Source organism: Oncorhynchus mykiss, chromosome 22 (assembly GCF_057628025.1).
Source record: "Oncorhynchus mykiss isolate SJ-2025 chromosome 22, ASM5762802v1, whole genome shotgun sequence".
Lineage (NCBI taxonomy): Eukaryota > Metazoa > Chordata > Actinopteri > Salmoniformes > Salmonidae > Oncorhynchus > Oncorhynchus mykiss.
Genome location: NC_143043.1, coordinates 30,815,605 through 30,868,653, shown reverse-complemented (window position 1 = coordinate 30,868,653; position 53,049 = coordinate 30,815,605). Strand labels below are relative to the sequence as shown.

The 53,049-nt window shown below is 42.1% G+C and overlaps 1 protein-coding gene across 1 annotated transcript; it reads right to left on the bottom strand.

Annotated features, from left to right (window-relative positions):
• Window positions 1-29,513: 29,513 nt before the first annotated feature.
• Window positions 29,514-52,843, bottom strand: LOC110502118 (uncharacterized). Its single transcript, XM_021579989.3, has 5 exons — window positions 52,613-52,843; window positions 48,476-48,796; window positions 46,763-46,868; window positions 46,500-46,545; window positions 29,514-30,905 (listed from the first exon to the last, which is right to left on the bottom strand). The coding sequence occupies exons 1-5, from the start codon at window positions 52,674-52,676 to the stop codon at window positions 30,807-30,809; spliced, it is 636 nt and encodes a 211-aa protein (XP_021435664.1). The 5' UTR covers window positions 52,677-52,843; the 3' UTR covers window positions 29,514-30,806.
• Window positions 52,844-53,049: the final 206 nt, after the last annotated feature.

Genomic DNA, 53,049 nt, shown 5'->3' with positions numbered 1-53,049 from the left:
AACTAGGATCTGTTTAGCATTTGTGAGTAGAATGAATAACATTACTTTGAAGCATGAGACATTTATAAATGCGTACAGAGGAGCACTTTTCTACGATCAGCTTTGCCTAGATCATACTGAATCAGTTGTCTCTGGAATAAGATTATATGGACAGGGGTGGGTTTGTTCGTAGATCAGCACTCCTTCTCAACACCAGTACCCTAACATTTTATAATCCAATTTCCCTTGCTGTCTAATGTCCTTCTAATGTCCTTCCGGAACCCCACCTCAACATTGTTCTGTCAAGGCAACAAAAGCAAGTTGGCATGCTCTTGAAAGGAATTTAACTCACAACCTCTCCTTTGGGAATTCACCACCATAACTACTACTACAACTATTTTTTAAACTATCTTAACATGTGGCTTTCTTCAGGGGGACCAAGACTAGGAACACCTTTGAATGGTCTACAAAGAATGGCCCCAGGTAAAAATTGTTTTTTGCAGAGTATGGTTGTATTGTTACTCCACAGCAGAGTATGCTATCACAACTCTATTGAAATGACATTTGAAACAAGGTGTCACTTCATTCTTGCTATTTGATGGGAACTAGCCCCTTTTCCCCTACATACCTCTTGTTTGCTCTTTCAGGCCCACAAAGGCAACAAGAAAGAAGTTGCTACATTAACTGTTTCTCTGGGATTTGAACTAGGGGGGTACATACCTCAAGTTAGCTCTTTCATGCCAACAAAAGGCAACATCAAAAATGTCTCTCTAAAAATTGCTCTCCTCAGATTTGAACTCTCAAACTCTGGTTTGGGGAGCAGTCACCATAACCACTACTCTACCAGACAGACAGAGACAAAAAACTAAAGGGTACTTGAAAATTTACACATCAAATACAACACTTCAGAGGTTGGAGAATGGTGTGGGGGCTTGTACTTCTTGGATCCACCAACCGTTTCTCAATCTTCTTTTGATGACATCAAACATAGATTATGAATCTTCAAAACCTACACTATAGGATGGAGAGACTCGACATAAAAAAAACAAAAGAACAGATAGACTTCACTTTTTCACCACACAATTAATCCGACGTGCATCAATCACTGCAGGAATATTTTTCAATTCTTCAAAATAGACTTTCCACGAGACGCCAGATATAACCCACTTGAGTGGTACCCTGTTCCGAAGAGACACACACGACACTTCACATTTATCACATTGGGTAAGAGGCAACGCACGCTCCTTCTGATCGGCGGAAGCACAACAAAATCTAAACAAGCCCGCCACTCATGATCCTCACAGCCTTTACTTTTCCCAGCACTCTCTCCACCAGTTTGGATATTTCAAAATGTTTCTTAAAGATTGGTAATCTGCTCAGCTGCTCCTTATTAACAAACCATACTCCTACTAGATACGAAGGGACATTCTCATCACTGTACACTACTTTTCTCAGTTTTCCATTCTTTTGGACAATACTCCAATTCTCCTTGATTCTATCAACATTAGATTCAGAATCCACTTCATTGTCCGCTTCTGCCATCTTTACAGCCATAGGCCTGTGTTTTCCGAGATTACACTTTTTCAATGAGTTAATGAATTGCCTGGCTGCGGGATAATTTCAATGGAACTCACAACAGGCATTATGTGTGAATTATTATGAATAACAATAATAAAACTATCAACCAGTATCCAAACAACCCTTTTTTATGCAGTGTAATTATGTTCGAAGAACACTGGTGGAAAAAGTACCCAATTGTCATACTTGAGTAAAAGTAAAGATACTGTACCGTCATAGGAAATGACTAAAGTAAAAGTGAAAGTCACCCAGTAAAATTCTACTTGAGTAAAAGTCCAAAAGTATTGTTTAAAATATGATTAAGTATCAAAAGTAAACATGTAAATCGTTTCTATTTCCTTATATTAGGCACACCAGACATCACCATTTCTTATTTTTTTTTATTTATTTAGGGATAGCCAGGGGCACACCAACATTTACAAACGAAGCATGTGTGTTTAGTAAGTCCGCCAGATCAAAGGCAGTAGGGATGACCAGGGATGTTCTGTTGATAAGTGCGTGAATTGGACCCTTTTCCTGTCCTGCTAACCATTCAAAACGTAACAAGTAATGTTGGGTGTCAAGGAAAATGTATGAAGTAAAAAGTACTACATTTTCTTAATGAATGAAGTGAAGTAAATGTACATACCTTACCTTAGGCCTACGTTAGGGATTGTGAAATGGCATATGCTTGTGTGTTAGCTTTCTATATCAGGTTAAAATTATTATTTAGAGCATCAAACTCATGTGTCAGAGTGGATTTTTGGGAAGTAGCCTATGGTTTAAGTTAACTAAAGAATGTCCCCTTCCACACACTTTTTTTCAGGTGCCCTATGATGCCAGATCATCACTGCACTCAGCTGCTATAGAACCGTCATCTTTGCATGTACATTATTGTATAGCCTAGGCCTAATCCACCTAGAAATGAATGGGTCAGACATTTTAGGCATATCTGTAAAATGGGAAAGGAATTGCCTATGTCTTCAGACTATGTTTTCATTATGTTAGTAGCGGTGCTGGTGCTGTTTTTTTGTCCACTGGGTGTTATCAGTGTTAATACTGTATTTTTGTTGGAAACAGTGTGTTTGTTAAGCCAAGTATATGCCTGATATTTCTACTTTATTTGAAAAAATATATTGAAAAATAAACATTGTTGAATATATTGAAAAATAAACATTGTTGATTATAGCCTACTGTTTACAGATGACCACCTCATCTAAATCACTTTTCAATTCCATAATTACAGTGCTTTCGAAAAGTATTCAGCCTTATTCTAAAATGGATTATATTAGCTGTTTTTCTCATCAATAATATGATTTTGGTGATCTGAATATTTTAATCTGGATATTTTTATAAATGAGCAAAAATGTCTGAAAACCTGTTTGTACATTGTCATTATGGGGTATTGTGTGTAGATTGCTGAGGATTTTCTTTTTGTTCATCCATTTTAAAATAAGGCTGTAACGTAACAAATGTGAAAAAAGACAAAGGGTCTGAGTACTTTCCGAATGCTCTGTATTTACATAAGTATTCAGACCATTTGCTATGAGAGTAGAAATTCAGCTCAGGTGCATCCTGTTTCCATTGATCATCCTTGAGATGTTTCTACAACTTGGAGTCCACCTGTGGTAAATTCAATTGATTGGACATGATTTGGAAAGGCACACACCTGTCTATATACGGTCCCACAGTTGACAGTGCATGTCGGAGTGTTGACCTTCCAAATCATGTGTTCTTGGGCACCTTCAATGCTGCTGACATTTTTTTGTTACCCTTCCCCAGATCTGTGCCTCGACACAATCCTGTCTCGGAACTCTACAGACAGTTCCCTCGACGTCATGGCTTGGTTTTTGCTCTGACATGCACTGTCAACTGTTGTAGAAACATGTCAAGGATGATCAATGGAAACACGATGCACCTGTGCTCAATTTCGGGTCTGAATAGTTATATAAATAAGGTATCTGTTTTTTATATTTAATACATTTGCAAAAATGTCTAAACCTGTTTTCGCTTTGTCACTGTGGGGTATTGTGTATATATGGATGAGTTAAATAAATTATTTAATCCATTTTAGAATAAGGCTGTAACATAACAAAATGTGGAAGAAGTCAAGAGGCCTGAATACTTACCGAATGCACTGTATATCTTGAATAGCAACTCTGTAGTCTATTACACGTCTTAACAACCTCTTAAGGATCTTACCTTTTTTTAAAAATGTTTTGCCTAAAATGACATACCCAAATCTAACTGCCTGTAGCTCAGGACCTGAAGTAAGGATATGCTTATTCTTGATAGCATTTTAAAATAAACACTTTGAAGTTTGTGGAAATGTGAAATTAATGCAGGAGAATAACACATATCTGGTAAAAGATAATACAAAGAAAAAACATGAGTTTTCTATTTTTTTTTTGTTACATCTTTGAAATGCAAGAGAAAGCCATTTTATGACTTAGGAGTCTAGGCGCAATTCAGACTATGGTCACTAGATGGCAGCAGTGTATGTGCAAAGTTTTATACTAACCCAATGAACCATTGCATTACTGTACAAAATGTTGTATCAAGTCTGCCCAAATGTGCCTAATTTGTTTATTTATACATTTCCAAGTACATAACTGTGCACTCTCCCCAAACAATAGCATGGCATTATTTCACTGTAATAGCTACTGTCAATTGGACAGTGCAGTTAGATTAACACAAATGTATGCTTTCTGCCAATATAAGACATGTCTATGTCCTGGAAAGTCTGCTGTTATTTACAACTGTCATGTAAATCACATTAGCGCATGTTAGCTCAACCGTTCCGGTATAGGGACACCCATCCTGTAGATTATTAAACCTACTTAGGTTGAGTGTAGCATAGGCATGATAGTCAGAGGTGGACTGGGACAAAAATTCCGCCCTGGAATTTTGGCCACACCAGACCTTATCTTGTAATTTTTGTGTGTATTTATTTTTATATACACAAATATTTATGTTATTTGTTGTCGGAAAGTCAATTTCGACCAACCAACCACAATAAAAGATGGTCCTTCTGCCAGAATTGCCAGAATTGCCAGAATTGCCAGACGGCCAATCTGCCCACAATGATCGTCACAGCAATTAAATTCTCAGAAGTAATGCAAGTAGCCTAAGTGATGTTTTCTTTATTTTTTTAAATGTTACCCCGTTTTCTCCCCAATTTTGTGGTATCCAATAGGTTTTTTTAGTAGCTACTATCGTGTCTCCCGTACGGGCTCGGGAGAGACGAAGGTTGAAAGTCATGCGTCCTCCGATACACAACCCAACCAAGCCGCACTGCTTCTTAACACAGCGCGCAACCAACCTGGAAGCCAGCCGCACCAATGTGTTAGAGGAAACACCGTGCACCTGGCAACCTTGATTAGCGCGCACTGCGCCCGGCCCGCCACAGGAGTCGCTGGTGTGCGATGAGACAAGGATATCTCTTCCGGCCAACACCTCCATAACCCGGACGATGCTAGGCCAATTGTGCGTCGCCCCACAGACCACCCGGCCGCGGCCGGTTACGACAGAGCCTGGGCGCAAACCCAGAGTTTCTGGTGGCACAGCTGGCGCTGCAGTACAGCGTCCTTAACCACTGCGCCACCCGGGAGGCCTTAAGTGATGTTTTCTATTGGGAACGTTATGTTAAGTAGCCTAAATGTGGTAGATAAGCCTACAGGCTGCTAACGTGACTGACTGGTCTAATGTATGAATGAAGCCAAAGAGTTGATATGTCCGTTTCATTCAGCTATTTTCAGGTCTCTTCAGAGATGTTTGATCGGGTTCAATTCCGGGCTCTGGCTGGGCCATTCAAGGGCATTCAGAGATTGATCCCAAAACCACTCCTGCATTGTCTTGGCTGTGTGCTTAGAGTCGATGTCCTGTTGGAAGGTGAACCTTCGCCCCAGTCTGAGGTCCTGAGTGCTATGGATCAGGTTTTCATCACGGATCTCTCTACTTTGCTCCGTTCATCTTTCCCTCGATCCTGACTAGTCTCCTAGTCCCTGCCGTTGAAAAACATCCCCACAGCATGATGCTGCCCGTAGGGATGGTTCCAGGTTTCCTCCAGATGCTTGGCATTCAGGCCAAAGAGTACAATCTTGGTTTCATCAGACCAGAGAATCTTGTATCTCATTGTCTGAGAGTCCTTTAGGGGCCTTTTGGTAAACTCCAAGCGGGCTGTCACATGCCTTTTACTGAGGAGTGGCTTCCGTCTGGCCAGTCTACCTTAAAGGCCTGATTTGTGATGTGCTGCAGAGATGGTTGTCCTTCTGGAAGGTTCTCCCATTTCCACAGAGAACCATCAGGTTCTTGGTCACCTCCCCGACCAAGGCTCTTTTCCCCAGATTGCTCAGTTTGGCCGGACGGCCATCTCTAAGAAGAGTCTTGGCGCTTCCAAACTTCTTCCATTTAAGAATGATGTCACTGTGTTGTTGGGGACCTTCAATGCTGCAGAAATGTTTTGGTACCCTTCCCCAGATATGTTCCTCGACAAAATCATGTCTCGGAGCTATACAGACAATTCCTTCGACCTCATGGTTTGGTTTTTGCTCTGACATGCACTGTCAGCTGTGGGACCTAGCTAACGTTAATGTTATGAGTAAAATATCCATGATAATGAACTCATCCATGCTTCAAAAGCAATTGAAGCATGTTTGAAGCATGGCAAAAGTGTATATGCCATATATTTATAATCCTTTTGTAATACGTAAACATTTTAAAAAGGAGCTGGTGGCCTGCGTCTTCATCTGAAGATACTAATTCTTGAAGAGCCAAAGAAACATTCGTATTTGGTGGATTTTAAGCAGCTCGGACCATTCTCTCTTAGCTGGGCACAAATGTAATATGTAAACCCAGGGCTCCAGACAAACATTTTCCTCTGGTGTCACTGATGCCACTAACTTTTCCAGACCATAATTTGGTCTCACCCACCAAAAGTTGCATCACGCAATAGAACACATTTGTAATACTTGTATAACGTCAGCCTTAGTGCTTTATTACGGTAGATACATTTCCATCTCACATTAACTCTCCAAACTACAGTAGCTGTACAGCATTGGCAGAAGCTCAAAATGTTTGTTAACAAAACAGCTGATACACTGGGTCCAAAATAGACATTTGCAACATTGCCCCATGATGCTACACTACAAATACCTCAGTGGCCTGGTCTGACGTGCACTTCTCTGGCGCCGTTAGGGGATGGGTGAAGTGAGCTGCATGAAGTGACAAGGACAGTAACTACCATGGGCAGTGGACATTCTCAAATGTCATTTAAAACCTCCCCTTCTGCTATAGAAGTATGACTAGGCCTAGTTAAACATAGCCTATAATAGTTTCCTTACATCCCTATATTTAATTACAAGTTTCGCACTTTATTCAATACTAAAAAACAAGTTTAAGCACATGGACTTTGTGTCAATGAGGCATTCACCATAGGCTTTAAAAAGTAAACATGGTTGAACTAAACAGAAAATATATTTACTATGTCATTTGAGTTACAGAAGCCAACAACAATTAGCCTAGGTGCAGTTTGACATACTGAATGCTTAAACCATATGGTTGAGATGGTAAGAGGACTAATACAGTCAGGATAGTATAACTTATCATAATCATACCCAAGACATTTAGCACTGTCTTCCAATACGTTAGATTCATCAAGAGTCAATTACTTCATATCATTATGGTGGGCTTGACAGGCAAATGGGAATTTGACCTGGTGTCACGTCTGCTCCCGCTGCCCTCCGGTGCTTGAGGGCGCCAGAATGCCCTGTATCACGCACTCCTGCTATCCATTAAGCACACCCATGCCTTCCCTCGTCACGCGCATCAGCGATATTGGACTCACTCATCACCTGTTTATTTCCTTCCCTATATTTGTCAGTTCCCCAGCTCTGTTCCCCGCTTCTGCATTGATTTGTCTTTTGTCTTTGTTTCCCGTATTTTTGACGCTGTTCCTGTCTCGTTCCATGTCCGTTATTTATTAAATGTTTTACTCCCCGTACCTGCTTCAAATCTCCAGTGTCATTCCATGTGACAGAATGCAGAAGCCATTATACGAAGCATCGGGGAGTACTGGCATTCCGTTTGGATTGGTGACATCGGCTCTGGGTCACCACCGATGGAACCGGGGGTGCCTAGCCAGCTCGTCAGGCTTCCACTACCTGGCTGGCTCGAGAGGTTTCCTTGCCACGGTTGGCTTGGATGGTGTCCAGCCCAAGTCGGGCCTCAGCCTGATCGTCAGTTCTTGTTCGCCGAGCTGGTCCAGGAGTGGTTTTGTTGGTGACGTCGGGGTGGATTCTGCCGCCGATGGAACCGGGGATGCCTAAGCCAGCCCGTCGGGCTTCCACGCCCTGGCTGGCTCGAGAGGTTTCCTTGCCTCGGTTGGCTCGGCGGCTTCCCATCCCACGTCACACTACACCGGATCATCGGGCTCCCTCTCTGCAGCGGGATCGACAGGCGTCTTGCCTCAGCCGGATCGTCAGGCTCCCATGCCTCAGCCGGCTCGCCAGGCTCTCATGCTCCTGCCAGTTCGTTGTGCTTCCACGCCCCAACCGGCTTGCCCAGAGCCCATGTCTCGGCCGGTTCACCCAGGTGGGATGCAGGGTGGTGCCCCAAGAGGGGGGGTACTGTAGCATCTGCTCCCACTCTTCCCCCCCTGGCGCTCGAGGGCGTCAGGTTGTCCTGAATCACGCCTCCCTCGCTGCAGCGAGATTGACAAGCGTCTTGCCCCAGCCGGATTGTCTGGCTTCCATGCCTCAGCCGGCTCACCAGGCTCTCACGCTCCTGCCGATTTGTTGGGCTCCCAAGTCCCAACCAGCTTGCCCAGCACCCATGTCTCGGACGGTTCACCCAGGTGGGACGTCGAGTGGCGCCCCAAGAGGAGCAGGCTACTGTCACTTTGTCTCTCCAGCGTCATTCCATGTGACACCTGGACTTCAATTTCAACAGTCAGACAACCTACAACAACAGAAACCCCCAACAAAACGTAAGTCTACTGAAATCCACTGTCCTTCACTTATGCCTGCTCCTACAGCTCTTCAACCACAGTAACTGTCTATACAGTCGAGTATTACAATATTATTTGATATTATCAGGGTGCAAAGCGTACTGAAATATCCTAAGGTAAAAGTACAGTTATTGTAATGACATTTTACTTAAGTGGTAAAATGACTGGTGTAAAAAATAAAGTACAAGTAAAAAGTAGCCATTTTAAAGTACTAGGAGTAAAAGTAATGAAGTTATTTAAACAATCTAACATTGACCTTGACTATAAACACATTTTTCTATGGTTACCTGAAATGTCACACATGATCTTTTCCATACATAAAATGTAAGGGAGATGTAACAAATGTACTGTAGGAACTACAGTGCCTTGCGAAAGTATTCGGCCCCCTTGAACTTTGCGACCTTTTGCCACATTTCAGGCTTCAAACATAAAGATATAAAACTGTATTTTTTTGTGAAGAATCAACAACAAGTGGGACACAATCATGAAGTGGAACGACATTTATTGGATATTTCAAACTTTTTTAACAAATCAAAAACTGAAAAATTGGGCGGGCAAAATTATTCAGCCCCCTTAAGTTAATACTTTGTAGCGCCACCTTTTGCTGCCATTACAGCTGTAAGTCGCTTGGGGTATGTCTCTATCAGTTTTGCACATCGAGAGACTGACATTTTTTCCCATTCCTCCTTGCAAAACAGCTCGAGCTCAGTGAGGTTGGATGGAGAGCATTTGTGAACAGCAGTTTTCAGTTCTTTCCACAGATTCTCGATTGGATTCAGGTCTGGACTTTGACTTGGCCATTCTAACACCTGGATATGTTTATTTTTTAACCATTCCATTGTAGATTTTGCTTTATGTTTTGGATCATTGTCTTGTTGGAAGACAAATCTCCGTTCCAGTCTCAGGTCTTTTGCAGACTCCATCAGGTTTTCTTCCAGAATGGTCCTGTATTTGGCTCCATCCATCTTCCCATCAATTTTAACCATCTTCCCTGTCCCCGCTGAAGAAAAGCAGGCCCAAACCATGATGCTGCCACCACCATGTTTGACAGTGGGGATGGTGTGTTGCTTTTACGCCAAACATAACGTTTTGCATTGTTGCCAAAAAGTTCAATTTTGGTTTCATCTGACCAGAGCACCTTCTTCCACATGTTTGGTGTGTCTCCCAGGTGGCTTGTGGCAAACTTTAAACAACACTTTTTATGGATATCTTTAAGAAATGGCTTTCTTCTTGCCACTCTTCCATAAAGGCCAGATTTGTGCAATATACAACTGATTGTTGTCCTATGGACAGAGTCTCCCACCTCAGCTGTAGATCTCTGCAGTTCATCCAGAGTGATCATGGGCCTCTTGGCTGCATCTCTGATCAGTCTTCTCCTTGTATGAGCTGAAAGTTTAGAGGGACGGCCAGGTCTTGGTAGATTTGCAGTGGTCTGATACTCCTTCCATTTCAATATTATCGCTTGCACAGTGCTCCTTGGGATGTTTAAAGCTTGGGAAATCTTTTTGTATCCAAATCCGGCTTTAAACTTCTTCACAACAGTATCTCGGACCTGCCTGGTGTGTTCCTTGTTCTTCATGATGCTCTCTGCGCTTTTAACGGACCTCTGAGACTATCACAGTGCAGGTGCATTTATACGGAGACTTGATTACACACAGGTGGATTGTATTTATCATCATTAGTCATTTAGGTCAACATTGGATCATTCAGAGATCCTCACTGAACTTCTGGAGAGAGTTTGCTGCACTGAAAGTAAAGGGGCTGAATAATTTTGCACGCCCAATTTTTCAGTTTTTGATTTGTTAAAAAAGTTTGAAATATCCAATAAATGTCGTTCCACTTCATGATTGTGTCCCACTTGTTGATTCTTCACAAAAAAATACAGTTTTATATCTTCATGTTTGAAGCCTGAAATATGGCAAAAGGTCGCAAAGTTCAAGGGGGCCGAATACTTTCGCAAAGCACTGTAAGTTAATTTTACTTTCTGTGTGTCCAAAAAACCCTCAGGATTTGTCCAATAAACTACTAACATTTGAAAAGAAATTAAACATACAAAGCAATTGATAAAAGCTATACAAATTAAATTGCATTATCAAAGTTTCCAGACTATAAATAAATATTTATAATTGGTAAAAGCTACTTAATAACAGTACCGAGAGTAGTTGGTGGGACTTGCCACAGCAAAAGTTCCATTCTAAATCTTTGTCATACTTCAGCGTGCAATTTTTAGTACACAGTTTAAGCGGGAAATGTCATTCAAACTTTAAATTGTACAGACCAGTCTGGAATATGTTGCTTGTATACAACTTTTTGATATCTTTTATACTTTTTAAACTATTGTGCTTGCCCTTTTTGTTCCTCTTCATCTAATAATGGGATTTCTTCAACATTCTAAAGTTCTCATGACTTCCAACACTCTATGCACTGTAAAATCTGCTACTTTTCACCACTTTCCCAAAAACATAGACAATAACTGAGATTGCATGAAAACTTAGTCGACATCTCTGCTATTCATATCTGAAACCAGAACAGAAATAACTTCTACCAATCAAATGATACAGCCATTTTAGTAACTGCAGCAACTACATTTTCATTTTTTACAAATAACTGATATTGACTACTTTCCAAAAAAGTTTGACAAACTTAGAGCGTAAAAAATCTGTATCTACTTCTCTGCTATTTAAATCCGAACACTTCCTCCACTACCTCAAACATACTTTAAGAGCTAAAACAAGTCCCACAGTTTAACTTAATGTAAAATTACCATCTAGTTGTAATTAGTTACTTTAGAACTCTGGACATTATATCGATTCCACACAATAGTCAAATCCACGATTGCTAATTGTTTTGTTTAACTAGCCACTGCCTTTAAATTCCAGGTGAAATCGTTCACTGACAATTTATGCAAGAGATGATTTGGACATGAATGTGACAAAGACAGTTTGTTCAAGAAAATGATAATAAGCATTTGTTGGTCGTTGGACAGTTAAAAAAAAAATCTGAAAATTGAAAAACCTGAAGGTTGAAGTCACTACCTGCTTTAAAGCTAGACTCAGTTAGTACAATATAAAATATAGCATTTTAAATTTTGGTTTATATCCCAAAAATAAGAGATTTGAAGTCTTCATTTTACTTGTTCAGTGCCACAGCACTGGAAATACCAGAGTTTTTTTCTCCATTTCCCCCTTCAGGTTTGTTTACATTTTGCAGCTGATTTCTCAGCCAGGTGACATGATGATGTAGGGCTCGTGTAGCCAAAACGTCATCTTGCTCATGTGCTGAGTGACGTTTACTACTCAACTGTCGCTGCCATAGTGCTAGTTAGTCTTGCAGTCAATCCAGCCGAATTATAACCAAAGATACTGGTAAGAGTACTTTTTGGAATAAAACATTCAATTATTTTATGTAATTAGCATTCACCCGGTTATATTGTACAATTTTTTATTAGCCATCATCCATTATATTGTACTTTTTTGTGTTTTGGAAAATAGCTTGTTTCTGCCAACCTGTTCTCCATGTTCTGTAGTGTTTAGCTGTGTTCTGCCTGTTGTTGGCTACACTAGGCAGCTACTAGTAGCTAGCTAGCAAAATAACTGTTATTTAACCTTAAGCTTGTCGAAATCAAAAATCCTTGTTTTCATTTAATGTATTAGCAAAACATGTTTGTCTTCCACAACATAAAAATCCAAAGAGCTAACGTTATCAGAAATGTCAGATCACGTCGAGGTAATATAGATAATATCTAATGACCATATGAATGTATCAATAGTTGTAGCTAAGTTAGCTATCAGTCTATGAAATATTTACAGCGAATAATATTACCATCTAATTGCTATTCTTACATAGAGTATATTTTCTGTCAATTGTTGCAGCATCATTTCACCAGGTCAAATTTCTGACACAGGTCAAATGTACTTGGCAGTTAAAGGTGATCCTTATTCTTGAAATGAGTGCTTTTAGGAGAGTCAGCTGCCTGAACATGGCACACATAGAGCCAGGGGCAGAGGTGCAAGGGTCCGCGGAGGACTGCTGAGGCCCAGTGTAAAGACGGGCCCATGTAGAGGGCAGGGCAAGAGGATCAAACAGGGCCAAGAGAGGGAACAGCGGGAGAGGCAGAATCTGGGAAATATCCATGGCTGACAGGGAGAGAGTTGATCATCATCCTCAAGATAGACTTGCACAGGTGAAGGTTTGTACGCCACATTACACCATGTCTGAGTAGTCTAAACAAAATCTAGACCAGATTGTCAACTCTGGTTCTCATGTCAACCAGGAAATATATATATATTTTTTAAATTCACTTTAGGTGTATCTTGAACAGCTGTTCGAGAGAAAGAGGCGTGGTGTCTTGATGATGCTGGAGAGGACACCAGAAGCAGTTTGATGTGGTTCATCTCATCCTGGGAGGTGGTGGAGGTGCAGAAGGAGGCCCTTTTTGGTGCATCTGTGGCAGGTGTTGAGAAAAGCCAACTGACATGGAAAAGTGCTGTGGTGGGGTGCCAAATACCTGCATCAGCACAACGCTGCACATACACTTACTGCCTGGAGGCTGGAAACATCAGGGTTGATAGTAATGATCTGTTAGCCCTGGATGAGAGCACAAAACAGGGAGAAGACCATGCAGTGTACAGGCATACTGCCTACCAGCAGTTAATCTGTTGGCAGCATGGCACACTTTCGGCAGGGCCACAGAATTGTTATTCCAAGCTGCTGCGCATCAGAAGCACTTTCCCTGACCCTAATGGCCAGTATAAAGGATTCACTCCTTGCAGACTGACCTAAAGAATTGTCCATGTATTTTGAACGGTTTTGTTTGGTTATTTTTGTATATGTGTTAGCTAAAGCACTGTTTAATAAAAACAACTTATGTTAGACAAAGGTTGAATATAGTGTAAGTGCACTTTGAAACAATCATAGAACAAATAAGACTAACTACATTTATTTCGACATAAGACAACATTAATGAGTGACAAAGTATTCATAAGGTATATTTATAGGTGGATTGAGTAGAGGGGACTGCATAAAATATGATCAATAACATGAGGAAAATTTGGTATATTTACTTGAGTAGATGAGACTGTACAATAACATAATGGTTATTTGTAATTGTTATTTACAAGAAACTATAGGAACTAATAGTTAGCTATTGGTATTCAGTGTGTATGGACATGGGGTTTCCTGTCATTGTAGCTGTTCAGATCCTTGGGAGAGGGAGGAAAAGATACATCTAGAAACACTCCGTTTGACCGTACTTTTTAAAAACACTATCGTATCACTCATACGTAGCCCTCAGCTGACATGTGCCTGAACCAGCTCCTGGATGGGTGGTGGTGTAATGTCAGGGAGAAGGCCGAGATTACTTGGGTCACTGGCTACACGAGGGATGATCCTTGGCATTCCTACGCTGGATGCTAACCTCAGGGATGTAACTGTTGAGTTTTACTGGCCTGCAAAAGAAAAATCTGTAGTAGCTGAGGGTATAGAACACAGAACGGCAAAGAAAGAGTAATTACTATTACAATATCAAGATATAACCAATAGGCAGTAAAATGTGCTGCTGCACTGAACAAGTTTGGGCAGGTTTTGGTTCTGACCGGAGATGTACATAATATACAATTATTTTTATTTTTCCAGAACATTAACCATGTGTGTTCTCTTGTTTTGACTGTTCTGTAGTTTCGACCCAATGATTCGTCTGACAAAAATAACTTTGCGTACCCCAGGCCCAGGCATGGATCAAAGCTGGCGAGACATTCGATGACATCATCAAGAGATATGCTGGACCCTATGTCAGAGAGGTGTTTTTGGGACCACATCGTGTCTATTGTTCTGCTAATAGCCCTTGTGAAAACAAGTGTTTGCGTCTTGGTAGGCCGTAATTGTAAACAAGAATTTGTTCTTAATTGACTTGCCTAGTTAAAATGCAATAAAAAAAATATTATATAATATCTCAGGAATTTACCTGGAGTAGGAGTGATGCAGTTGTCGCTGACGTGGATGAGGCAGAGGCTCAAGTGTTTCCACTGTACAATATATCTGTGGAATGGTTACAGACAGTATACAGGTCAGAGGTCAAAAGTCTTATATGCAAATAACAGGATTGGGTTGTGCAACTGAAAGTGGCTCGCACAATCTTTACATACGTCCCTCCTTTCTCCCTCCCTAGAAGTAATCACTTATTAGAAATGACTAGACAGGTAAAAGCCATGTAATGGAGCCCTTGGCTTCACCTGCCCAATCCTGTCTAAGCAGCGATTACTTTAAGGAGGGAGGAAGGAGATGCTCAGTAATTCATACCAAACATCTCAGTTCTTCCAAAGTGCATCTGTTCTCTGCATGAACATGTAATATGGTGGAAACTCCTTTTAGGCCATGCATACCCCAATCTAATGCTTTTACATTTGTGGGGAATAGTGCATGTGTGTCCTTCAGGAGAAATTAGAGTTTGATGGAATCACATGTTATAACACATCCTACCAAATGATCTTAAAATAATATGTAGTCATGATACCGTCCTCTATACTCATGTATAGTCATGTTACCATAAGAATGACTTAAAATGAAATAATTCACTCACATATTATACTTATCCAAATTATGTCTACATGAACATGTATAGTGAATGATATGTAGAATATATGAGACATTTAAATTGTCATTGATTGACATTTCCCTTCATCCCAATTCACATTTCATGCCTACATCACGTAGAACCTTTCCATTTAACTGCATAGTAGGCCAGCCAACATGGGTGACACGAGCCTACCAGACGAGCTAAATCACTTCTATGCTCGCTTCGAGGCAAGCAACACTGAGGCATGCATGAGAGCATCAGCTGTCCCGGACGACTGTGTGATCACGCTCTCCATAGCCCACGTGAGTAAGACCTTTAAACAGATCAACATATACAAGGCTGCAGGGCCTGACGGATTACCAGGACTTGTGCTCTGGGCATGTGCTGACCAACTAGCAGGTGTCTTCACTGACATTTTCAACATGTCCCTGATTGAGTCTGTAATACCAACATGTTTAAAGCAGACCACCATAGTCCCTGTGCCCAAGAACACAAAGGAAACCTGCCTAAATGACTATAGACACGTCCGTAGCCATGAAGTGCTTTGAAACTTTGGTAAAGGCTCACATCAACACCATTATCCCAGAAACCCTAGACCCACTCCAAATTGCATACCGCCTAAACAATCTCTATTGCACTCCACACTGCCCTTTCCCACCTGAACACTGCCTGGTACGGCAATTGCTCAACCTCTGACCGCAAGGCACTACAGATGGTAGTGCGTACGGCCCAGTACATCATTGGGGCTAAGCTGCCTGCCATCCAGGACCTCTACACCAGGCGGTGTCAGAGGAAGGCCCTAAAAATTGTCAAAGACCCCAGCCAGCCCCAGTCATAGAGTGTTCTCTCTACTACCGCATGGCAAGCGGTACCAGAGTGCCAAGTCTAGGACAAAAAGGCTTCTCAACAGTTTTTACCCCCAAGCCATAAGACTCCTGAACAGGTAAATAAATGGCTTCCCGGTATATAAATGGCTACCCGGACTATTTGCATTGTGTGCCCCCCCAACCCCACCCCCTCTTTTTACACTGCTGCTACTCTGTTTATCATATATGCATAGTCACTTTAAATATACATTCATGTACATACTTCCTCATTTGGACCGACCAACCAGTGCTCCCGCACATTGGCTAACCGGGCTATCTGCATTGTGTCCCGCCACCCACCAACTCCTCTTTTACGCTACTGCTACTCTCTGTTCATCATATATGCATGGTCACTTTAACCATATGTACATACTCCCTCAATCAGCCTGACTAACCGGTGTCTGTATGTAGCCTCGCTACTTTTATAGCCTCGCTACTGTATATAGCATGTATTTTTACTGTTGTTTTATTTCTTTACTTACCTATTGTTCACCTAATACCTTTTTTTGCACTATCAGTTAGAGCCTGTAAATAAGCATTTCACTGTAAGGTCTACCTGTTGAATTCGGCGCATGTGACAAATAAACTTTGATTGATTGATTGAATGTAAATTGCTGGCCGATGGGTTTTAAGTCTGCAGAAGGGACAATGATACTTGATGTGAATGGCATGTGTATGTTAAATCTTTGTATACAATATATATTTTTTTGTATATACTGTGGAAAATGTGAGGCTATAACAAATAAAGCTTACCAGTCACAACTGTGTCCATAAAGGGTTGGGCACAGTTCTTCTATGGTATATTGGCGATCACACAATTTAATGTGCATTCTGCCGCCTACTGTGCGGGATTGTTACGGTTTTCTTCCGTTGAAAGAGAGGAGGACCAAAATGCAGCGTGGTTATCTTTATATATCTTTAATGAAGATGATAAATGAACAATATACAAAAAAACAAGAACTGTGAAAAGCCGAACCAGCCCTATCTGGTGCAACAAACACAGAGACAGGAACAATCACCCACGAAACACTCAAAGAATATGGCTGCCTAAATATGGTTCCCAATCAGAGACAACGAAAAACACATGCCTCTGATTGAGAACCACTCTAGGCAACCATAGACTTACCTAGACAACTATACTACACCACAATCCCATAACCTACAAAAACTCCAAGACAAAACACACCACAATAAATAACCCATGTCACACCCTGGCCTAACCAAAATAATAAAGAAAACACAAAATACTTAGACCAGGGCGTGACAGAACCTCCCCCCAAGGTGCGGACTCCCGGCCGCACACCTAAACCCATAGGGGAGGGTCCGGGTGGGAGTCTGTCCACGGTGGCGGCTCCGGCGCGGGACGTGGACCCCACTCCAACAAAGTCTTAGTCCACTTAATACGCGTCCTAGATATGCGACCCTCGCCGCCAACCTTGGCCTAGTAACCCTAACCAAGGGCCCCACTGGACTGAGGGGCAGCTCGGGACTGAGGGGCAGCACGGGACTGAGGGGCAACTCAGGCAGGTAGATGGCTCTGGCAGATCCTGGCTGGCTGGTGGTTACGGCAGATCCTGGCTGACTGGCGGTTCCGGCAGATCCTGGCTGACTGGCATCTCTGGCAGATCCTGGCTGACTGGCTGACTGGCGGATCTGGAAGATCCTGGCTGACTGGCGGCTCTGGCTGCTCCATGCTGACTGGCGGCTCTGGCTGCTCCATGCTGACTGGCGGCTCTGGCTGCTCCATGCTGACTGGCGGCTCTGGCTGCTCCATGCTGACTGGCGGCTCTGGCTGCTCCATGCTGACTGGCGGCTCTGGCTGCTCCATGCTGACTGGCGGCTCTGGCTGCTCCATGCTGACTGGCGGCTCTGGCTGCTCCATGCTGACTGGCTGCTCTGGCTGCTCCATGCTGACTGGCGGCTCTGGCGACTCCTTGCAGACTGGCGGCTCTGGCGGCTCTTTGCAGACTGGCGGCTCTGGCGGCTCCTTGCAGACTGGCAGCTCTAGCGGCTCCTTGCAGACTGGCAGCTCTGGCGGCTCCTTGCAGACTGGCATCTCTGACAGCTCCTTGCAGACTGACAGCTCCTTGCAGACTGACAGCTCCTTGCAGACTGACAGCTCCTTGTAGACTGACAGCTCTGGCGGCTCCTTGCAGACTGACAGCTCTGGCGGCTCCTTGCAGACTGACAGCTCTGGCAGCGCTGAACTGGCGGGAGACTCCGGCCAGCGCTGGAGAGGAGGAAGGCTCTGGCAGCGCTGGACAGGCGAGGCGCACTGTAGGCCTGATGCGTGGTGCTGGCACTGGTGGTACTGGGCCGAGGACACGCACAGGAAGCCTGGTGCGGGGAGCTGCCACCGGAGGGCTGGTGCGTGGAGGTGGTACTGGATAGACCGGACCGTGCAGGCGCACTGGAGCTCTTGAGCACCGAGCCTGCCCAACCTTACCCGTTGAATGCTCGGGTCGCCCTGCCAGTGCGGCGAGGTGGAATAGCCCGCACTGGGCTATGCAGGCGAACCGGGGACACCGTGCGCAAGGCTGGTGCCATGTAAGCCGGCCCAAGGAGATGCACTGGATACCAGATGCGTAGAGCCGGCTTCATGACACTTGGCTCGATGCTTACTCTAGCCCAGCCGATACGAGGAGCTGGTATGTACCGCACCGGGCTATGCACCCGCACTGGAGACACCGTGCGCTCCACAGCATAACACGGTGCCTGCCCGGTCTCTCTAGCCCCCCGGTAAGCACAGGAAGTTGGCGCAGGTCTCCTACCTGGCGTCGACATACTCCCTGTGTGCCCCCCAATACATTTTTGGGGCTGACTCTCGGGCTTCCTTGCCAACCGTGTTCCCTCGTATCGCCGACTCCTCTCTCCGGGTGCCTCTGCTCTCCTAAGTGCCTCCACCTGTTCCCATGGGAGGCGATCTCTTCCAGCCAGGATCTCCCCCCAAGTGTAACAACCCTTGCTGTCCAAAACGTCCTCCCATGTCTATTTCTCCTTGCGCTGCTCCTGCTGCCTGTCACCACGCCGCTTGGTCCTTTTGTGGTGGGTGATTCTGTTACGGTTTTCTTCCGTCGAAAGAGAGGAGGACCAAAATGCAGCGTGGTTATCTTTATACATCTTTAATGAAGATGATAAATGAACAATATACAGAAAAAAAAACAAGAACCGTGAAAAACCGAACCAATGTAGAAAATAGTAAAGATAAAGAAAAACCCTTGAATGAGTAGGTGTGTCCAAACCTTTGATTGGTACTGAATATTAAATTGACCTGCTATATTTGGTCAACAGGATTAAAAGAGAGAACTTTTATATGCAATGTATGTTTCTGTAGTACGAGTAGGCTGGTAACATCGATAACAATTGTGTACAAGTCACCTAGCTAGCTAATAAAATATTGGATCTAGCATTAATTAGTACTGACATTACCTCATTTTTAAGCATAGCGATAGCCTAATTGAGGCACAATAGAGTTCACTGGCGAGTGGCAACAAGCCGGAAATAATAACTACTTTTTGGAACAGATTCCTGTTGGAAGGTTCCACAAATTATACCCTACGGTCATAGCAAAATGATTACACCCTAGATCATACAGCATTTACCTTGCCAGCTACATCAGTCAAATAAAGAGTAGCCAGTTTCTGCTCTGCTTTCTTTTACAACTTGGGGATAAGCACAGCACACACAGTTTGCACGCTCTGTGGTGTCCGGGCAGTCCTAAATCCAGCTGGCTGACACTGCCAAACAGCAATACCCGACCGCTCTGAGGTGTCTGAATGGTCTGCATGATCCTAATGTCAACAAAATTACATGATGTCTACACTTTTATTCCAATAGTGTATGTATGTCCTTCCATATAAAACAGCATACCAGTATCATGTATCATGACAGGTAATAGGTAAATTACCTAATAGTAAATGCTAACTCTAAAATATTGTCATGTCTAGCATGGCATGCATACAAATGTACAGTTATTACAGTTATTATATTAATGCCACTTTGACATTTATGTTCCCATCATTCCAAGATATGTCTTTGTCACGCTCGTTATAATGAGTGGGCCAAGATGCAGCGTGGTATGGTTCCATCCTTTTTATTAGGTAGTGAAACTCAAAGAAAACAATAAATGCAAAACTAAACGTGAAGCTGCTATAGTGCTCACAGACAACTATACATAGTCAAGATCCCACAAAGCACAATGGGGAAACGGCTGCCTAAATATGATCCCCAATCAGAGACAACGATAAACAGCTGCCTCTGGTTGGGAACCATACCAGGCCAACATAGATATATATATATATATTCACCTAGATAACCCTTAGTCACACCCCAACCTAACCAACATAGAAAATAAAAAGCTCTCTATGGTCAGGGTGTGACCGTCTTAAATGGCAATCAGCAGTAGAAACAATAACAAAGCGGTCTCCACACCCCTGGTATGGTGAACGCTGTGGGATGGGCCTGGAGAAATGTAACCACTCTCAAATTCATATGACAGAGCTATGGATGCAAGGACTGACCATCCATGATATCAACATCATAGTTTTAACCATGTTTTGAGGCTATAGTGCCTTCGGAATGTATTCAGACCCAGTGACTTTATCCACATTTTGTTAGGTTACAGTCTTATTCTACAATTGAATAAATAGTTTTTTCCCCCTCATCAATCACACACAATACCCTATAATGACAAATCAAAAACAGGTTTTTAGAAATGTCATATTTACATAAGTATTCAGACCTTTTACTCTGTACTTTGTTGAAGCACCTTTGTCAGCGATTACAGCCATGAGTCTTCTTGGGTATGACGCTACAAGCTTTGCACACCTGTATTTGGGGAGTTTCTCCCATTCTCCTCTGCAGATCCTCTCAGGCTCTCTCAGCTATTTTCAGGTCTCTCCAGAGATGTTTGATCGGGTTCAAGTCCAGGCTCTGGCTGGGCCACTCAAGGACATTCAGAGACTTGTCCCGAAGCCACTCCCGCGTTGTCTTGGCTGTGTGTTTTGGGTAGTTGTCCTGTTGGAAGGTGAACCTTTGCCCCAGTCTGAGGTCCTGAGCTCTCTGGATCAGGTTTTTATCAAGGATCTCTCTGTAATTTGCTCTGTTCATCTTTCCCTCGATCCTGACTAGTCGCCTAGTCCCTGCCACTGAAAAACATCCCCACAGCACGCTGCTGCAACCACCATGCTTCATCGTAGGGATGGTGCCAGGTTTTCTCCAGACGTGACGCTTGGCATTGAGGCCAAAGAGTTCAATCTTGGTTTCATCAGACCAGAGAATCTTTTTTCTCATATTCTGAGAGTCTTTAGGTGCCTTTTGGCAAACTCCAAGCCGGCTGTCATGTACCTTTTACTGAGGAGTGGCTTCCGTCTGGCTACTCTACCATACAGGCCTGATTGGTGGAGTGCTGCAGAGATGGTTGTCCTTCTGGAAGGTTCTCCCATCTCCACAGAGGAACTGGAGCTCTGTCAAAGTGACCATCGGGTTCCCCCGATTACTCAGTTTGGCTGGGTGGCTAGCTCTAGGAAGAGTCTTGGTGGTTCCAAACTTCTTCCATTTAAGAATGATGGAGGCCACTGTGTTCTTGGGGACCTTCATTGCTGCAAAATGTTTTTGGTACCCTTCCCCAGATCTGTGCCTCGACACAATCTTGTCTCGGAGCTCTACTGACAATTCCTTCGACCTCATGGCTTGGTTTTTGCTCTGACATGCCCTGTCAACTGTGGGACCTTATATAGACAGGTGTGCATTTCCAAATCATGTCAAATCAATTTAATTTACCACACTCCAATCAAGTTGTAGAAACATCTCAAGGATGATAAATGGAAACAGGAGGCACCTGAGCTCAATTTCGAGTCTCGTAGCAAAGGTTCTGAATACTTATGTAAATAAGGTATTCCTGATTTTTTTAATATTTAATATATTTGCAAAAATGTATAAAAACCTGTTTTCACTTTGTCATGATGGGGTATTGTGTGTAGATTGCTGAGGTTTATAAATATATATATCTTAGAGTAACAAAATGTGGAAAAAGTCAAGGGTTCTGAATACTTTCCGAAGGCACTGTATATAGTGTTTGTTGAGATGTTCTTTGTTTACAAACGTTGGAGTAAAACAAGCTTATATTTTGGGTTCTATTGAGGTACAACAGTGAACTAAGGCCATGAGGCATTTATAACTTATATTCTTCAAAAATGGATATAACAACTGCTGATTGCCCCTTTAAAGTCTGCATATTGGACAAACTATCTATTAATGCCACTGGAAGAAGAGGTCAACCACCTCAGGTGTCAACTGCCTGTCTCTGTCTCCTCAGAAAAAGAAGTGCCTTGCCCACACTAAGGTAGTGACAAGGGAAAGGGAGGCAAAAGCAACAGTCAAGATCTTGGTGGAAAACTGCTGGAAGACCACAACAGAGAACTTAGAAACATAGGCCTATCTTAAAATACTTACGCAATAAAAATGTAGCTTAAGCTATGATATTGGATAGCCTATTCTTATCAAGTATCTATTTATATAGTGTGAATAAGTTACAATTGTTATCAAATTATTAATAGGCCTCTGGAAGGTACCTGTAATGACTGTATTTATGCTCTGCAACTACATTCTCTGTGTCCACATTCATAGGTCATGGTTAGGGCACACCAGACAGGGCCCACCGGACCTAGAGCCATCTTGGGTGGTGTACACCCCAGACTGGCAAACCTGGATAAGGTGTTGTTTGTCCTTAATGTGATGTTCCCCAAGGTGACATTCTGGGGAAATCCACCCTACTACCTGGTAATTTATTATGTTAGCATATCTACCAGTCTACCATAATTATATCTACAGTATAACTGCATAATTTCCTACTAAAGCAAATTTGATGGGTAGCCAGGCTGGGACTCCCTGTGACAATCAGCCAAACAGCTTTGTCCAGGGGTGCAAACTAAATTTCTGGAGAGCCCCGTGTCTATTGGGTTATTTCCTTTGAATTTGTGTTAAATTAAGACCCAGAAAACCAGGTGAGAGGAGTTCCAAACTAATAAACCAACAGACACTCACCCCTCCAGGAACTGAGTTGACACCCCAGTCCTTAAACCAAAAGGTCTGAGCTTTACAATACATTTTAAATGTCCGAATTCAGAATCAATTGGGCTTCAGAAAATAATATGGTGGCTGGGATAGGTTTATTTTGATTGCAGATTTTCAGAAAAAAACAAGTTATACATCTGAACAGCAGCTGTGCACCGATTTTAAGTCCCAATGAGGGGATTCAATTAAGCTGGCCCAGGTGCCCAGGTGCCCAGGTGCCCAGGTTTTGAAACCAGGCTGCCTCCTGGGTAGAACAAAAAAACAAAGTGACATATGTCAAGCCCTTGGAGTAATGACTACAACATATGCAAAGTGTTTGCTCTGGATAAAAATGCATATGTACTTTATCTGCCTTAAACTAGTCTGAAAATGTTAACATTTATTTATGGAAAATACATGTTGTATGCTCCTGAACTATGCATCATGCTGCCTTGTTGACGTAGATTAAAGTTCTATTTGAGCAGGGCGCTCCTCCCTTTCGCCCATTCACGTTATGAGCCATAGCACGATGCACACCGATTCAGCTTAATCAAACTCCCTCATTCAAATCAAGTCAAACTTTATTCCCCACATGCGCCGAATACAACAAGTGTAGACTTTACCGTGAAATGCTAACTGACAAGCCCTTAACCAACAGTGCAGTTCAAGAAGAAGAAAATATTTACCAAGTAGGCTAAAATAAAAAGTCACGATAAAAAGTAACACAATAAGAATAACATCAACGAGGCTATATACAGGCACTGGTACAGAGTCAGTGTGCAGGTACAGGCTAGGTGAGTTGAGGTAATCTGTACATGTAGGTGTAGGAGAAGTGCCTAACAAACAAACAGCGAGTAGCAGCAGTGTACAGGGGAGGGGAGGGGAGGGGAGGGGAGGGGGGGGGGTCAATGTCCGGTGGAGATGTTTAGGAATTGTTCAGCAGTCTTACCGGAGCGCCAGGTCTAGGACCAAAAGGCTCCTCAACAGCTTCGACCCCTTTTGGTCCTAGACCTGGCGCTCCGGTACCACTTGCTGTGCGGTAGCAAAGAAAACAGTCTATAACTTGGGTGACTGGAGTCTCTGACAATTTCATGGGCCTTCCTCTGACACCGCCTATTATATAGGTCCTGAATGGGAGAAAGCTTGGCCCCAGTGATGTACTGGGCCGTTCGCACTACCATCTGTAGTTCCATACGGTCAGATGCAGAGCAGTTGCCATACCAGGCGGTAAATCATCCGGTCAGGATGCTCTCGATGGTGTAGCTGTAGATCTTTTGAGGATCTGGGGACCCATGCCAAATCTTTTCAGTCTCCTGAGGGGGAAAAGGTTTTGTCGTGCTCTCTTTACTCCTGTCTCGGTATGTTAGGACCATGATAGTTCATTAGTGATGTGGACACCAAGGAACTTGAAACTCTCGACCCGCTCCACTACAGCCCCGTTGATGTTAATGGGGGCCTGTTCGGCACGCCTTTTCCTGTAGTCCACGATCAGCACCTTTGTCTTGCTCACATTGAGGGAGAAGTTGTTGTAATGGCATCACACTGCCAGTTCTCTGACCTCCTCTGACCTCCTCCTCCAATCACTTTCCCCCTGTCTTCAATGTTATCCTATCCTGTTATTCCTAAATCCTTGGTGGTAATCCAATGCAAAATATATGTCCTCTGAAGAAATGTCTTATTTATTACCCTAAACTTCATAATTGTCTTACACATTTATTAGGTCAAACACATCAATTTAATCATAATCTTATTTTACCTGCAGGACGTGGAACCAGCACAGAAGAACATGAGCATTTGGAAATACTCCCTTTATGACCCCCACCTCCTTCGTATCCTTCGTATCAGCTGCCCCGTGTGTCTACCCCTCAGAAGTGCACTTGTTGTGAGGCTTGTTTGAGAAATAACTGACCCGTCATTACAATGGACTTTTGGTTGATAGACAAGTCTGAGAGCACCTGATTTGAGGTACTTAACTTCAGCAGTCTGAAGTAATTCACCTCAGAGAGAGCGCTCTCAATAGCCCTACCTGCAAGGGACATAGTGATTTGGGGCCCCATTTTAAAAAATGCAGTTGAGGGGCCCGACAAACCCCAAATTGGACAAGAGCTCAGTGACTTTCAACGTGGCACTGTCATAGGGTGCCACCTTTCCAACAAGTCAGTTCGTCAAATTTCTGCCCTGCTAGAGCTGCCCCGGTCAACTGTAAGTGCTGTTATTGTGAAGTGGAAATGTCTATGAGCAACAACGGCTTAGCTTCAAAGTGGTAGACCGCACAAGCGCACAGATCAGGACCACTGAGTGCTGAAGCGTGTTCAAATAGCCTGTCCTCGGTTGCAACACTCACTCGTGATGTATACTCTGTCTGTCACCAGGCCTCGACGAGTCTCCCCCTGGTGGCTGACCTGCTGTACGCCACAGTAAGACGCAAACCTGGATGGTATTCTAAAGCCAACGACTTACTGCTGCGCCACAGAGTTTTGCTGAAAACAGTGGAGAGAGAAAAAAAGTAACATGATGCTATTTACTGCTGACCAGCAGATGTCATGTGCATTGTGAACAGATAATGAAGCTTTGAGTAAATAATCGTTTGTCAGCACAATTTGGTGAAAGCGCTGAAGCCTTCAGAAAGCCTCGTTGTCCCATCACTACTTATTAGATTTCATCAGGGGTGCGGAAATTTACCCCAGAGTTATAATGGAGCTAGAGAGGAGGCCTGCCATTTTATGGGCTCTTAACCAACTGTGCTATTTTGTTCGTTTTTTTTGCATTGTTTGTAACTTATTTTGAACATAATGTTGCTGCTACCATCTCTTATGACCGAAAATAGCTTCTGGACATCAGAAAGCGATTACTCACCGTGAACTGGATGAATAATTTTTCTTTAATGAGTCGGACGAGAGGGATTTACTCCAGACACCCAACGAGGCCCTCATCCCTGTCAATCGCCGGAGAAAAAGACGGAGATATCGCGGAAGGTGATCAGGGTGCCTTGTAAGGATCTGGCGACAAGTGGCTAACCTGCCTTTGCCATCAGTACTATCGGCCAACTTACAATCGCTGGATAATAAAGTGCACGAACTACAAGCACGTATATCCTACCAACGGGACATTAAAAACTGTAATATCTTATGTTACACCGAGTCGAGGCTGAACGACGACATGAATAACATACTGCTGGTGGGTTACACACTATATCGGCAGGATAGAACAGCAGCCTCTGGTAAGACAAGGGGTGAGGGTCTACGTGTATTTGTAAACAACAGCTGGTGCACGATATCCAAGGAAGTCTCAAGGTTTTGCACGCCTGAGGTAGAGTATCTCATGATAAGCTGTAGACCACACTATCTACCAAAAGAGTTTTCATCTATATTTGTCAAGGCTCAGGAGAAGACCCAGATGCAGACAGTTTCGAAGTAACAAAAGTTTATTACTCAAACGGGGGCAGGCAAACGGCAGGTCAAGGGCAGGCAGAGGTCCGTAGTCCAGAACAGAGTCCAAAAGGTACAGAACAGCAGGCAGGCTCCGGGTCAGGGCAGGCAGAGGTCAGGAATCCAGGGTGGTATGGCAAGGTACAGAACGACAGGCAGGCTCAGGGTCAGGGCATGCAGAATGGTAAAAACCGGGAAAGCTAGAAAACAGGAACTAGAGACAGAAAGACAAAAAAAACGATCTGACCATAATTCTATACTCCTGATTCCTGCGTACAAGCAAAAACTAAAGCAGGAAGCCCCAGTGACTCGGTCAATAAAAAAGTGGTCAGATGAAGCAGATGCTAAGCTGCAGGACTGTTTTGCTAGCACAGACTGGAATGTGTTCCAGGATTCTTCCGATGGCATTGAGGAGTACACCACATCAGTCACTTGCTTCATCAATAAGTGCATCGATGACATCATCCACACAGTGTCTGTACGGACATACCACAACCAGAAGCCATGGATAACAGACAACATCTGCACTGAGCTAAAGGGTAGAGCTGCCGCTTTCAAGGAGCGGGACTCTAACCCGGAAGCTTATAAGAAATCACACTATGCCCTCCGACGAACCATCAAACAGGCAAAGCGTCAAAACAGGACTAAGATTGAAAAGTAAAACACCAGCTCCGAAGCTTGTCGGATGTGGCAGGGCTTGCAAACTATTCTAGACTACAATGGGAAGCACAGCCGCGAAATGCCCAGTGATACAAGCCTACCAGACGAGCTAAATTATTTCTACGCTTGCTTTGAGGCAAGTAACACTGAAACATGCATGAGAACATAAGCTGTTCTTGACGACTGTGTGATAACGCTCTCTGTAGCCGATGTGAGTAAGACCTTTAAAAAGGTCAACATTCACAAGGCAGCAGGATCACCAGGACGTGTACTCAGAGCATGCACTGACCAACTGGCAAGTGTCTTCACTGACATTTTCAACCTCTCCCTGTCCAGGTCTGTAATACCAACATGTTTTAAGCAGACCACCATAGTACCTGTGCTCAAGAACAATAATGTTACCTGCCTAAATGACTACCGACCCATAGCACTCACGTCTGTAGCCCTTGAAGTGCTTTGAAAGGCTGGTTATAGCTCACCTCAACACCATTATCCCAGAAACCCTAGACCCACTCAATTTGCATACCGCCCCAACTGATCCACATATGATGCAATCTCTATTGCACTCCACGCCCTTTCATCACGAAGCTCATCACTAAGCTAAGGACCCTGGGACTAAACACCTCCCTCTGCAACTGTATCCTGGACTTCCTGATGGGCCGCCCCCAAGTGGTAAGGGTAGGTAACAACACATCCGCCAAGCTGATCCTCAACACATGGGCCCCTCAGGGGTATGTACTCAGTCCCCTCCTGTACTCCCTGTTCTCCCATGACTGCATGGCCAGTCACGACTCCAACACAATCATTAAGTTTGCCGATGACACAACAGTGGTAGGCCTGATCACCGACAACGACGAGACAGACTATAGGGAGGAGATCAGAGACCTGGCTGTGTGGTGCCAGGGCAACAACCTCTCCCTCAACATGATCAAGACAAAGGAGATGATTGTGGACTACAGGAAAAGGAAGACTGAGCATGCCCCCATTCTCATTGATGGGTTATAGTGGAGCAGGTTGAGAGTTTCAAGTTCCATGGTGTCCACATCACCAACAAACTAACATTGTCCAAGCACACCAAGACAGTAGGGAAGAGGGCACGACAAAACCTATTCACCCTCAAGAGACTGAAAATATCCTCAAGAGTCCTCAGATCCTCAAAAGATTCTACAGCTGCACCATCGACAGCATCACTGCCTGGTTGCATCACTGCCTGGTATGGCAACTGCTCCGCCTCCGACTGCAAGGGTAGTGCGTATGGCCCAGTACATCACTGGGGCCATGCTTTCTGCCCTCCAGGACCTCTATACCAGGCGGTGTCAGAGGACGGCCCTAAAGATGGTCAAAGACTTCAGCCACCCTAGTCATATACTATACTCTCTGCTATCGCATGGCAAGCGATACCGGCACACCAAGTCTAGGTCCAAGAGGCTTGTAAACAGCTTCTACACTCAAGACATAAGACTCCTGAACATCTAATCAAATGGCTACCCAGACTATTTGCATTGACCACCTCCTTCCCCCCTATTTTACGCTGCTGCTACTCTCTGTTTATTATCTATGCATAGTCACTTTAATAACTCTACCTACTCTATGTACATATTACCTCAATTACCTCGGCTAACATGTGCCCCAGCACATTGACTCTGTACCCCCTGTATATAGCCTCTGTGTTGTTATTTTACTGCTGCTCTTTATTTATTTGCTACTTTTCTTTCTTTTTTTTCTTTTTTCTTTTGGGCTATTTTTCATAAAAACTGCATTGTTAGTTAAAGAATTGTAAGTAATCATTTCACTGTAAGGTCTACACCTTTTCTATTCGGCGTATGTGACAAATAAAATTTGATGTGATTTGATTTGAGAGAGTTTTAAACCAATGCATTAACCATACCCATTGTTGACAAGGGTAGAATACATCTTGTGGTGAGAGATGAATGACTGTTTGCATTTCATCATTAACCCTACAACACAATATAACACAGGGTGGCACTGTCTGCAACACTTTCTTGCCATGCACATCTAAAAATAAGTGTGACAATGTTTTAAAGCTGCAATATGTAACTTTTGGGCAACCTGACCAAGTTCACATAAAAATGTGAGGTGTATACTGAACAAAAATATAAACGCAACATGTAAAGTGTTGGCACAAATTTGTTTACATCCCAATTAGTGGGCATTTCTCCTTTACCAAGATAATCCATCCACCTGACAGGTGTGGCATTTAAAGAAGCTGATTAAATAGCATGATCATTACACAGGTGTACCTTGTGCTGGGGACAATAAAAGGCCTCTCTAAAATGTGCAGTTTTGTCCCATAACACAATGCTACAAATGTCTCAAGTTTTGAGGGAGTGTGCAATTGGAATGCTAACTGCAGGAACATACACCAAAGCTGTTGCCAGATAATTTAATGCTAATTGTTCTACCTATGTCATTTTAGAGAATTTTGCAGTATTGGTATGTCCAACTGGACTCACAACCGCAGACCACGTGTAACCATGACAGCCCAGAACCTCAACATCCGGCACCTTCACCTGCTGGAACATCTGAGGGCAGCCAACTGGACAGCTGATGAAACTGGGTTTGCACAATCGAAGAATTTCTGCACAAACTGTCAGAAACCGTCTCAAGGAAGCTCATCTGCATGTTCGTTGTCCTCAACGGGGTCTTAACCTGACTGCAGTTCAGTGTCATTACCAATTTCATTGCAATGATTCTCTACACAATTACTGCTTGTTTTGTCACATAAACTGAAATTAGGCAAACTATTAGAATTTTAGAAACCAGGAAATGGCAGTGATTTCTGCATATTGCTCCTTTAATGTATGAAAGTATATTGCCTAATAAGAAAGACAATGTTTTTAGTTTAATTGTTTTACTCTTATTGTTACTGTCACTCCCTGACCTTAGAGAGCCGTTTTATTTTTCTATTTGGTTAGGTCAGGGTGTGATATGGGGTGGGCATTCTGTTTTGTTTTCTATGTTTTGGCTGGGTATGGTTCTCAATCAGGGACAGCTGTCTATCGTTGTCTGTGATTGGGAATCATACTTAGGTAGCCCTTTTTCCCTCCTTCAGTGTGGGTAGTTAACTTTGTTTGTGGCACTAAAGCCCTGTAAGCGGCATGGTTGTGGCTTTCGTTTGTTGTTTTGTTGGCAACATTTTAAATAAAAAGGAAAATGAATGCTCACCACGCTGCACCTTGGTCCACTTTCATCGGCCGTGACACTTACTGTACATTTGAGTGTAATTCCATAGCCAGAGGAGAGAGTAGGTTTACACACATTCCTAATTAATTTACATGAAGTAAGGTCTTTATGAGGTATAGGTGAATTCACTTTATAAGGAAAATCTGAAGTAGCTTTGTCAATTTATAAATTTGTGATATGTACCCATTGATTCTTGAAGAATATAACTTATAAATGCCTCATGAACTTAGTTCAGCTGTTTTACCCTGTCAGAACCCAATATATAAGCATGTTTTACTCCAATGTTTACAAACAAACTAAATGTAAACAAACATGGTGCCTCAAAACATGGCAAAAACTATAATTGTTATATAATCAGTTCTTGCATCCATAGCTCTGTCCAGGAATTTGAGAGTGGTTACATTTCTCCAGTCCCATCCCTCAGATTTTTACCAAAACGGGAGGGGATTGATTTGTTATTGATTCAACTTCTGATGTGTTCAGTAATGTCCGTAGACTGAGTTGAATCTTTCGAAGTACTGACTCCGCTGGCGTTGTGCTCTTCGGACAGTGTGACCTTGAGATGGGGCATTGCTCTCCTATAGGGGAGAGAAGAGAGGTGAGCAGAAGAGAGGAGTGAAGGAAAGAAGGAGAGAAGATAAGAGTTAGATGAGAGGTGAAAAGGGGGGATGAAAGGAGGGAGTTAAAAGATGTAAGACAAAAAGAGAAGTTAATGTGACAACGTGAAGAAACATGACGACATATAAAGCAACATGTGATAACAAAACTACACATGACAACATCTTAGTACATGATCTCATGTGAAATAAACCACATGACAAAATGGGAGGCAAAATTTCAACATATGATCCCATGAGTTAGACACTATTTTTACAGCTAAACTAAGGTGTTAATACTGAAGGACAGTATGCTGCTGTATAATGTTTACTTGGGACTCAACCAGGATTTGAACTAACAACTTCTTGGTTGTGAACTACCTGAAGTTCCAGCTGTGCCACCAGGTCTGTGGGCATAATGGTGATAGAGTATATATTTATTGGCAACAACACATTTCTGCGCTTTTCCTAAAGTTGCAGTAAAAATAAAGTAAATATATACAAAAACATGAAGGTGTTATTCCTTTAAATTAACAGTATGCTACTGTATTCTGATTTAAATTACTGTAAAATCTTGAACTGTGATGACAATTGGGACTTAACTTCTTGTTCAATACCAAGAAGAATATCATGGTGGAGCCGGGGGAACACTAGTTTCCATCTACCTCTGGTTACATTGACTTGAATACAAAACCTAGGAGGGTCATGGTTCTCATCCCCATCCCTCATCCCCTATACAGTAATTTTGACAACTTTCGGAAGACGTCCTCCAACCTATCAGAGCTCTTGCAGCATGAACTGACATGTTGTCCACATGTTGTCAAAGGATTAGAGAATGAATCTAGTACTAGCTAACACTGCAGTGCATAAAATGTGGTGAGTAGTTGACTCAACGGGATAGAAAGACAATAGTTGAACAGTTATGAACAAATACATTTCTTAAAAAATGAAGGAGAAGCAAGAGCAAAAGTGAGAGAGAGCGAGCTAGCTATGTTTTGATGTATTTTTTCACTTTCACTTACTTAGATAGCGAATGCAGCTTTCTAGCTTAGCCTTATCAAACACCCCAGCTCAAACAGAGAGGGATGCTATGTTAGCTAGCTGGTTATGGCTATCCAACACTGGAACTCTTCCAAGTCAATGTAAGCTTTTGGTTTAATTAATTTATTGCCACCGGGACCCGCCAGTGTAACTGCTAAACTGCTTTTTGACTGTACACTGTACTGCATGATTGAAGTGAGTTTACTAACATACTGACCACATCGTTTCCGTCGGGTGCTCGAGCACCGGGTGCGCGAGCTTTGCAAAATACCTTTACACATACATGTTATTCAGTCATTGCACCCACGCTGATCGCAAGCGTCTGCGTAGCCAGGCACTAAAATAGAACGTGGTTTTATTTGAGACGCTTGACGCACTGCAAGTCCCGCCTCTCCCATCTCCTCATTGGTGTTTAGGAGCGTATACCCATATGGATGATTGAAAGATGAACTGAGGTCCATACTCAAGTCCAGTTGGTGGTGTTAATGCACCGTAAAGTTGGTTGCCAACCGCCATATAAAATCCAAAGACTGCTGTTGTTATGTGGCTGCTATAAAAGTAACCATCTGAAGAAACTGCTGAAACATTAATACACCCCAGGCCAAAAGGTTGCAAGTTCAAATCCCGACAGCATTTATGCACACTTAGGGGTAGATTCTAGCGGACAAATAAAATTGTATGTCACGTGCGCCGAATACAATAGGTGCAGGTAGAACTTACACTGAAATACTTACAGTGCCTTGCGAAAGTATTCGGCCCCCTTGAACTTTGCGACCTTTTGCCACATTTCAGGCTTCAAACATAAAGATATAAAAATGTATTTTTTTGTGAAGAATCAACAACAAGTGGGACACAATCATGAAGTGGAACGACATTTATTGGATATTTCAAACTTTTTTAACAAATCAAAAACTGAAAAATTGGGCGTGCAAAATTATTCAGCCCCCTTAAGTTAATACTTTGTAGCGCCACCTTTTGCTGTGATTACAGCTGTAAGTCGCTTGGGGTATGTCTCTATCAGTTTTGCACATCGAGAGACTGAAATTTTTTCCCATTCCTCCTTGCAAAACAGCTCGAGCTCAGTGAGGTTGGATGGAGAGCATTTGTGAACAGCAGTTTTCAGTTCTTTCCACAGATTCTCGATTGGATTCAGGTCCGGACTTTGACTTGGCCATTCTAACACCTGGATATGTTTATTTTTTAACCATTCCATTGTAGATTTTGCTTTATGTTTTGGATCATTGTCTTGTTGGAAGACAAATCTCTGTCCCAGTCTCAGGTCTTTTGCAGACTCCATCAGGTTTTCTTCCAGAATGGTCCTGTATTTGGCTCCATCCATCTTCCCATCAATTTTAACCATCTTCCCTGTCCCTGCTGAAGAAAAGCAGGCCCAAACCATGATGCTGCCACCACCATGTTTGACAGTGGGGATGGTGTGTTCAGCTGTGTTGCTTTTACGCCAAACATAATGTTTTGCATTGTTGCCAAAAAGTTCAATTTTGGTTTCATCTGACCAGAGCACCTTCTTCCACATGTTTGGTGTGTCTCCCAGGTGGCTTGTGGCAAACTTTAAACGACACTTTTTATGGATATTTTTAAGAAATGGCTTTCTTCTTGCCACTCTTCCATAAAGGCCAGATTTGTGCAATATACAACTGATTGTTGTCCTATGGACAGAGTCTCCCACCTCAGCTGTAGATCTCTGCAGTTCATCCAGAGTGATCATGGGCCTCTTGGCTGCATCTCTGATCAGTCTTCTCCTTGTATGAGCTGAAAGTTTAGAGGGACGGCCAGGTCTTGGTAGATTTGCAGTGGTCTGATACTCCTTCCATTTCAATATTATCGCTTGCACAGTGCTCCTTGGGATGTTTAAAGCTTGGGAAATCTTTTTGTATCCAAATCCGGCTTTAAACTTCTTCACAACAGTATCTTAAATAAAAAATTGTATAATAAAAAAAATAAAAAATTGTTAAAGAGCAGCAGTAAAATAAAAGTAGCGAGGCTATATACAGGGGGTACCGTTACAGAGACAATGTGCGGGGGCACCGGTTGGTCGAGGTAATATGTACATGTAGGTAGAGGTAAAGTGACTATGCATGGATAATAAACAGAGAGTAGCAGCAGCGTAAAAGAGGGGGTGGGGGAAAGGGGCAATGGAAATAGTCTGGGTAGCCATTTGATGAACTGTTCAGGAGTCTTATGGCTTGGGGATAGAAGCTGTTCAGAAGCCTTTTGGACCTAGACTTGGTGCTCTGGTACCGCTTGCCGTTCGGTAGCAGAGAGAACAGTCTATGACTAGGGTGTCTGGAGTCTTTGATCATTTTTAGGGCCTTCCTCTGACACTGCCTGGTATAGAGGTCCTGGATTGGCAGGAGTCTTGGCCCTGGTGATATACTGGGCCGTACGCACTACCCTCTGTAGTGCCTTTCGATTGGAGGCCGAGCAGTTTCCATACCAGGCAGTGATGCAACCAGTGCAGCTGTAGAATATTTTGAGGATCTGAGGACCCATGCCAAATCTTTTCAGTCTCCTGAGGGGGAATAGGTTTTGTCATGCCCTCTTCACAACTGTCTTGGTGTGTTTGGATCATGTTAGTTTGTTGGTGATGTGGATGCCAAGGAACTTGAAGCTCTCAACCTGCTCCACTACAGCCCCGTCGATGAGAATGGGGGCGTGCTCTGTCCTCCTTTTCCTGTAGTCCACACTCATCTCCTTTGTCTTGATCACGTTGAGGGAGAGGTTGTTGCCCCGGCACCACACGGCCATGTCTCTGACCTTCTCCCTATACGCTGTCTCATCGTTGTCAGTGATCAGGCCTACCAATGTTGTGTCGCCTGCAAACTTAATGATGATGTTGGAGTGGTGCCTGGCCATGCAGTCATGGGTGAACAGGGAGTACGGGAGGGGACTGAGCACACACCCCTGAGGGGCCCCTGTGTTGAGGATCAGCTTGGCAGATGTGTTGTTACCTTCCCTTATCACCTGGGGGCTGCCTGTCAGAAGTCCAGGATCCAGTTGAAAAGGGAGGTGTTTAGTCCCAGGGTCCTTAGCGATGAGCTATGAGGGCACTATGGTGTTGAATGCTGAGCTGTAGTCAATGAATAGCATTCTCACATAAGTGTTCCTTTTGTCCAGGTGGGAAAGGGCAGTGTGGAGTGCAATAAAGATTGCATCATCTGTGGATCTTTTGGGTGGTATGCAAATTGGAGTGGGTCTAGGATTTCTGGGATAATGGTGTTGATGTGAGCCATTACCAGCCTTTCAAAGCACTTCATAGCTACAGACATGAGTGCTACGGGTCTGCAGTCATTTTGGTAGGTTACCTTAGTGTTCATGGGCACAGGGTCTTTGGTGGTCTGCTTGAAACATGTTGGTATTACAGACTCAGTCAGGGACAGGTTGAAAATGTCAGTGAAGACACTTGCCAGTTGGTCAGTGCATGCTCGGAGTACACGTCCTGGTAATCGTCTGGCCCTGCGGCATTGACCTGTTAAAGAGGCTGCAAATTTTTGCAGCTTTTTGTTAAAAATCAAGCAACATTTCAACGTCCTGCTACTCATACCAGGAATATAGTATATGCATATGATTAGTATGTGTGGATAGAAAACACTCTGAAGTTTATACAACTGGTTAAATCATGTCTGTGACTATAACAGAACGTGTTTAGCAGGAAAAATCCCAAGGAAAACTGTTCACAAAAAAAAATAAAAAAATATCCCTCCGCCAGTCTCTGTATTGTCTATGGCAAGGGAAAATAGATAGGGCCCTGTTTACCTACAGCTTCCACACGATGTCGCCAGTACTGTCAATTGATTTTAAATTAATTCTTGGTAAAATGAGGAATAGGCACTTCCTGTCGTCGAGCACACCAGAGGAAGTTATGAAAGAGAGAATGTGGACCATGATTTCAAAACGTGCTGCTATTGAATACAGATCACCCCGTGATCAATTTGATCGATTATTAACGTTTACTAATACCTAAAGTTGGATTACAAAAGTAGTTTGAAGTGTTTTGTCAAAGTTTATAGGTAACCTTTTTAATTTAAAAAAATGACGGTGTGTTTTGGAACGGTGCTTTTTCATGGATCAGACGGGCTTCATAAATGGACATTTTGGGTATACATGGACGGATTTAATCGAAAAAACGACCCAATTGTGATGTTTATGGGACATATAGGAGTGCCAACAAAGAAGCTCGTCAAAGGTAATGAATGTTTTATATTTTATTTATGCGTTTTGTGTAGCGCCGGCTACGCTAATTATTTTGTTTACGTCCCCTTTGGGTATTTCGGGGGTTGCATGCTATCAGATAATAGCTTCTCATGCTTTCGACGAAAAGCTTTTTAAAAATCTGACATGTTGGCTAGATTCACAACGAGTGTAGCTTTAGTTGAGTACCCTGCATGTGTGTTTTAATGAAAGTTTGAGTTGTATTGAGTACTATTAGTTGTCACTCTGAAATTTCCGCTGATGTCCGCTGATGTTGATCCCTGTACAGGGACAGCAGCCGTAAGAAGTTTAATGTTGACCTGTTTTAACTGATTGACCTCAGAGTGAAGGAGGCAAATCTGAAGGGTGAAACTTTCAGTCATGTGAGTCACAAGACCAGTTCCGAGAGGTTGTCCGTCCAGCGCATTAGTCCTAAAGGGAGGATTAACGGGGATTAGCTTGACTCATAAGTGTTGTGCCAATTGTTCGTCAATGAAATTTCCTGCAGCTCCCAAGTCCCTCCACAAACTGAGTGACCCCAATAGCAGAAAGAATAGCCGGGATCCCAAACTGCCTTTTGGTAATGTTCAAAAACGTAGAGTTGCTCACCCGGGCGGAAGTGGAGGGGTTGTGGTCACCGCTTCGTGGGGGGGCGAATCAGACAGCTATTGAGTAGGTGGTTACTCTCTCCACAATAGATGCACAGGTTCACATAACCTCCAGTGTCTCTCAGCAGGCGTTAGAGGGGTGTGCCCGAGTTGCATGGGTTCGGGGATATTGGACCTTGGTGGACGAGAGAAGGGTTTGGAAAACTCGAAGGCCATGGACGACTGTATAGGTCTGCGGTCCACTAGCAGGTTGTCAATGGATATGGACATCTGGATGTATTGGTTTAGGTCTGTTAACTTAATGCAGATCAGTGGGTCACTAGCGAAATTGCAGAGCGCCAAATTCAACTTAAATTACTATAAATATTAAACTTTCATGAAATCACAAGTGCAATACATCAAAATAAAGCTTAACTGGTTGTTAATGGCATATTTCAAAAAGGCTTTACGGCGAAAGCAAACCATGTGATTATCTGAGGACAGCACCCAGCACACAAATGCATAACAAATCATTTTCAACTAGGGAGTATCAAAACGAATGTCAGAAATAGCGATATAATATATGCCTTAGCTTTGAAGATCTTCTGTTGGCACTCCAAAATGTCCCAGTTACATTATAAATGGTCCTTTTGTTCGATAAATTCCTTCTTTATATCCATAAAAACTCAGTTTAGCTGGCGCGCTTCAGTCAATAATCCACTCGTTTTCCCTCCTTCAAAATGCATACAAAATTAATCCCAAACGTTACCAATAAACTTATCCAAACAAGTCAATCAACGTTTAGAATCAAATCTTAGGTACCCTAATATGCAAATAAACAATCAAATTGAAGACAGAGAATCGTTATTGTCTTTACCGGAGAAAAATATCAAATAACGCACTCTCATTCACGCGCTTGGAAACACTACAGCCAAAATGGGAGCCACCTAGAAAAACAACCATTTCTGGCTCATTTTCTCATTTACTCTTTCTAAAGACTGTTGACATCTAGTGGAAGCCCTAGGAACTGCAATCGGGCACGATTTCGCCCTATTATAAAAGTGCCAGCCATTGAAATCAGTGGTAGGATTCATTGTTTTGGGGGGGATGGTTTGTCCTCGGGGTTTCGCCTGCCATTTCAGTTCTGTTATACTCACAGACATTATTTTAACGATTCTAGAAGCCTTAGTGTTTTCTATCCAAATCTACCAATATATGCATATCCTAGCTTCTGGGCCTGAGTACCAGGCAGTTTACTTTGGGCACGCTTTTCATCTGGATGTCAAAATACCAACCCCTATCCCAAAGAAGCTAAACCTCTGCATGCCAGCTCGGTCTGTAACTCCCGAATAAGACCCCTCCGGTAGACTGTAAGGAGAGCTAGGAACTCAAGGGCATACTCAGTGGTGGAGCAACGGCCCTGTCACAGCTCACATAACAGGTCCCCAGTGTGACGACCTGAAACTGAATGGTCGAACAGCTCCTTGAAGAGGGCGTGGAAACGTGATTCAGAGGACAGATCACAACTTTGAGCGGCCCATAGGGCTGTGACCCAATCCAGAGCTTTGCCTGTGAGTAGGTGATAAAGTCCACCCTGTCTTTGTCAGCGGGGTGATGGTCTATGTACAGGTTACACTGCATGATAAATCCTTGACATATTAGGCATGGATATGGGGGAGATGAACGAGAGGAGGCTGTGGCACCTGATATGGGTGAAGCATGAATGGACTGGCAAAGGAGGTCGCAGAGCGCATCGATTCGTTCCTCTTGTCGGGCCAGACATAGCTGCAGCTCCGCTGTTGTTTTTTGGTGAGGTTTCAAGCGCAGGGCGCAGCATGTTTACTGCAAAGGACCACAGGAGGAGGAAGGTTTGATCCAGGGGCAGGCAGAAGGTCATACACAGGGGGTTCAAAAGGGTAACAGTACAGGCAGGGTAAAGGCTAGCATTGTTAGTGAGGCAAGCAAAAACTATCATACACTGGAGGACTACATCACGGGAAAACCAGCACTCTGAAATACTTGCTTCACAAAACAAACAATACCTCACAGTGATGGGGTGCAAAGAACTGAACTAAATAGTGTGTGATAATGACATACAGGTGTGTGAACAGGTGATTAGAATTCACGTGATTGGGATCTGGAGCGTGAGCCTAATGGACACGTTCTCAAACTTGCACACTTTTGATAGACTTAAAGGTGCAATCTGTAGTTGCTACATCTATTTTTGGAATTATAAATTATACATACAGTAACAGTCAAGTTTGGACGCACCAACTAATTCCATTTTATTAATTGTTTTTCAATTTTCTACATTGTAGAATAATAGTGAAGACTTCAAAACTATGAAATAACACAAGGCATCATGTATTAACCAAAAAAGTGTTAAACAAATCCTAATATATTTGATATTTTAGATTCTTCAAAGTAGCCACCCTTTGCCTTGATGACAGCTTTGCACACTCTTGGCATTCTCTCAACCAGTTTCCCAGTGAATGCTTTTCAAACAGTCATGAAGGAGAGATCATCTGTTCACCTACTCTGCGTCTCACAGACACATCGGTTGGAACCAAAATTGTCAAATTTGGACTCATCAGACCAAAGGACAGATTTCCACCGGTCTAATGTCCATTGCTTGTGTTTCTTGACCCAAGCAGGTCTATTATTCTTATTGGTGTCCTTAAGTAGTGGTTTCTTTGCAGCAATTCGACCATGAAGGCCTGATTCACACAGTCTCCTCTGAACAGTTGATGTTGAGATGTGTCTGTTAGCATTTATATCAGGTGCAATTTCTGAGGCTGGTAACTCTAATGAACTTATCCTCTACAGCAGAGTTAACTTTGTGTTTTCCTTTCCTGTGGCGGTCCTCGTGAGAGCCAGTTTCATCATAGAGCTTGATGGTTTTTGTGACTGCACTTGAAGAAACGTTCAAAGTTCTTGAAATGTTCCCAATTGACTGACCTTCATGTCTTCAAGTAATGATGGACTGTCGTTTATCTTTTCTTATTTGAGCTGTTCTTGCCATAATATGGTGTCAGGTGTGCTCCCTCTCTGGCCTCTAGGTCACCAGGCTGTTCGTTATGGCGCACACCTGTCACCATCGTTATGCGCATTATGACACTCACCTGGACTCCATCACCTCCTTGATTGCCTACCCTATATATGTCACTCCTTTGTTTCCTTCCCCAGGTGTCATTGTTTCTGTTTCAGTTTCTTGTCTGTGCATTGTTCGTGTTTCTTGTTTTGTATTATGTTTTCATTTATTTGCTAAAACACTCACTCTCTGAACTTGCTTCCCGACTCTCAGCACACATCGTTACATATGGACTTGGTCTTTTACCAAATAGGGCTATCTTCTGTATTCCACCCCTACCTTGTCACAACACAACTGATTGGCTCAAACGCTTTAAGAAGGAAATAAATTCCACAAATGAACGTTTAACAAGGTACACCTGTTAATTGAATTGAAATGCCTTCCACCTCATGAAGCTGGTTGAGAGAATGCCAGGAGTGTGCAAAGCTGGCAAAGGGTGGCTACTTTGAAGAATCTCAAATACAAAATAAATGATTTGTTTAACCCTTTTTGGTTACTACATGATTGCATATGTGTTATTACATAGTTTTGATGTCTTCACTGTTATTCTACAATTTAGAAAATAGTACAAATAAAGAAAAACCCTGTAATGACTAGGTGTGTCCAAACATTTGACTGGTACTGTATAGAAAACATTTTTATTTTCAAATGTTAGATTTTTTCTTCCACCTTGTCATTCGAGTATTTTGTGCAGATTGTTGAGAAAAATACAATGACATACAAACTTCCGGCGCCGACAGAGATGGCCGCCTCGCTTCGCGTTCCTAGGAAACTATACAGTATTTTGTTTTTTTATGATTTATTTATTACATTGTTACCCCAGGATATTAGGTTTTTATTACATACAGTCGGGAGGAACTATTGGATATAAGAGCAACGTCAACTCACCAACACTACGACCAGGAATACGACTTTCCCGAATCAGATCCTCTGTTTGGTCCACCATCCAGGACAATAGATCGGATCCCAGCCGGCGACCCAAAACAACGGCGCCGCAGAAGTGGCAGACGGAGCGGTCTTCTGGTCAGGCTCCATAGACGGGCGCATCGCGCATCGCTCCCGAGCATACTACTCAACAATGTCCAGTTTCTTGACAACAAGGTAGACGAAATCGGAGCAAGGGTTGCCTTCCAGAGAAACATCAGAGATTGTAACGTTCTTTGTTTCATGGAAACATGGCTCACTCAGGGATACGTCATCAGAGTCGGTACAGCCACCCGGCTTCTTCACGCATCACGCAGACAGAAACAATCATCTCTCTGGTAAGAAGAAGGGCGGGGATGTATACCTTATACCTTATGATTAATGAGACGTGGTGTGATCATAACAACATACAGGAACTCAAGTCCTTTTGTTCACTTGACCGCATTATCTACCAAGATAATTATTTTAGATCATAATCACAGTCATGCATAATTTGACACTATGTAAACTGGAAACCACATATCCTGAGGATGCATTTATTGTAGCTGGGGATTTTAACGAGGCTAATATGAAAACAAGGCTCCATAAATTTGATCAGCATATCGAATGCGCGACCCGGACTGGCAAAACCCTGGACCATTGTTTTTCTAACTTCTGTGATGCATATACTGTAAAGCCCCCCCCCCCCCTTTCGGAAAATCTGACCACGACTCCATTTTTTTGCTCCCAGCCTATAGACATAAACTAAAACAGGAAGCGCCTGTGCTCAGGTCTGTTCAACGCTGGCCCGACCAATCGGAATCCACGCTTCAAGATCGCTTCGATCACATGGACTGGGATATGGTCCGTATAGCGTCGGACAATATTATTGATTAATACACTGATTCGGTGAGCAAGTTTATTAGCAAGTGCATTGGTGATGTTGTACCCACAGCGTCTATTTAAACATTCCCCAACCAGAAACCGTGGATTTATAGCCGCATTCGAGCAAAAGTGAAAGCGTGAACCACTGCTTTTAATCAGGGCAAGGTGACTGTAAACATGACTGAATACAAACAGTGTAGCTATTCCCTCCGCAAGGCAATCAATCAAGCTAAGCGTAAAGTATAGAGACAAAGTAGAGTCGCAATTCAACGGCTCAGACACGAGAGGTATGTGGCAGGGTCTACAGTCAATAACGGCTACAAAAGGAAAACCAGCCCAGTCGCGGACCATGATGTCTTGCTCCCAGACAAGCTAAACAACTTCTTTGCTCGCTTTGAGGACAACACAGTGCCACTGACACGGCCCGCTATCAAAACCTGTGGCCTCTCCTTCACTGCAGTCAATGTGAGTAAAACGTTTAAGCGCTTTAACCCTCGCAAGGCTGCCGGCCCAGACGGCATCCCCGGCCGCGTCCTCAGAGCATGCGCAGACCAGCTGGCTGGTATGTTTACGGACATATTCAATCAATCCTTATCCCAGTCTGCTGTTCCCACATGCTTCAAGAGGGCCATCATTGTTCCTGTTCCTAGGAAAGCGAAGGTAACTGAGCTAAATGACTATCGCCCTGTAGCACTCACTTCAGTCATCATGAAGTGCTTTGAGAGACTAGTCAAGGACCATATCACCTCCACCCTACCTGACACCCTAGACCCACTCCAATTTGCTTACCGCCCCAATAGGTCCACAGATGACGCAATCACAATCGCAATCACACTGCACACTGCACACTGCCCTAACCCATCTGGCAAGAGGAATACCTATGTAAGAATGCTGTTCATCGACTACAGCTCAGCATTTAACACAATAGTATCCCGCCCTGTGCAACTGGATCCCGGACTTCCTGACGGGCCGCCCCCAGGTGGTGAGGGTAGGTACAACATCTCCACCCCACTGATCCTCAAAACTGGGGCCCCACAAGGGTGCGTTCTCAGCCCTCTCCTGTACTCCCTGTTCACCCATGACTGCATGGCCATGCACGCCTTCAACTCAATCATCAAGTTTGCAGACGACACTACAGTGGTAGGCTTGATTATCAACAACGGCGAGATGGCCTACAGGGAGGAGGTGAGGACCCTTGGAGTGTGGTGTCAGGAAAATAACCTCACACTCAATGTCAACAAAACAAAGGAGATTATCGTTGACTTCAGGAAACAGCAGAGGGAGCAGCCCCCTATCCACACCGATGGGACAGTAGTGGAGAAGGTGGAAGTTTTAAGTTCCTCAGCGTACACATCACGGACAAACTGAAATGGTCCACCCACACAGACAGCATAGTGAAGAAGGCGCAGCAGCGCCTCTTCAACCTCAGGAGGCTGAAGAAATGTGGCTCGTCACCAAAAACACTCACAAACTTTTACAGATGCACAATCGAGAGCATCCTGTTGGGCCGCCTGGTACGGCAACTGCTCCGCCCACAACCGTAAGGCTCTCCAGAGGGTAGTGAGGTCTGCACAATGCATCACTGGGGGCAAAATACCTGCCCTCCAAGACACCTACACCACCCGATGTCACAGGAAGGTCAAAAAGATCATCAAAGACAACAACCACCCGAGCCATTGCCTGTTCACCCCGCTATCATCCAGAAGGCGAGGTCAGTACAGGTGCATCAAAGCGGGAACCGAGATACTGAAATACAGCTTCTATCTCAAGGTCATCAGACTGTTAAACACCCATCACCAACATTGAGTGGCTGCTGCCAACATACTGACTCATCTCTAGCCACTTTAATAATAAAAATTTGATGTAATAAATGTATCACTAGCCACTTTAAACAATGCTACTTTATATAATGTTTACATACCCTACATTACTCATCTCATATGTATATACTGTACTCTATACCATCTACTGCATCTTGCCTATGCCGTTCTGCCATCGCTCATTCATATATTTTTATGTACATATTCTTATTCATTCCTTTACACTTGTGTTGATAAGGTAGTTGTTGTGAAATTGTTAGGTTATATTAATTGTTAGATATTACTGCATGGTCGGAACTAGAAGCACAAGCATTTCGCTACACTCCAATTAACATCTGCTAACCATGTGTATGTGACAAATAAAATTTGATTTGATACTTTGTAACACAACAACATGTGGAAAAAGTGAAGGGGTGTGAATACTTTCTGAGGCCGTGTATGTGGTTGTATACACATGTAAGCATGGTTTAAAATGATTATGTTTTAGTAAAATATTATATCTGTTTGGGATTCTTGCAGTGAATTTGCAGTCTACAAATAATTTATTATTATGTTCCAGCCCCCTGACCTTCTAAAGTGTGAAAGGATGGGTGTGGCTTCGTCACAATGACCACACGAGCAGCTGCTCACCGATTTGACCGCTCTAATGCAGTTACAACTGATTGAATCTATGCCTTAATGTCAAGTGTCCCTGAGTACTGCTACTTTTCAGTTTGGTTTGGTCAGATAATTACACAATTATTGACTTGATTTCGGGCAACTTTTAGCAAAGTGCAGAAATGTGTTCTTTCCAATAAATCTTTGGCCGATTTCTGTTTTGGCCACAGACCTGGTGGCGAAGCTGGAAATTCTGGTTGCTTATATCTCAAAGGTTGTGATTCAAATCCCAGGTGTGGTTGCGTCCCAAGTGTGCTAACCAATGTTGAGGTCAATTCCATTTGTTTCATTCAACTCAGAAAGTAAACCGAATTCCAACTCCTAACTTTCAGGTATTGAAATTATTTGCAATTAGAATGATAATTTCTGTGTACTTCCTGAATATAATTCATTTTTCTATATTTACTGACAAAATGCAGTTCAGGTGTATAAATACATAAAAGGTTATTTCCACTATTTTCACTTCAACTCAGTAGCTGGTAACCTACTATAACATAATAAGCGCATCTAAAGTATCATATAAGTTTAAATGCAAATGCAAGTGAGGCATGCCAAGTTAATTTGCAGGCCAAAAAGTAGCCTACTCAAGTGCATTGCAATTGACAGTAAATATATAGCAAAACTAATACAGTATTCTATTACCGTAAATGTACTGTAAAATGACAGAAAATCACTAAATTAACATCAATGACTAACTTTGTAGTTTCATGTTAAATATTAAATATTACATATAAAATCATATGATTTCACAAGTGAGAAATCAAATTATTTCAAGTGAAATTTCACGTTTCATGTGTTTTTGTAACCCTTCACATGTGAAAACGTGTTTCTGGAAAACTTCCCGTGACATTTCACATGTGAAATCATGTGAAAACATTTGTTTTATGAACACTTAACGCAACATTTCACGTGAAAACGTGTTTTTGAAACACTTCACATGTGATCATGTTTCCATGTGTAATTTCATGTGTTATCGCTGTACAGCTAAAACACTAGTGCAGTATCCTATTACTGTAGAAATTTACCGTAAAATGAAAAAAAATATCTAAAAATTAACAACAATGGCCAACTGTGTAGTTCCATGTTATCGTGAAAGTTAACGTGAAATTTCACATGTGAAAATGTGTTTCTGGAACACTTCATATTTGACATTTCATGCAAAATAATGTGGAAACATGTTTTTGGAACACTTCACGTGACATTCCACATGTGAAATCATGTGGAAACATTAGTTGTTTGAACACTTCAAGTGACATTCCACATGTGAAATCATGTGGAAACATTAGTTGTTTGAACACTTCAAGTGACATTCCACATGTGAAATCATGTGGAAACATTAGTTGTTTGAACACTTCACGTGACATTTCACATGTGACGAGATGTTTTCATGTGTAATTTCATGAGTTATTGCTGTTCAGCTAAAATATGACTCCACCTTTGATTTGAACTCATAACCTCTGAATGTGAAGTACACTGATCTTTCTGCTGCACCACAAAGACTGTAGCATTCTTCTACACATTCATTACCTGTAAAACATCTCTGCACTTAGCAAAATAGTGCCATCTGCACTGCTATTTTAGGCAAGAATATAATCCGATCAAGGTCATAGGCATTGCAGCTTTTAAAGGCAATGTTTCTGCGTTCCTGGAGACTCCATTCACGGTAAATGCTGCATATCTCGGCTCAATCGGATATTACTTTTAGATTTCTATCGCAGAATCTGTAACGTTTCAGCAATAACAGATTGAATGGAGACCTTAGTTATCAGTTATTCTGACTATTCTCTCATCATTGATTTCTTTGACTTATTTCAGCAATATTAAAGTTTTCTGTATAGTTGTCTAATGTTGGTGGGCCATATTACTCTGTTTTAATGTTACTCCTGAATCACTATGAAAAATATAATAATTTTTCTTGAGTGTATTTTTTAACAAAGCTGAGATTTACTTTGATGTCCAAAGTGTAGGACTACAAGTGAAATCCATTATCGACACAGACATCCTGGCCTACCAGGAAGATTGGAATTCCGTGAACCAAGAGGTTGTGAGCTCCCATCCCAGGTAGGGACATGTTGAATAATAATGAATTTTCAACTGATTAAGAGAAGACAACATCCCCGGTTTTAGAAAAAGGCAGAGGATGTGCAAACTTGTGTTCGTCCAGCCCCCAGGATGACATTTCCCATTTTCTAAAACTCCTTACGTACTTTACTTTTTAAAAACAACATAAACATAAGTAGGATGTGTAAAGGTTTTAGTGTGTAAGGAAAACGTGAAAAACATGAGTTTTAGAAAACCTGAAATGGTGTCCTGGGGGCAGGACGAACATAGGTTGAGAAGCCATTCCGTTTAGTAAAATGATCAAGTGCTTTCAGCTACTGACCTCTCCTCGCCTTTCACAATGACTTGTCTGTTCCTTTTTTATTTTCCTGCAGAAACAAGGTAACATGTATTAGGGCTGGGATTCAATCCAATCGTGCTTTTTGGACGTTGCACCTTTAAAAGGCACTCTTTCAGCATTAGTGAAGCCCACTATCACAGTAAATGCTGCATATGTCGGCTCAATCGGAAATGACCTTTTAATAAATGCCAAATAATAGTGCTATAATAGACCAATGATCAGATGGAGCCCTTTGAGTTACTCACCTACACAGCCAGACCATACAGCAGATACCAATGCACAGAGCCACTCCTCCAATAGCAGATGGAATTGTGAAGACCAACAACATCTGTAGGCCATGTTCAGCATTATCTGTGTTAAGTCAAACAGACAAAAAAATTGGGATTATCAGACAAGTCTCAAAGATCTAAAATGAGTGTCATATTCCTTTGCTTTACAACAATATATTAAATTGGGGGAATAACATTCAATATTAATTGTTTGCAATAATTATCACAATAATGTCCACACAACAACATTTGATTGGTAACTTGAACACTGTGGCTGTTCAATATAACACTTCAAAAGTGTTTATATGAGAACCACCAGAAAGTGTTGAATTCACAGTTTTCAAAGTGTTGCTCTTTTATACACCGAAACTTTGTAACATAACATTTTACACTAACTCTTTGTTGAAGGTACACTGTTATGGTGTTCCCTACTACCTTGTATTTAACACTTTAGAAATAGATTTATACAAGGTCAGTGTTAAAGGTACACTGTTATGGTGTTACCTTCACAGCTGATACCTTCACAGCAAATTATCCAGTGTTAAATTAACACTGGTCCTGTGTCTATAAGGGTCCACACTTTTCAGTGTTAAATTAACACACTGCTTAGTGTAAAGCCTTATTTGCATATTTCCCAGAGTGCCTTTTAATGTGAAATGTAGTGTTACCACCCATGACTGTTTTTGTTAGTGACAAGACATGGTTGTTGCATTCATCCATTTTCAGTGCTGTGGCATTCAGTAAGTGAGATCCTAAGTGAATGTTATCATTACAATCTAATTGTTTAACACAATACCACAGGTACTTCATGAGATATGAGGGCCTAGTTTTAACCTAATACAAAGGCCTGCAAGTCACATTATTCTGGTTTGCGAAGTGATGTGTAATTCCTATTGGAATCCAGCCAGAGTGGGGATAGCTGTCATAGGCTGTCATTGTACATAAGAATGACATTGTAACTGACTTGCCAAGTTAAATAAAGGTTAAATAAAAAAATAGCTAACCAGTGGAATTGTATTCACCCGCAACCTGCATTCAGAATGACTGCTCAGTTTAAAAGATTAAGATATGAGACTACCTTCAGCATCTATACTAGAACAACCATTTCAGTAAAGGGAGTAATAAATCCATTTAACAGATTGGATTATCTTAGAAAAATGTATGTTATTTATATAAGCATAAGATGAATTAATCAATCAATATACATGCAAAAACATAGATAGTGAAACAAACCATTTAAAAAAATCTAACTGCAATAGAGCATGCTGGTTTAACACTGGTTATTAACACCAACACTGGGGTTCTTTTACACCAATGCGTGTTAATTTAAGACTTACAGAGTAAATTTAACACCTGAATCAAAACGACAAATATTACACCGAAAAATCTACATTAGGTAGTACTGGCCAATTTGACACCCTGATATTTTTTTACAACAGCATAAAAAGCAACACCAGCCGGCGTTCAGTCCATTCAGAGTAACAGAAAGTAACACCAAAACCATATCAACACCAAAACTGCTAACACCAGGATATGAACACTGACGATTTTCCTGGGCAGTTTTGTTCATGTCACAATTCCTGTGCAGTTTTGTTCATGTCAAAATTGTATTTTACTTTATATCTAGTGTTACAGAATACGGTTTCTTCTCCACATGTTACAGTATCAACAGAAAATCACAATCCTTACCTATGAGGTTATCTGTGATAGTCAAATTCCACTCCATTGTCTTAACACCTCTTTGATCTGTGACAGTACAGTTGTAGGTCCCGGTGTCAGTTAGCTCTACAATAGATATAATAAGCTCTGTAGGAGTAAGAGAGTCAGCACGCATCCTGCCTGAGGTGAAGTTTCTGTGAGTTATTTTCCCCTTGGAATGAGAGAGAATAAGAACAGTGTCCTTTCTCCAGATGACTTGATTAGTTGTGTTCGTCATGGATTCATTGCACACCAAATAAACATCTTCTCCCAAAGAAGCTGATTTATTTGTTTTAATGTTTGTCGCTGACTCTATGGGAGAGAAAAGAACAAAGCCAAAGTTTACAGACAGACAGGCAGGTAGGCAGATAGACAACAAGGTGATCAGATATTAAACAAGAAGGTCTGAATTCATTATTACTGAAACAGGACCCAAGTGGTAAATATAAACATCCAGTCCATTTAAAAAAGTGGAGGTCCCTTACACTACAGTGTTGTGATGCATACATTCTAGCAAAGTGCATAGCACATAGAATTAAAAATGTATTTTTGGATATTATTCATCCTAATTTTACATGGACAATACATTGAAGAGAATATAAGACACGTGCTGTAAACAACAGAACATTATGAATAATCTGGGAAACCCGGCTTGGTATTCATTCATAGCTGACTTTGAAAAGGCTTTTGATAAAGTACGACTGGCATTATAATGCATGGAATATTTCAATTTTGGAGAAGCTCTTATAAAATGGGTTAAAGTTATGTATAGTAACTCCAGGTGTAAAATAGTAAATAATGGCTACTTCTCAGAAAGTATTAATCCATCAAGAGGAGTTAAACAAGGTTGTCCACTATTGGCATATATATTTATTATGACTATCAAAATGTTAGCTGTTAAATTAGCTCTAACAATAATATCAAAGGCCTAGAAATCCAGGGCTTATAATTGAAGGTGTCATTTTTTGCTGATTATTCATGTTTTATTTTAAATCCACACTTTGGATCCTTCCACAGCCTCATAGATGATCTAGATACTTTTTCTAACCTTTCTGGATTACAACCAAATTATGATGTGTATTATATTACATATTGGATCACTAAAAACATGACTTTTACATTACCGTGTAGTTTGCCAATAAAATGGTGAAGTGGTGAAGTGGATATGGTGAAGTGGATATACTCGGAATTCATATATCAAATGAAAGAAATTATCTCACTACAATACATTTTAATAGAAAGTTGGCAATAAAAGACGAGATCTTGTTACGGTGGTAAGGAAAATACCTGTCTGTTGAAAAATCCCCATGATTAATGATTTATTAACTATTTATTAACTATTTATTCATATCTCAGTTTTCCTATTTCCTTATGGCTTGTCTACACCTAGCGACTTGGTTTTTTAATTATATGAGCAAAACATATTAAATGTGATTTTTTTTTGAAACGGCAAGCCAGATAAAATTAAATGGGTCTATTTATATAATTAATATAAATTCGGAGGGCAGAAATGTTGAAATATTAAAGCATTAGACCTCTCACTAAAGGCTTCAGTCATACAAAAGTTATACTTAAATCCGAACTGGTTCTCTAGCAGATTAATAACAATGTCTCACCCCATGTTCAAGAATGGCCTTTTTCCCTTTATTCAGATTACAACCTCTCACTTTCGGTTATTTGAAAATGAAATGATCTCTAAAATATTGTTATTTTTAAAACAAGCCATAAAAAGTTGGTTGCAATTTCAGTTTAATCCACCAGATAAAAACAAATAAAATAGGTTTTATCTTTGTAAATGATATTATAAATAGGACTGGTGGAGTTATGCTACACATGCAGCTAATAAAAATATATGGAAATGTCTGCTCTACTCAAAATTACAACTGACTAATTGCAGCATTACTGCAAAAATGTAAGAGGCAAGTGGAAGGGGGAGAAAATAAGGAACTTATCTGTGGTCCCTGCATTAAAGACCAAAATTGGCTAAAGAAAATTGTGATAAATAAAAAAAGTATACCAGTTTCATTTAAGGACCAAAAAATGTACAGCTGTGCCATATAGATTGCAAAATAGTTGAAAATATATTTTCGATGTACCGATTCCATGGCACATGGTTTATGATCTGATACACAAAACAACACTGGATTCAAAACTTTGTTTTTCAATATAATGCGATGTTATATACATACCAGTCAAAAGTTCAGACACACCTACTCATTCAAGGCTTTTTCTTTATTTTGACTGTTTTCTACATTGTAGAATAATAGTGAAGACATGAAATAACACATATGGAATCATATGTAAACAAAAAGGTGTTAAACAAATCAAAATATGTTATCACAGTTGTGTTGTGACAAGGTGGGGGTGGTATACAGATGATAACCCTATTTGGTAAAAGACCAAGTATTAGGGAAAGAACAGCTCAAATAAGCGAAGAGAAACGGCAGTCCATCAATACTTGAAGGTCAGTCAATGTGTAAAATTTCAACAACTTTGAACGCTTCTTCAAGTGCAGTCGCTAAAACCATCAAGCACTATGAGGAAACTGGCTCTCATGAGGACCGCCACAGGAAAGGAAGACCCAGATTTACCTCTGCTGCAGAGGATACGTTCATTAGAGTTACCAGCCTCAGAAATTGCAGCCCAAATAAATGGTTCACAGAGTTCAAGTAACAGACACATCTCAAAATCAACTGTTCAGAGGAGACTGAGTGAATCAGGCGTTCATGGTAGCATTGCTGAAAAAAACACTACTAAAGGACACCGATAATAAGAAGAGACTTGCTTGGACCAAGAAACACGATCAATGGACATTAGGGTGCTTTGCTGGTGACACTGTCAGTGATTTATTTAGATGTCAAGGCACACTTAACCAGCATGGCTACCACAGCAACATTTATTTTTCAACAGGACAACCTCCAGGCTATGTAAGGGCTATTTGACCAAGAACGAGTGTGATGGAATGCTGCATCAGATGACCTGGCCTCCACAATCACCCGACCTCAACCCAATTGAGATGGTTTGGGATGAGTTAGACCGCAGAATGAAGGAAAAGCAGCCAACAAGTGCTCAGTATATGTGGGAACTCCTTCAAGACTGTTGGAAAAGCATTCCAGGTGAAGCTGGTTGAGAGAATGCCAAGAGTGTGCAAGCTGTCATCAAGGCAAAGGGTGGCTACTTTCAAGAATAAAACATTTAAAATATATTTGGATTTGTTTAACACTTTTTTGGTTACTACATGATTTCATTTGTGTTATTTGATAGTTTTGGTGTCTTCGCTATTTTTCTACAATGTAAAAATAGTAAAAATAAATACAAACCTTTGAATGAGTAGGTGTGTTCAAACTTTTGACTGGTACTGTATATGGAGGATACAACCATCCCAGCTCTGCAGATTTTTCTGTGAATAGTTAGTCATTAGAAGATTTTGGTACTGTCCATATGTAGCTTGTTTTTGGTCGCAGGTTCAGGAGTGGCTGAAGAATTGCAGCATTTACCTGGAGCTAACTCTGCAAATTACACTGCTGGGTGATTTAAAAAGTTTTAGTCAATCAATAAATAATATAGTAAAACTCTTAGCAAAATTGTTTATCTTTAACTTACAATATGTAGAATCAATGAGAATAGAAAGGTTCAGAACTTTTGTGAAACATCACAGCACAATTGAAAAATATATGGAAAATATAAATAAAAACTGGATGGTGTTCAGCAATAGATGGGAGGGGCTGAGTGGAGCTGAAGGATAGGACTAAAACAAACAAAATAAAACTATTGTAAAATATACTGTGTACATAAAATTAATATAGTATGTATAAACTGGAAGTAGAAGCCTAATTGTTGTTGTCCATTAGTTTACTCCAATTAGGGGAGGGATGGTAGCGTTAAGGGAAAATAATAAAGGAATATATATTTTAAAATCTATATATATATTATATAATGCAAACATATATGGGGGATTGGAAATGATGCAGGCAATTACATTGATTGAAGCTACACTCTATCTGCAATATTAAAGCTGATCTACCCCCTAAAAAAGTAGGTAGATAGGCAGGATTGCTGGCAGGCAGACAGACATGCACGCACGCACACACACACACTCACAAACACACACATAGTACTGTAGCTTACTTGTGTAGACAAGGAACAGCGTGATGACCACAGAAACCAAATCCCAGGACAGGAGAGTCGCCATGAAGACCCTGGACGTGACTGACAGAGAGAGACGGACAGAGTGGAGTGGAACTTTAGAGTTAGTGATCAGTGCCACAGCTAGCTAACCAGGAACCATACCACTGTTCAGGCTGAGGAGGACGGAGAAACGAGGAAGTGGTCGTCTTAGAGAGAAGCACAGAGATGTTTAAAACCTCACAACCATGGAGCTCAGAGACATCACACATACCCATTCAGCAGCGATTACTGAGTGATTGACTATGTGCTCAGAGTTTGATTTCAAAGTGGAATTAACATCCAAAACATCCAAATTAATTGAATCCCCCATCACTGTCTGTTAAGAAGTGGTGTAACTGGTCGAATTCGTACCACATGATCAACTCATGAGTTGACCC

Excerpts from the sequence above, each read along its gene's own strand:
- LOC110502118 (XM_021579989.3), bottom strand. The coding sequence starts at position 52,676 with ATGGCGACTCTCCTGTCCTGGGATTTGGTTTCTGTGGTCATCACGCTG. Across the intron at positions 46,869-48,475 it reads TATCACAGATAACCTCATAG|ATAATGCTGAACATGGCCTA; the intron begins GTAAGGATTGTG and ends GACTTAACACAG. Across the intron at positions 46,546-46,762 it reads TGTATGGTCTGGCTGTGTAG|GAAAATAAAAAAGGAACAGA; the intron begins GTGAGTAACTCA and ends TTGTTTCTGCAG.